Consider the following 54489-nt stretch of genomic DNA (forward strand, 5'->3'; position numbering starts at 1 on the left):
GGGGGACGCGTCATTTCAGGAAGTTGATTTTTATTCCTCAATTGCATACATAACACAAACCAACAAAGTTAATTGAAATAAATTTCAGAGGGAAAAATTCTAAACAAAAAGCACAAAATGTCCCACGGGGCGTGCCAATTTGTTTACACTGATTTTTGGTAAACAATCGCTGGTTTAAAATTATTTACTTGCAAGATCAACCAGTAAATCTTAAGGACATATTGTGTTTGTTATTTTCCTGAAATTTATTATTGTTCTTAAAGAACTAGATAAAAGAAGTGAATAAAACAATCGAATTCAACCCAGTTGAATTCAATCGAAGTTATGTTGAATGAAAATAAGTGAATTACTCAAAAGAAACAAGTAAATTGTAAAGACATTTAAGAAAATTAAAATAAATTGCAACTTGTGACTCGTTTCTCTCTTCCATGCGGATAATTTGAGTGTAAGTTTTGTGTATGATTGGATTGTGACCCCTTTCCCTTGCGAGAAACAACTATTTATACTAATAGAAATAACTACATAATTTTGAATTTGAAACTACAGCTGCTACAAACTAACAACACTTATATATTCGATTTGAATTTCAAATATATGTGCCTTGAAAATATCCGTTGCTTAAACTTATCCAAAACAAACTGCTCTTTGATACTCACGTCTGTCGAACTAAGACACGCGCTTCGAGCATTTTCAGCAATTCCAACTTCGATTTAAATACCTAAGAATAAGAGACCGTCCTTTATTTCTTTGATGACAAAGTCAACCTTGCTTGACTGCATTTAATATAGCTCTTTAAAAATATTGGCTAACACTCATTTAACGATAAATCTCTTTTTCATATTTAATTATTATTTAAGAAAATGAAATCGAGTCAATTTTGCTTTATGGGTACCTTCCCTCGTTTATTTTCTTCTAGATATCTTGATATTTATATGAGCATAAATTTTGGTCATTGGGGACTAGAAACAAAACAAATAACTTTGTGAGGATGAAAACGTCTCATTTTATTAATTAGGGAAAAAAACAGAATTTGATATATCTATAAGGTCGAAAAACTTATTTAACTCTTAAATGATCAATATTCAATATATATAATTGGTTGATTAGGGATCCGACTCCTCCTTAGTCGACATTGCACACATTAAGAATATCAATGATTGTTTGATCATGATCTGGACAGTTCAAATTTAAGTTCCATATTTTAAATAAAATAAAATTAAAAAATGGACAACGATATAAATATTATATGACCTAAACCACCGATTTGTAAAAAAAGAAAAACTAAAAGGATCATAACAATAAAGACACAAAAGAACAAACTTTTTTTATTAACATCAAACTTAAAGTAGCGGACACGGAAACAACTATGGAAGCAAAAAAGAACAAACTATCATTTTAAGTTAAACACGATATACATAAAAACCAGTAGCGAAAATGTATATTCATTAAGAAATAAATAAATAGTAGCCTATACTCAGGTTGTTGTTGTTGGGGAGGGCCATTCAACTCTAAGGACGCAATTGTGGTAGTCAATCCCATTGACTCTTTCAATAGCACTCTGAGCAGCTTCCCTGGTGGCAAAGTTAACAAAGCCAAAACGGCCACTACAGCCGGAGTTTTGATCAACAGCAACATCGGCACTAATGACATGACCAAAAGACTGGAAAAGCTGAAGCAAATCAGGGTTCCTTGTCTTGGATGGGAGGTTGCCTACGACCACCTGAAAAGAATTCTTGTTGTCGTTGTCATCGGATGACCCGGTAGTCATCTCTTCCACAAAAGCCTTCAGGCATGGAGGTACAAACATACCCGCAATCGGAGGTATATAATCAATACGAATAAATGGACAATAAGCAGTATCAAAAGAACTTCTTGGATGAGGGAATGCATCAAACTCATCCTCGTTGCCGTTGCCGAAACCTGTAGATACACACAGACAATACATATCATTAGAATTAGATTGATAAAACATGAAAATCATGATTGCTTTAACCCGCATTCCAGATTAACTGCTCTAAAAATAAAAAATAAAAAATAAATTATAATTATATTGGAGATAAATAATAGAAAAAACAGAAAAGCAAAATCTTACTGTAGTATGCAAACCACCATGAGGGATCACGGACATGAGGTTTGGGTTCAGAAGAGGAGACCGTAGTACCCATGTCTTTGTGGACGGCATAGCTGTCCCCGAACTTAAGGAAATCAGGGTTCTTCTTGTCATCGGATGACCCGGTAGTCATCTCCAGGCAGGGAGGTACAAACATACCCGTAAGAGGGGGTTTATAGTCAAAATCATCATCTGTATCACAGACAGAGAGAGTAATAATTAGATTGATAGACATGAAATTTATTTTTGCTAAAAATATGTTGTCTGATATGCGGCATTCAATTAATTTGAAATTTACTAAAGGAATTTTACAAACACATAGTATTAAAAACACAGATTCAACTGAAACGTGACATCCTTAACTAAAATAAAATAAAAAAGAATTTTATATTAGAGATAATAGAAAAACAGGAAAGCGGGCGGGATCGATCCTTACTGTAGAAAACAAAAGCAGAAGGTTTGGATTCAGAGACGTCTTCCTTAAACTTGTTGATTAAATTGAAATCAACACTGTCTTCACACGGTTGCATCTTTCCAAGCTTTTCTTATCTTCGATCGGAGAATTGAGTTTTTTTTTTCCTTTCTTCTCTTTCTTTCTGTTTCGTGCGTGCGTTACTTGTGGTATGAATAAATGAGTAATCGATTGATTGACCTTCTTCTTCTATTTAAAGAAGGATTGGATTTTAAATCCTTTTAAAAAAAATTAGTAACAACCCTAAGAAAAAAATAATGTTAAAGATTGGACTTTAAATCCTCTAAAAATAATGTTAAAGATTGGACTTTAAATCTTCTAAAAAAAAAGATTAGTAACATACGTGAGCAAAAAATATTGTTAAAGATTGGATTTTAAACCCTCTAACAAAAGATTAGTAACAAACATGAGAAAAAAATATTGTTAAAAATTAAAAATTGGACTTTAAATCCTCTAAAAAAAGATTAGTAACAAACGTGAGCAAAAAATAATGTTAAAGATTGGATTTTAAATCCTTTTGAAAAAAAAGATTAGTAACAAACGTGAGCAAAAAATAATGTTAAAGATTGGATTATAAATCCTTTTAAAAAAAGATTAGTAACAAACGTGAGCAAAAAATAATGTTAAAGATTGGGCTTTAAATCCTCTAAAAATACTGTTAAAGATTGGACTTTAAACCCTCTAAAAAAATATTAGTAACAAACGTGAGCAAAAAGTATTGTTAAAAATTAAAAATTGGACTTTAAATCCTCCAAAAAAAGATTACTAACAAATGTGAGCAAAAAATAATGTTAAAGATTGGACTTTAAATCCTGTAAAAAAATATTAGTAACAAACATGAACAAGAAATATTGTTAAAGATTGGATTTTGAATCCTCTAAAAAAAGATTAGTAACAAACGTAAGCAAAAAATATTGTTAAAGATTGGATTTTAAATCATCTAAAAGAAATATTAGTAACAAACATGAGCAAAATATAATGTTAAAGATTGAACTTTAAATCCTCTAAACATTTATGTTATGACGTTACTAATTACTATTAGAATAAACAATAAAAGATCATTATTTTATCTTTATTTTAAATATATGCAGGCAAACTAAAATATGTTGAGTTCATAAATAATTGTTATATGCCTTGACAATATTTTATTTATAAATCAATATATGAATAATTTCCATTAATATTTAAAAATTTAAAAATTTTTAATCAAAATTATACAAACAAACATAATAAAATAATCACATGCGTAAGCGCAGTAGAAAGAACGGACAGACGGACATGATAGTGCTCGTCTTTCCGCTAGTATTAATAAAATAATATGGAAATACTGTTTTTTGTGGAAGTAATAAAATAATATGGAAATACTATTTTTTGTGGAAGGGATACGAAAATACTTGGCAATCTTTGTCGGTTGTATTGAGGGGAACAACACAGATGTACAACATAAAATCGGCTGATAAAAAAGTAACATGAGTTTTTATTTTGTGCTAGTTTTTTTGTGAGTTTGATCTGTGGTTAACAGAGGTAAAAGAAGGTTAACAGGGACGATTAGTGACATGGATTAGTAATCCACGCATTATTTTATAATTGGTTAACAGTAAGAACAATTCATAAGGAATTGTGTGTAACTTTTCTCCTTAAATTAAATTTATTATTATCTATTTGCTACATGCGTTATTTGTATTTAAAATTAAAATTGAAAATTAAGGGTATTTTTGGAAAGAAAAGTGCAACCCAAAAATGTGCTGAAAGGGGTAGTTTTCTTTATATATAGTATAGATAGTATAGATAACCTAAAGAGGATTAGGAAAGCTTTACAAGTTTTGGACAACCTCTTCATAATTTAAGTTACCACACAATCCACCCTTATAAAGCAACGTCCAATTTTTTTTAGTTTTAATTATTGAATGTTAACGGAAGATATCAAGAATAATTTTGGAGAATTACGAAAAAAATTAATTATAAATCGTTTGATAAACAAATTTCGTAAAAGTCATAATTAATTATTTACATCCGAAAAATTCATAAATAATTAAAATACTCAAAAATATGCATTTAATAACTACTGCCAAAATAAGAGTACTATGTATACATTTTATCTACTTACTATATTGAAGTGATGCTTGTAAAATGTCGAACTTCTCATCTTCCGATGATATCGGCGGTCTTCATCTCAATATCTAAATTTGAAAACAACACCCTAACGAGATATGAAATCCCAGTGAATAATACATACAAGTTTAAAAATGAGTATTGTTCTCAGCCGACGTGGTAGCCGGAAATATCGATCATGTATCTGCTTTCTTTCTAAAATTGTCTTTAAAAGTATACATAATTAATACAAATAAATCAATTAAAATTTCTGTTATATGGAGCACATAGCTCATTTGGTTAAATAAATATAGGGCACAAGACTCATCCATATGGAGCACAACACTCATCTCATGTGGAGTCTTTCACCAAAAATAAAGACCTCCTCGTAGTCAAAGTTTTAGCATGTGTTCAAAACAAACATATAATTAGGGATTGTGCGGACTTACACTATACGACGGTGATTTGCGGCCAAAGGTATAAATCAATCAACAGCTTGCCAAAGGTATTTCTCTTTTCCCAATTGAATTTCATTTTTCTGTTAAATTAGCTTAGGTGCATTTTTTTAGGTATTCTCATAAGTTTTTTCTTTTTGGTTTATCTGTAGAATTATTTGCGGGTCGACAATGAAGAGACAAAGGCGACGTGAAAACAATTACATGCTCATTGAGTTGCCTGATTGGGTTTTACTTCACATTCTGTCTTTATTGGACACCGAAGATGCAGTTAGAACTTGTATATTGTCCTCAAGATGGATGAATATCTGGAAGCGTGTTCCCGCTCTTCGATTAAATTCTTGTTCACACTTCAACTTTAGAAAGTCTCTCAAGGGTTTCGCCAAATTTGTGTCTTGCATTTTGTCTAAACGCGATTCCTCAACAGCATTGCACACCCTTGATTTTCGATGCCCAGGATTCGTGGAGCCTCGCATACTCAAAAGGATTTTAAAATATGCAGTTTCACATTTTGTCCAACAGTTACAAATCTCTGTTAGATGTGATATTGAACACTTTACTTCATGCTTCTTTTCATGTCACACTTTAACATCTCTTGACCTTTTTGTTGGCCATAAGAATTATAATCAGAAAACAATGTTTCCAAATTCTCTACACTTGCCAGCATTAACCAGTTTATCTATGAAGTGTTTTGCCTTTCATGTCGGCAATAATGGTTGCGCTGAGCCTTTTTCGGCTTTTAACAAGTTGAATAGTTTGATCATTGACTGTAGTATTGCTCTTGATGCGGAAAACCTGCACATATCAAGTGTCACACTTGTTAATTTGACAATAATAACACCTCGTGTTGTACCTAGAAACTACCTCAAAATCAAGCTATCTACTACAAGTCTTTGTTATTTTGAATATAACGGTATTCCTTATCAGAAACTATCTGGTAGCCAGCTTTGTTCTGTTGAACATCTAATAATTGATGCAAATGTGCATTGGAATTGGACTTACGCGCTGATTTAGATTGGAAGCACGCAAATCTTTTAGTTTTTCTCAGTTGGTTGCTAGAGCTTGTTGATATCAAATCATTCACAATCACTTCCACTACTCTTCAGGTATACTTTAATAAAGTGTATGTGACTATGCTCTTAACTTGTCAAAAAAAGCTTGATTGTAAAACTTGAATCACATGGAGTGCTAGAAAAGATTAGGAAAAAGATCAATCTGAAGGGAAATGATTCTTCAAAACAAAATATTCATCCTGGAGTGTTTACAACCTAAACGCCCTCTGATCACGTTGATTTAGATGTGTGATAGTTGAACATAATTGAAGGCTGACATGACTTGTTGCAAACCCATTCATCGCTATTACACTGGTTTGGTGCAGTCTCTGCTAACTAAGTTACATATTCCTTTCTTTACACATTTTTTTAATATGTGTTTTTACACCCTCTGTTTATTGCGAGAATCAAAGTGCAGTGGCACTTAGTTACGATTCTTTCATGCAGGCAGATGGAGCTAGATTTGTACTATGTTAGAGAGAAGGTTCTTAGCATGACTCATACTGTCACACATGGTCAACCAGATGACCAATATATTTCTGAGCTCAATGAAGGTCAATGAGAGGAAAGGAACATAGAAATTGTTCTTAGATATACAAAAAGAAAATAATAAAAACTAATATCTTCGGAATTAATTTTGCATGAAAGTGTGTGCGTGCGAGAGAGAGGATGCATGCTCATGTGTGCATCTTGAATCACATGTAACACGAGTTTGAATTAACTTATAGCTGGTAAATGATTCACAGCTTTGAGATAAACATAAGCTCTCTGAACAAATGAAAAATCTTCTAGCTCATTGAACACAAGTGCATCCTGAATCACATGATAAGAGATTTGTGCACTAAAAATTTATATTTCAACGTTCCAATGCCTTCTTCTAATTGCCCTCATTAAAATTTTCATTCATTTTGACTTGTGTAGGGAAGGTATGCTGGCTGGTGAAATGATGATTGGCGTTCTTTTTGTTTTCTCCCTAGATTTCTGCGGTGCTTGGTCATTGATTATTTTTTGCTGTTTTAGTCTTTCGTGCGTCTTGTGTGTCTGATGTTGCATAGAGTGGATTTATCATATTTAGTGGCATAGACAAAACGATGTTATGATTATATTTGCATAGGATTTGAGAGTTACAACTTCAAGCTGTTTTTAAACAAACTATTTTCACGCTAATCATTAAAAGTAAAACTTGATCCCTTTTACATTTATTGCCAAATTACCTGAGACTAAAAGGACATGTAAATGAAACTGTTTGTTTAATATGAGTTACGTCCCTAAGACTAAAAGGAGACGGGAACTTGAAAGACGGTTTGATCAAAACATAGATCTTTGAGCGCAAAGAACAAAGATCTAGTTATATTTCTTGTCATGTGGAAATTACAAGGATCTATGGGAAAAACCAAAACAAATACGACTTGCATAATTCACGGAAATCTTCCATCTAAATGAAAGTTCATGTGAAAATCACGATGTTAAAGAGTCCTAGTGAAAAATAGCCGGTGTACGGGATGTTGGAGAAAGTTCTAGTCAATCAAAGCAAGACTTTTTGATCAACAATTTACAAAAATGAATTTTAAAGGAAATCCAAAGGAAATTGTCTCAAAAGAATTATGATGAAGAAAAAGTAAGAGAAATACTAGAAGATATTTGATAGTATGAGTCGCGCCAATCTCCAAACTTGTCTCCAAGTCATTAACTTATCCTTAAATATAGATATAAGGTGTTGGCCATGTCCTTATAAGTGTCCTATAAGTCATCAATTATATGACATGTGAGTCATGTCATTTGTATGTCTTGCATAATTGTATTTTGCTGGAACTGTTGTATTTTCATATTTTACCGTTAAGCAATGTGACATGTTAGTAAAAAGTGTCATAAGTATGTCTTATATAATGGCATGTATATAAGTAGTTGTGTCTTTATCTTTAGTGTACCTCCTCCTTGGATATAAAAGGAGAAGAGTTGAAACATATTTGACACAACAAAAATGAAATAAAATCCTAGTGTGTTTTACGTAAAACATGCTCTTTTTGTTAGACAATAAAGTATCGGGTTTAAGATATTTGGCATTTATACTAGTAAGTTAGAGTCCATTGTGATTTATTATATATTCTATGAAACCCTGACCGTCTTTATTAGTCACTTTTTTATTTATCTATATTGTTAACACTTTTAAGTTTCTCTCTTCTTTTTGAAAGCTCTAGTTGTTATATTCATATCTTAAATTCCTCCATGGAGATCCAAGTATGCTCTACACTCGCCTCGGACTCGAAGATATTATGTATAAGAAAACATCTGATTATATATCCATAATATGATCCTCTCTATTACGTGGTGATAATTGATAGTCCATGCTTGAGATTTTTATATGCCCATGGATGGTTTGTTTATTGTCTCACTCAACAATTCAGTTGAGGCTAAAATCATAATATGTGAGGCTCCTGGACAGTGTCATATCATAGCCTAGACTGAACAAAGGTTCATATTGTATGAATATATTAATCATAATTATTAATTTTTCATTTTAAAAAATGTACTCTTTCATAAATATGAAAGATTTCTACATTTTTTCTTATATCTACGCTTCATAATTCCACTTCCCTCCAAACCCCCAAACAAAGACTTAAAAGAGAACACTTCAATGTCTCAAAACCAACTCCATTATACCAACCCAAAGGAGTTTAGAATTGTTTAATGTTAGTTTCTTAAATTTGTAAAAATATTATATCGATTGAATCAAACATAAACAATTTATTATTCTTTAACAGTTTTGTTTGGCTCGGATTCATAAAAAAGATTGTAAAAACGGAACGAAACTAAACTTATTATTTTATTAATATTAATTAATTTTCTCTCAAAAGATAGAACTAAACTAACAACTCGTTTTTATCTGGATGAAAATAAATGTACCAGTGAAACTCACACACAATAACCTTACTTATATATATATAAAAAAAATTAATAACTAATACACTCATGAAAATATAGAGTTCATATTTGTTTTTTATTTTAGAGAAGATGGAATTTATATTTAAATAAACTGTATAAAAAAAGAGAAGTTATTTTCAAACATAGCATTAGAACTACCTCCCTATTTTGGGACCTCCGCCCAGTGTTTGTTTATATTTCTAACCAACAATTTTCACTTTAGTTGTTTGTAAACAAAATGGCGCAAGGTAGCGACAACGTAGTTTCTTCTCTGTCTCTCGCGGAGGAAACAACCAATACTAAGAGGAAGCAATTCATTACTGCAGCAGGAGCGCTAACATCCCCGTCACTACACATGTTGTTGCTTCCTACACTTCTGTTTGATCTCCTGCATGAGATCCTTTGTAGGCTTCCGGTGAAGTTACTTGTGCAACTTCAGTGCCTTTGCAAGTTTTATAATTCTTTGATCTCTGATCCTAAATTCGCAAAGAAGCACCTTCGTTTGTCAACCACGTGCCACCACCTTATCGTAAGCTCCAAGAATGACAAATCACATGAGTTACTTCTCCTTGATTCCCCAATTTCCTATGTTTTTTCTTCTTCTGTTGTTACACAGACACAACTCAATCTCCCCGTTAGTTTAAAAACTAATGGATACGGTAAACATTTGGCCGTTTGCTCTTGCGATGGCATCCTGTGCATTAGTGCCACCAGTGTTGATCATCTTTATGCTATTTTATGGTACCCTTCCATTAGAAAATTCAAAATATTGCTTCCTTCAGAAGAATATCGATGGAAAAGGGTTGTTGATTCCTTCTATAGCTTCGGGTATGATCATTTCATTCATAATTATAAGGTCATTGATAATTGGAGAAGGGTACATGACTTCCCATTTTGTGGTGTCATTCGTGGATTAGGAATATTTGTGAGTGGTACTGTTAATTGGTTCGCATTTGATGTTTCTAATATTTGTTGTCGTGAAATTGTTTCTTTTGATTTGGAGAATGAGTCATATCAAATTCTTTCGCAGCCTAATTTGGAGAAGGGTGCGTAGAACTTGGGAGTGTTGAAGGATTGCTTGTGCATATTTTCACATAACGATATTTTTTTTTTTTTTTGGATGTTTGGATTATGGAGGAATATGGAAATAAAGAGTCTTGGACCAAATTGTACAATATATCTTACATGGGAGTTCCGATTTCCCATGCCTATACCAATGTTTCATATGTTTCTAAAGATAACCAAATGCTTGTGGATTTTATGAGGGGAAGTAATAAACAGAAGGTCGTTTTGTACGATTCCAAAAATGGTACTTTGAATTTTTGAAATATTAAAATTGGTTGTTTGATGAGCGCAAATGTCTACATTGAGAGTTTGGTAGCACCCTAAGAATACGATTCAACATGCAACCTATATATATATATGGTTAGTTTCGGTTTGTCTTATTCCTAATTTTATGACTGTTCTTGTTATTGGTGACTTGTTGAATCATTGTTAATTAATGGTTTAATGGAATCTACTGGTTTAAAATTGTTGTTATTTTCAATTGTTTGGTTAATTTTAGTTGTTGAGTCTTGCATATCTTGCATTATATTTCATATAGTTAACAATCATGAATTGCATTAAATGGTAGCCTATCGAAAATACAGGCTAACAAATTGCTCCCCAAAAATGTCTTTTTCGTTTGTATCTTCAGATAGAAGTAGAAAAATACGTTTTTGAACCTCATCGAACGTATCTTTCCGTCGAAAGAGATAACATCACTATCATCAATATCTAAAGGCAGTTGAAAAAACCTTTTATGATGTCATCAAATCCCACTTAATGGACCATGTTCCAATTTTTGGGGAACTACTACTTTATTCATTTTTAATAACTGTCAATTTAAGGTATTGACACTTGTTGACCAACTAAGACCATAGAAAAGGGGTATAAACCCTTCTTTCTCCAACCTTTCAGTTCAGTTTATACTTTTCACTTTCTCCTTCTCTTCTTTTGCGAAATTTCATCGCTTTCTGTTTTCGAATCTTTCAAAATCTTCACCAACAAAGACCTTTCTTCTGAAAAGTTAGATCATTGCCCATCAATTTCTCGCTACTATGACGAACAAAGTTGGTAACCCATCTCATTCTCAAACGGAGTGAGGGTTACTTAATTTCTCAGTTCTGATACGATCTAGAAATGCATGGTTTGCTGAAGAACCAGATCTAAAGGAGGAGAAAACCCAAATATGGATATCCCAGGCATCGATTCCTCATTCTGTTTCATTATATGCATATTTAGGACCTATTGAGAAAACTGAGAGTGAAGAACTCAAAGAAATTTCCCCCTGCTCTCAGAAGCGTTTACCTTTAATTTTCGCTCGAAACCCTGACGTTCCTTATAATCTCAACTATTTAGAAACAAGGGTTTTTAGAGCAGCTCCGAGAGTTGAGAATGTCGAAGATTATATCAGCTGGCTCAAAAATATTGAGAAAAAGAAATGAGATTTTTGGAAAGAAATAGGGATTTTTGATTTGATTCAATTATCAAGGTATGGCCCTAGGTATCAAAAACCCATGTTATTAGCTGCGCTCCATTTTTGGAACACTTAGACCAACAGTTTGCATTTGAAATGTGGCATGCTTACGCCTAGATTGTTAGATGTTGCAGCCATTTCAGGCTTATAACCTACTGGTGAGTTTTTTGACCCTGACACTTGTGAGTCGGACTTCTTTATTGACTTCGACACGGATAGGGACGCTTTTGGTAATTATATTGAAGACCAACGCATTCAAGACAAGGAAGAAGTCTCCGACGAAGAGCATATAGCTTTTCTAACCTTCTGGTTATCTTTATATGTCTTCTGCACTAGATCGATCCAAGTGGCCAAACAATATAGAACGTTAGCCTACCAATTGCATGAAGGGAAACCAGTTTGTCTAAGCAAACTAATCTTGGGTTGTCTATACGAAAGCCTCAATCAAGGTGTAACTGACATGAGGAACCAAGTCAAAAGTTTGATTATCGCTGGTCCGATTTAGCTTTTTCAATTGTGGCTTTCCGCCACTTTTGGATCAGATTTAGATGCTTTTCTCCCTAAAGATTTTGAAGGAGCACACAAACAGAGATCTATTGAAGGAATTGGACTTGCTATTCTCAGGTACAGAGAAAGAAAAACTAACCAAATTCAATTCTCAGAAGCTTTCAATGTCTTTCTAAATTGTCATGTTTTCACACCTTCTTTAGCTCCTTTTTTAAAATAGACATGTGAGCCGGAATGGTTCCTAAAGAAATTCATTACTCAAGATGTTGAGCATGCATGAGAAACCAATGCTATCTGGAGAGCTTATCTAACTCCCATGATGCTTTCCAGCAGAGCCACCCCCAATACTTCAAAAGATTCTTATGGAGCTTATGGTTGTCAGCCAAACCTAGTGGCTAGACAATTCGGTTTAGTTCAAGTTCGTCCTTGTTCATTTTATCAATCAAAAGATGACATGAAGAAACCTAAGACTGAAGCTTAGTGGCAAACTCTCCTTCAAAAATATAACGAAGAATTTTCGAATGTTAATCCTCTTTACTTCGAGCCATCGTACGAATGTACCAAGTCATTCTTTCTCTGGTGGAGAAGCTATTTTGTCGAAAACGAAAGCTGATGCTTCTGCCAAGAAAAACAAAACCCAGGAGACATGACAGAAGAAAGTAACTTATTTTTTAGCAATCTCTTTTGCCTTCTTTTCTTATTCGACATTTGTTCTTGATTAACCACATATTTTCTTTGATAGGATCGAAAAAGAAAAGGAACTGCCTCTTCTGAAAGTTCCTCAAAGAAAGCAAGACAAAACAAAGACGAAGTAAGTTTTTTATACCTTCATATGTATTACTATCTTTTTCGTGGCTAACACCAATTTCTCCTTTTTCTCTTTAGTCTGATGATTCACACGTAGTCCATGAAATTGCTGAAGAACAAACTAATCCTGGAATTCGAGTAGAAAGAGAAAAGAAACTGAAACATGCCCATGAAAAATCTAAGGTTTCTAGGGAGCACCCTTAGTCATTCTTAAGAAAATCCAGATGCTGGTACAAAGGTGATCGAGGAAGAAGTATCGGTAAAACCAAAGAGAAAGAAGAGTCGAGGACGCAAACCTAGCAAACCTGCTAGTGCACATTCCCACGTCGGAGATGACTTGTCGAAGGTATTCTTTATTTGATTCAAGTATTTTCCTTTATTTCTCTCAACAAATTCCCTTATTGGTTTCGACTATATTTTAGGGTGCAGAAACCAAGAATACTGAAGGTAAAGGACAAACAACTCCTTCTTCTACTTTCAAACAACCAATTGGTCCTATCCTTAAAGATCAAGTAATAGTCAATTCCAATCCTCATAAAGATGGCAAAGACTTAGAAACAATTGTTCCCGAGCTCGTTCTGAATTCACGTATCGAAGGTGTTGCAATTGACTAACAACCTATTGATGGAGGCAATGAATAAAGATCTCCTCTGGTCGAGGGCAACAAAGATCCTTCGTTTCATGAGTTGAGATCTTAGGAAATTCTAGAACATGCTGGAACCGACATGAACATTTTACAAGAAGTCGTCGACGAATCTGAAGAATCTGAAGATGAAGCTCAACGTGATTCTCCTGGAACCAAAACTTCACCTCAAACGGTCAAGCCTATTAGTGCAACAATGAGTCGAGAAGACTTTCAAGCATTGAGAGAGCGAGACCCAGTTGGGGATTTGGAGTTCGTTATGAATCTTGACATCTTCTCTCCGAAAGTAAGCACATAAGCTTCAACTGGTATAACAAGTGAACTCTTAGAAGATTCTAGAAACGGTTTGCTCGAAGAACTCCGCACCCAAATTTTGGAAGTCGATTTGCTCCAAACAATTGAGCAAGATGAAAGTATCATTGCTAAAACTAGAGATTTGCTTCATAGGTTCATCAATTCTTTCTTCGAACCTAAGTTTGTTCAATTTGTTGTTGACTTGGGATCTACTCTAGATAAAATAGAGGTCGACTTGCAGAAACAAAAGAAAGGTCAGGCTAATCTTGAAGACTGTATCAAACGCAAAGATACGCTCTTAGCTGTAATTGAGAAATCTAAAGAAAAGTTTGAAATCTTTAAAAAGGAAGTGCCAAATGTGCAGGCGAAACTCGAAAGGTATGACCGTATGATTTCGAATTACAATTCGAGACTTGGAGTCGAAGAAACATACTCTTTCGACAAGGAATGAAGAAATCAAGCAAGAGGCAAGTTCTACCATCGAAAGGATCGATGAATTCCAGAAATTGGATGTTGTGGTCAACAGATTAACTGTTGAGAAAGGTTACCTCAATGACAAATTGAATCGTTCAAAGGCGCGCCATGGCAAACTTACAACCGAGTTTAAAATCTAACACCTTTTGTAATAGTAATTTTCATGTACTGCTAAAGAATTTCAAGTTCCATATATTATGATGAATTCTATCTTTTTTTAAGAAAAAAGGGTACAATCATGTGTAGCAGCAGTGGGTTGCCAAACTCAATTGTATACATAAACTCTTGGAATCCTTGAAAACTCAACTCGCCAGTTTATAAGAGCTTTTAATAAGAAAAATAATAATAATAATAAATATGTGTTGTTTTCCATAACAAAAATTCCTATGAGTATGTTGTTGCTTTGCGTTTCTGACGGCACTACAAAAGAATGTTTCAGTGAAAAAATAAGAGTTGATTATATTCTCAAGTTAATTTAAGGATTTCGACAAAGGTTTTAAATAAGAATACAAAGTTAGAAAGATACAACAACACGATATGACAACCTCTCCGACCACCGACGTTTAGGCGATCAGACGACAGGGGCCACCTTCGCTATCTTCCTCGACGGCGACGGCGAGGCAGAAAGGCCATGAAGTGCAGGCAGACATAATTGATTAGGTGTGGACTGGGTCAGTTTAACCAATTTCCACAGACGGCGCCAACTGTACTTGCAAAAGTACAATAATCAATATTAGGGTTTAGTATTGTATTGGTCATGCCTTATGGTTACTTAATCCATAAGTAATGTGGTTATTTAGGTCTTTAGGCCGAGCTCTAAAGGCTTCTAGAAGCTGGCTGAGGCGGCTCCCTGGGAAGGGCGCGGTGCGCCTTGGGCTTTAGAGCCCTTTTGGAGGGCGCTGATGTCTCTAAGAGGGTCCTTAGACCCTTTGGGAGGACATATAGATCCTTAGGAAGATATTGACAGTATAGTCTATTATGACACAAGTTGTGGGTTCAGATGATGATGGTAACATTGTTTTAGTTGTGCATGAGAACACACACAACAACCCGAGAATACAGCACGGCATGGAATTATGGCGTCATATTCATGAATATGATGCAAAAGAAGCCGAGATATCATTCACACCGGTTTTATGTAAGAAGCAGAAACAACAAATTAAGAAACAACTTCAGGTTGGGAAGTCGTCGTACCGAACCCGTTCGAGGGGGGATCCTTCTCCAACTGCTCAACGAATGTCTTCTATTGGAATGCATGCGGTTTACTTGGGCGGCTGTTGTTGACTATTTACTTTTTTTTGTTTTTTGCTTTTTTCCTTTTTGTTAACTGTTTTGAGGGTTTTGAGGGATACTTGGGATCCCTCTTGTTTATTTTTTCCCCCTTTTTATAATAAAATTTATTTGAGCTTGGCGGCAGAAGAAGAAGGTTATTCCAGGTGCCAACTTAGTTAGGATGTCGTTGCATCTCCTTGATGCATGTTCTTGCTGCTGGCTTAACAATTTTTTTTTATCATAACGATTGTCATTTTCTTTTTCATTTTTCTTTTTATAATTGTTATCTCTTTAAAAAAAATTTTGTCAAAAAAAAAAAATCTCTTTAAATTTTAACATGTGAAGCTTTCACCTTATGAAAAACTTTGATAAATAATGGAGAATAGTAGCGTCTCAAACAAACAAAAGAAAGTCATCACAACAAGACAGTGGATAATAACAAAAATACAAATATTAGTAATATTTTTTTTTTGACCAAATAAATATTAGTAATATTGATAAGTCATAATTTGTCAATGACATATACTCCCTCTGGTCACATTTATAAGCAAAACAAAACTTTTTAGGTTCATTGAATACCCTATGTATGTAGTCTATATTATATACCAAATACATAGGGGTATTCAATATGACCGAGGAAGTATGATATTATCAAATTGTCTTTTGTTTGTATGTGTATTAAATTTGACTTTTCATATTTCAAGACAAGTACGTAGTATTAACTAGGAGTATGTTTAAGAAAAAATAATAAATGTATTTAGTAATTTGAAAAGGGGTTTATATTTAAAGACAAATTTTTAGTTAAAATGGTGCTTAGATATAAGGACTGATAAAGTATATAGTAGTTGTAGAAGTAATACAGATTATAGTAGTAATAGATTTACCATACCATGTTTTCAAAAAGAGGAAGGCTAGCAACACACACATTTCAACACACTTTTTTTGATTAGTTAAAATTCATATGGGATCCACCAAATTAATATGGGATCCACATGATTTGGTGGGACATATGAATTTCAGAGTGTGTTGAAAAGTGTGTGTTAGAATGTGTATTACTAGCGTATTCCTCTTTCAAAAATATTACTACTAGTCAATAAGATACTCCCTCCGGTCACTATTATAAGCAAATTTCTACTTTTTAGATTCATTCAATAAATGATGTATGTAGTCTACAATATAGAACACATACATTATTTATTGAATGAATCTAAAAAGTCAAAATTTGCTTATAATAGTGACCGGAGGGAGTAATTAACTAATGCATGGGTTCAAGTGCTAGTTTACCTTGAAAAAGAGAACCCTTTGCTCTTCTATTTTCAATGGCGATGAAAAAGATAACCGATAAATGCAGCAGCTGTCGACTGTCATTAATGTTCTAAATTCCCTTTTATTTTTTTCTCAATACATATTTTCATTAATGACTGTCGACTGTCATGATCTCAAGTTAAACTAGAAAGAGTGTGACCATTGTTCTTCCTTGTTTTTCAACTTCAAAACCGTTGAGCATCATCACTATTTATAAACATCCTACAAAACCATGAACGTATTTCAATGGTGAATGATGTCGTTGAGTTCTTCAAAACCAAACTGGCTTCAACTTCCAATAAATGTCACTGCTAACATACTCTTTAGGCTTGATACCTATGAAATACTGAAGAATGCACGTAATGTGTGTCCTCTTTGGTGGAAAATTTGCAAGAACCCTATCATGTGGCAAACCATTTACATGGGCAATTTCGATCGCGTCTGTTTACCACATCATCAAATTTCTGATCATTTGGTGAAGATTTGTCGCTATGCTGTTGACCTAAGTTCTGGTCATTTGAAAGATATTTATATTTTCAGATTTGCTACGGATGATCTCCTTAAATACATAGTTGATAGGTAATATCATCTTTCTTTTAACAAAATTACTTTTGCAGTTTTTTAACATAAATTCAATTTTGTCTCTATCTTTCTGAAACAAACTTGAAATTAATTCAAGGGAGCGTAACCAACGGCGGATCCAAATATAGTATAATATATGGCTTACACCCCCTCAAGAAAATAGAGAACCCTTTATACTACTACTGGAGTATTATTTTAAGCTCATAATGTATTTGGTCCACTAACCTATATTTCTTCTTTTATTACAAACCTATATTTAACTCTCTTATAACCAATATTTAAAGGTTATGAGAGAGTTAAATATAGGTTTGTAAAAAAAAAAAAATAGTTCTTTAATATGAGCACGGGAGGTTGACAAATATCGTAAAAATGTTGATTGCACGGGAGTATTTAGAAAATTATGCATGTACTACTTTGACAAATTTTAATCTTATATTTTCAAGAATGTTCTAACGGCATGTCCTTGATTTTTTAATAAGAATATGTAGATAATATTTTAGCCAGTAATTTTTCTAGATGTAACGATAATTATTTCCTTATTTCAAAGAAAAAAGTCATTATTTCCTTCTTTTGTTTCTTCTGATTTACAGTAATACAAATTTCTTAGAATAATTTATTGATAAGTTTTGTGGATATAAATGGTCAATATACTTAACTCTTTTTGAGTGTATTTTAATTTCTTAAGCATTTATAATTCTAATTTTGTTGCGTAAATATTACAGGGCAAGTAACTTGAGATGCATACAACTTGATCATTGCTATAAAATTTCAGACCAGATATTGATTGAACTTGGAATGAAGCTTCCACTATTAGAGGAGCTTAACATTTCTATAAATATTTGGGATGGACATTGTCTTCCTGTAAAACTTAAGACATTTCACGAGCTACCAAGTGAAATCACTGACAAGTGTAATGCTGATCCGTTCGCTATTGCAAAATCGATGCCTGGATTACGTCGGCTTAATATTAGTGGACATCCAATGAATGATGTAGGGTTGCTTGCTATTCTTGATGGATGTCCTCGTCTTGAATCTCTTGACCTTAGTGGATGTTTCAATCTTAAATTTAGTGAAAATTTGGAGAAAAAATGTCAAGAACAGATCAAAAATTTACTACTTCCATATGCTAGTGAATTATACGATATTTGTTGGTCCAACGAGAACTGTGAACATTGTGGAATGAGCAGTAAGATGAAGATTCATCTTATCATTCATGTGATTCTGAGTTTTAATATTAAAGTCCCAAGTGATTAGGGTGGCTTTTAGCCATGTTTTTTTTTTCCAAGTGAATTTTTGGGATATGGTAATCTTCGAAGACACTGGTTTTTTATGTAATATAACTAGTAAGCTTAATGTTTCATGAACCTTGTATACATGTGTGGATGGCATGTTTTATTATTATTTATCTACTGAATTAATCAAAATGTTTGTTTTTTTTTTTTACAAAATAATTCTAAATGTTGTTGTTTAATGGTTTTTTTTAGCGTCTTTCTTTTAGTCAAGTTATTCAAAAATAATATTGCTTATCCAAGACAATACCAAGGGAGTTAGTAGGAATAGATTTGCGATACTATGGTTTCAAAAATATTACTAGTCAATAAGATAATTAACTAATGCATGGGTTCAAGTGCTAGTTTACCTTGAAAAAGAGAAACCTTTGCACTTCTATTTTCAATGGCGCTGAAAAAGATAACCGATAAATGCAGCAGCTCTCAGTATTGTTATAAATTCCCTTTTATTTGTCAATTAAAATATACTCCAATCTCAATACATATTGGAACCTTCATTTATGATCTCAAGTTAAACTAGAAAGAGTGTAACCATTGTTCTCCCTTGTTTTTCAACTTCAAAACCGTTGAGCATCATCACTATTTATAAACATCCTAACAAAACCATTGAACGGTTTTGTACTCCAATCCTACAAAACCGTTGAGTAATGGGTTCAAAACCAAATTGGCTTCAACTTCCAACAGATGTCACTGCTAACATACTCTTTAGGCTTGATACCTATGAAATACTGAAGAATGTACGTAATGTGTGTCCTCTTTGGTGGAAAATTTGCAAGAACCCTATCATGTGGAAAACCATTTACGTGGGCAATTTCGATCGCGTCTGTTTACCACATCATCAAGTTTTTGGTCATTTGGTGAAGATTTGTCTATATGCTGTTGACCTAAGTTCTGGTCATTTGAAAGATATTTATATTTTCAAATTTGCTACGGATGATCTCCTTAAATACATAGTTGAAAGGTAATTTCATTTTTTTCATGGGTTTGGTTAACGAGTGCCCTGAGACACTCCTTAACATTTTCGTTTCTTTATTTAACAAAATTACTTTTGCCGTTTTTTAACTTGAATTCAATTTTTTCTCTATCTTTCTGAAACAAACTTGAAATTAATTCAAGGGACCGTAACCAATGGCTGATCCAAATAGTATAGTATAATATGGCTCACACCCCCACAAAAAATTCGAGAACCTTTGATAATACTACAACCAATATTTAAAGGTTATATATATTTTTTAACTTAATCATGTATTTTGAATTTGTTTTATCACTATGGTTATCTATTCTTATGTTAAGGGACAGAAGGAGCATCTTTTATTTAGAAAATTATGCATGTATTATTTTGACAAATTTTAATCTTATATTTTCAAGAATGTAGAACAGTACTTATGTCCATTGGACGAAGATGATGAATTAGACATGTCACGTCAGCATTTAACGGCCACATCAGCACCTTTTAATAGAGTTAGATGGAAAAGGATAACGGTGCATACAATGTACAACTTAAAGGACTAATCTGAAACTAAAAAAAATTAAAGGACTAATTCGGTACAAACGCTAAACTTAAAGGACTCCTGGATGCATTTGACCTAAATATTAAAATAATAATGTAGCAAACATAAATGTCCAGTTTTTTCCTTTATCATTTAAAAAGTGTAACAAACTAGATGAGTGTATCTATACTTACGTTTTTATTATCTCAAATATATCTTTAAACAACAACTTTTTCTATTATAAAGATTGTTGTTGATGTTATTAAAAAAAATTAGAATTTAGATTATTCTTTCTTGTTATATTGTTAGTTTCATTGAAATAGATAATAATGATTAGTTTGATTTGTTATAATTTGAAAGCAAAAAACATTTATATTTTTACTTTTGATCAAAATTAAAATTTCATAAAAAAATATCGTTCATAATTTTCAAACGATAGCGCAATAAAGAGAGCGGAAAGACTATGTGCCGTCTTTTCTTCCTAGTATATCCTCATTTTAATCCACCAAAATATTCCTATTTTTTTGCACACATTTTCTCATTCCAATAAATTTAATGTTATCTTTTTCTCGTAAGAAACATTTGTTAGTTACTATCTTTTTCTCCAACAATTTTTTTTTTGCACACGCTTTCTCTCATAACAAACAATTGTCAATTTTCTAAATATTGTTTTTCTATCTTGTGAAATGAGCCTTCAACTATTTCTCCCTCTTCACCTCCCATCAGTCTTTTCAATGAGTCTTCCACTATTTCTTCATTTTGAACATTCATGGAGTCCTTTATTTTATTTTTCTCTCTGATATGTTCTTTAACTTTGCACTTGAAATTTTTAAAAATTATTACTCATCTTAGTTATAGAATTTTAACATTCATGAAACCATTATTATAGGTAACAAAATTTTAAGATAACAAGAAACAAACTTTGTTTAGGAAAAAAAAAAAAAAACTTTAGTTTTTCAAATATACAGCATTTACTAGTTTTTTTTTGAAAAAAGATAAGAGTAATTGACAAAGTGTATAATTGATAAATCATACACGACAGTTAGATAGGAACGAAAAATCCCCACTAGAACGACGCTTGAAAAGGAACGGAGAAAGTAACAAGTCAACTGTAACTTGACCTCTATATATGTGTGTGTAAGCCTCTAAACCTAATTCACTTCAGCCTGGTAGTGCCGCGCATCCATCTTATTTCCTTCAATTCTCTCTTTCATCAACATAGAAGAAAATAGTCCCAATTCCAATTCAATTTTCAAAGGACTGTTTTTCTTATTCTGAGACAATAAGCACCGGGAATATATTTCCTCTTCGGTTCAAATTGCTCTTTGACGTTTCGTTGTCATTATAAGTTTTATTTTCAAGTTTGCCTCGCTCTCTTGGGCTGTGGATTCTCTTCTTAATTTGAGGTAAGGGGGAAGATATTTTAGCGGTTTTGGATAGAGGGGTTGGCCCTTGACCCCGGCTCGGCCTTGTTTTGTGTTTCTTTGATGTTTTTTTAATAAATTATTTTTGTGGTTGTCGATGACTCAAATATATTTTGAGTTGTGTTATTGGTTTAATCATGGTGTTATTTGATAGATCTTATTGAGTATGAAACTGAGATTGCGATGACAGAAGTAGTTTAGGGATATTATAGAATATACAGTGATGGAGTGAATTGTTTCGTTGAATGCAACAATTGGATTTTTCTAATATAGTAGAAGTACCAAACTTTTGTGGTGACATAGTTGAATCATTATTGTTGCAAATATAAAGAAAGGATGCTAGTAACTCTAATAGAAACGAAAATGTTGTATTCGAGGATGTTTCTATGCTTAGTTGAATAATGATAGGTCTATATTGGTTCTTTGAGTGTGTTAATGGTGTTAGATTGTATAGGAATAGCCTGGGTTGGAATTATTCTAGGTATTTAATCTTAGAGTAATGATATTTGTACATCCAAATGATGACAACTTTGGTGACAACCTTACTTTTCTTTCTTCTTATTGGTCAAAAACAATGGAGAGAGGAAGAGAGAGGATAAGTATGTCATGTGAGTATGAGAGAGAAAGTTGTCCAAAAGTTGTCATAAAATGGTTGTACAAATATCATTTCTCTTAATCTTAATGGAAACCGAGTCATTATTGATCAATGAAAGATTACGAGATAATTAAATGTGTTGCGGATACTATCCTACTAGTTATGTTAGAAATTGGATGTGTTAGTTTCAAGTGAGTTGAAAGAATAGAAGAATAGTGAAAGTTGGATTTTGATTTAATATATTTTAGGCCAAATACCACTTTTAGTCTTTTTAGTTTGACAGAATTCAAGTTATAACTTGGGAATTCTGTCAAACTAAAAGGACCAAACGTAGTATTTGACCTATGTTTTATTTATATGTTGCTATTATAAGAAAAACGTGGTGTTGCCATGCTAGAACATTTGGGAATGTAAATGGATTACTAATTAGCATCCTTATCCTTGTCTTATTAATTAGAAAATTATTATTTTAGGTTCATGGTATAGTATGCATCAGTTTTATAATAATTACATGCAGCTATGGGTTAAAGGAATATAGTTCTTCCTTCTGATGCAAACATAGTTTTTGGATTTACATAGTAGTATTATCAAGTTTACTTCAATGCATCATGGAGATAGATTATTGTTATTAGGACTATGGCCTGAAGAGGAAAAACAATCAATGTGGTCATTATATTAGGCTTGTGTATTGTGTGCCACCCGAAGATATGATTTTTAGTAGTAATAAGAAGAAAAATAGAGAATCAGTAGAGGATAGTTAAGAACGAGAGAAAGTATAGGTAGAATAGGTAGCTTTGTATTGGTGGTTGATACAAGTGTCTAAGAGGTTGACATTGGGATAATAAATTATGAACGATGTACAAAAGTTAAATCTAAGCAGTAAGATCTGTTTAATGAGTTGAATTAATTAAATCCTGAAGAGAAGTGCGATATTGTTGTAGTGATGTTTAGGTCGTAGTTTAGCCGTTGCTTTGCAGTTGTTATGCCGTTGTTAGATGTAGTGTTTGTTTTAATTGCATTCATGCACTCATATGTCCTTGCCGTTGAATATTGCCGTTAATTTTCCGTTGAGGAATGTTTAGTAAAATAACACTGACTTTCGGCCCTTAGTACCACATGCATTTAGTCTAGGAATGTATTGCATACATTATTCCTTGATTAATTTGTGATGTTTTATTGATTGTATGATTGTCCAGTTATGTTCTTTTGATGACGTTTTATGATGTGCTTCCTTATTTGAACTATGTCGAATCTCGTGCTTATCCTTAATGTTTCATAGACCGTTTCCCTGTGTAATTATATTCTTACCCCCTTTATTGTTTTGTTTGCGCACCTTGCCTATGATGCAGATACTCAAGTAGAAGAATAAGCTTAAGCTGCTCGGGCGTAGAAGATGGCATAGCTGGCCGTTTTTCGTCTTGTTTTTATTTAGTCTTTTAGATTATCGTGTCGCTTTGATATTGTAACACTGGGGGGTGAACTTAATTAATTTCCCTACTTTTTCCCTATTTATAAATAGCCAACTAAATCATTACTAACCTCTTCTCACTCAACTAACTAAATCACTATGTCGTTGAGTTCTTCAAAGAAAGTGAAAGTTGAAGTTGAAAGCAGAACAACAAAGCCAGACTGGCTTCAACTTCCAACAGATGTCACTGCTAACATACTCTTCAGGCTTGATACATGTGAAATACTGAAGAATGCACGTAATGTGTGTTCTCTTTGGTGGAAAATTTGCAAGAGCCCTATCATGTGGAAAACAATCCAGATGAGTTCCGGGTTGAATGTCCTTGATTTACCGGATGATGATGATCAAATTCTTGATTGTTTGGTGAAGATTTGTCGCTATGTTGTTGACCTAAGTTGTGGCCATTTGAAGGACATTTATATTTCTCTATTTGCTACTGATGATCTCCTCAAGTACATTGCTGATAGGTACGTAATTTTCTTGTTCTAAAGTTATTTGTTTCTTCTACTTAAACAATTTGTTATGATCAGTGGTATAGTAGTAAATCAAGAGATGACAAGTTTCAATTAAAACCTCTTTTGGAAGCTAAAACCTTTCTTTCACTTTTATTAATTCAAACTGACGTCTTAGATTTGAAATTTCATGACATGTAACTTGTTAGTGATGAATAATATTTAAGTAATAGTTATTTTATAAATCACTAATGTACTATATATGATAAAAAAAAAAATTAGAAATGTGCCTCATATTTGGACAATTTCTCTTTTTATCCAATTTATGCGTCAAATTTTACAGGGCAAGTCAGGTACGATGCATACATCTTTTGGACTGCGATAACATTTCAAATGAAGGATTGATTGAACTAGGAATGAAGCTTCCACAGTTAGAGGAGCTGGACATTTCTATGGAACATTTTCCTGGATTTTGCCTTTCTGTGAAAATGCATATATATAATAAGCTACCCTCTGAAATTACTGCACAATGTAACGCTGATGCGTTTGCTATTGCAAAAACAATGCCGGGGTTAGTTCGTCTTAATATTAGTGGAAACACGCTGGATGATGTTGGGTTGCTTGCTATTCTTGATGGATGCCCTCGTCTTGAATCTCTTGACATTAGAAGATGTTTTAATCTTCCTTATTGTGGAAGTTTGGAGGAAAGATGTGATGAACAGATCAAAGATTTACAATATCTAGATCCTTGGGCATATTTTGACTGTTGGAAAGATTGCAAGTGTTTAGAACGTTTATATGGAATGAACAGCGGAAATGAAGATTCATCTTCTCATTCATCAGATTCTGAGTTTTACAGCGAAAATGAAGATTCATCTTATCATTCACCTGATTCTGAGTCTTAATGTTGAAGTCTAAAGTGATCGGGAGGCGTTATTATCATATTCTTGGCATGAGTTTCATTTCCTAGTCGGAAAAATTTATGTTTAACCATGTATTCATGCATGCGTGGCTGGCATGGTTTTATTTCTCATGTTATTTTTTTACAAGATGATTCCTAATTAATGTGGTTTAATGGTTATATATGAACGAGATATTTCAGAAATATTACTCCATCTGTTTTAATTTATTTATCCCGTTTGTATTGTATGCGTTTCTGCTTAGATTTGATCAACAGTTGGGGATTTTCAAAGGCTGCGACCGTGGCTTTTGTTATCAACAAATGATTTATGTGGTTCAATTTGTTTTGAGTATTCAAAAGATCAACGTGGTTCCTCGTAGTGATGCACTTGAATTTTACCTTAGTATAATTATCTCAATGGAGTCATCTGAGGCTGACATTTTGCATTCTCAGAGTTTCCTTACTCATTATTACAACTACTTCATAGGTGTTTGGGATTGGATCGAGTTCGCTTTGCTCCTCACCTATTGGACATTGTATGGATTAACTCTGATGGTGTATACCCCACAACTGTTTTTGGCTTCCAACTTTGATTTTATTGCTGTTTTGCACCAGATTGTGAAATGGTTTCAAGGACCGTTACAATTTACTAAGGCCAGAATTAAGCTTGAACAGGGTCAATTGCAATGTGGCTCTGCTTGGGATTGCCTTTGTGGTGTTTTCTCTGTTATCCACTTGAATGAGATATGGCAATTGGCAAGGCTTAATACCATTATATATTCCTCGATGCAGAGAATTATTATCCAATTGTGTTGTGACCTTTGCACAAGTTCTGCGACCCTTTATTTATTTCATGTTCCCTCGTATGGACCGAGTTGAGAAGGATATCAATGATGGTGCTATTGACTTTGGTGTTTGGCCCAAGAGTGGTAGCATTAGAGATAAGGCTTTGCATATAACCATAAAGGTCTTGCAGAGGCAATTCTCCCATTTCATTTTGGACATTGTCTTGGCAATTCACTAGTTGTTACTAAATTTGACAACCATGAGATTCACATAAATGTGTTGTCAACCGAGAATTATGAAATAGAAATTTGGGATGTGTTACAAGCTTCTTTTGCTAACAATGCCACTGAAATTCTGAAGCCTTGGCTTCACAACATTGTTGGCATGATGGTTGGAATGGTTGAATGTGCAACTAGTATTGGGTAGAACTGCAGAACTTAGGGAATGCTGAGGAAATTATTGGTTACATCATGACTCAATTGGACAATGGGACATGTCTATGGCAACTAGATCTTCTTCATTCAAACAGTGGGATCGAGGCAAACTTGTTTCAACAGGAAAGTATTATAACCTTGAGGACAAAGTTGGCTTGCTTGAAGGGGTCGGTAATGATAGGATAGTTAGAATATGGAGCACTAATGTGGTGACTCAACTAGTTCCAAAAATTATGACGACTCACCTTAATCTAGAAGGATCTAGAAGATATATTGTTAGGGACAAGTCTATATAAGCAGTGTATGCCTTATTATGATAATAATCAATGAAAAATATAATGAATTTCCTTTCTTTTATCTCTAGTTTCTCTTTCTAAATTCTCGAGTGTGCTCGATTTGGGTCGTATTAGTGATTCAACATAACAATTGTTTGTTTGCTTCTTGTTAGCAAAGACCCAAGCAATCCAATCATCTATTTCTATGGGTTAAGCGCATCAGTGGTTGATACAGCTTGAAACACCATACCTTCTTCTGTATTCATGATAACGTTCAATATTGAAATAACTAAAGCGTGTAATTATATAAATACAATGACACACATTGTTTAGAAAAAGTTGCAAAATAGAGGTAATGAAATTACAAGAAAGTTAGTTCTGTTTCGTTAATTAAAAATATCAAAGGAGCAAAAGGTCTATGCTACTAACATAGACTATGCATACTATCTATGTGGAAAATCTTCAACAAATCCAAACCTGCTTTAGAGGAAACATATAAAGCAAACTAATGAGATAAAAAATCTCAGAGACTTAACATTCAAAAGAAAATTATATGCAATAAATCCCTAATGACATTGTTACATACATTTAGATGCCATATCATCCAAAATTTCAGACACAATAGAACAATAAACAGAATTACATATCTACTCACTTCTCTCTCTCACAAAAAACATAACATATTAACAATATAATTGTTCTACAAATTTCCATGAGAATGGTTTTAACTTTAAGCATCAGCCAAGGACTCTAACACAAAAATCAACTCAATCACAAACAAGATAGATAACTCTTTAGGGTTTGTTTGGATGGAGGATTTAGGATAGGAGGGCTTAATTTTCTTTGTACATAACGGATACTATAATAAGTTAAGTGTGTTTGATCTATTTTTTGATCATTTATCATGATATTATTTTAGTTTTTTTTGTAAATATCAAATATATATCAGAATATAAACTTAGATCTACAAACCCCTCCCAAAAAGACCCTTAGTATATGTTTGTTTATTGTTCAGGGTACCTTTAAAAACTTAGAGAAAATATGTTGCACATCAAACAGAAAAAGCTAAAGCAAATACCAATAAAAGGAAAGTAGGAATTAAGAAATGAAGGAGACAATTCAAGAACTCATCAACTTTACATCTACAACTTAAGTTGAGACTAGTTCCAATCATGTTAGTATACAATTAAAAAAATTCTCCACCATAATTAGTTATAAAAAAGAGACCAAGGGAAACAAAAACAAATTAGAAAGCAAACACCAAACCAGAAAATTGTGTCCAACAAGTTTAGTGCACAATTACCTTAATGAATGTATGATGTAAACCCTCGCTGATGGTGCGTTTTGAAGCAAAAAGTCCACTATTCCATTCGGTACTATGGATGGAGGTTCGAGCACTTTTACTTTCAGTAATTTCAAGTTACACAAGAAAGAAAACTCAACCTTCAATAAATCAGGAACTAAGGAGAGAACCTGATCAATGGTCAAGTGGTTCAGAATGAAAATTAGGATCAATTGCATGTCATTTTTTTTTTTTTTGAGAAAAATTAGAACTATAATAAAAAAACAAGCATGTTAAGAAAAATAATAAAAAGTGAAAACTAAAATGAAACCCCTAAAATATTCTCAATCTCAAACCAAGCATGTCCTATAGTACTAGAAATCTAAATTAGGTTATTTTATTTCATTCCACTCCATTGGCTATGCCATTTCTAGCAATCGAAATGTATGCTCAATGAATTGTTACAAAAATCTATCAACCAACCAAACATGTTTTAAGATACCTGAAGAGTACTTGAAGGGACTATCAATGATTTTATATTGGTGAGCTCGACCAGCCATTGGAGTAGAACCAATGGAGTATCTGCGAGAATAAATGACCCCATTGGTACATTAATACTTGCATCTTTCAAAGAAGAGAGATTGCACTTGCTTCCACATAGTTTTTGAACAGGAATGCCCGTAAAATCAAAGCTACAAAGACTTGGAGTGTCTAACTCAACTTTGCTATAGTCGTTGGGATCCATTTCTATAGTAAAATTGGCAAGTGTAGCACTTGATATGTAGAGGTTTTGTGCATCAAGAACTTTACAATTCCGAATGACCAAAGTATTCAACTTGCTTAATTCAGAAAAAGGCTCGGCGCGGCCATTACCGCCATCATGAAAAACAAAGTACTCTAAAGACAAGGTGGTTAATGCAGGCAAATGAAGTGAATTAGGAAATTGTGCACGAAAAGAAATATGGTGATCAACATAAAGTTCAAGAGAAGTTAAAGTGTGACATGAAAAAAAGCAAGGTGGAAATCGTTGAATATCACAAGTGGCGTTAATTTCAATTCGTAACCGATGGACATTGCATGAAACAGCATATTTGACAACCATTCTGAGTAGGAAAGACCCGCAATAACCGTGGCTCTGAAAATCGAGTGTGTGCAATGTTATTGACGACGTTCTGCGAAGAGACAAAATACGAAGTACGAATCTTATAAAACACTTGTTATTCGTAAAGGATGAAGAACTTAATGCCAGGGTTGGAAGATGCTTCCAGAGATTCTTCCATCTCTTGGACAGTATGCAAGTTTGAACGGCGTATTTGGCGTCCAAAAACGACAATATGACAAGTAAGAGAGAATCGGGTAGGTCACCGAGGCGATCCTTGTTATTTGCTCGCTTCATTGTCTCAGAAAGAATCTGTGAATTAGAAACGATTCAGTGTCCCGAAGTTTTGAAAACTAAAATAAATAAAAGTTGCCTTTGATTGCAATGGGAAAGGAGAGATACCTACCTCAATGGTTTGATTGTGCGATCACAGCGTAGAAGAAAGGTCTTGAATCTCTCGGTATATGGATATACAAACGCACCTGAGGATAAACCCTAATGGGTTAGAATTTATATAATTAAGAAAAATATAAAATAAAATAAATTCATCGATATCTATATTTATTTATTTTAATTAGTTCTTCCAAAATAATACTAGTGTTATTTACCCGGCGTTATCCGGGTTAGACATATAATTAGGAATGACCAAAATCATGTATGCATGTATCCGCAAATAAAATTTACCACGGATCGGTACCAGATGACTATCTTAACGGGTACACACAAATAGAATAAAATAAATCATATTTTAAGTGCATGTATATTAATATGGAAATTAACTGGATTTAGTAAAATTATTAACAAATCTAGAATAAAATAAATTTTTTTTAAGTACCCGAACTCGTAGAAATCGGTATCCATTATTCAATTGTTAAAAAAAAAATTTAAGAAACTAAGCAAAACTTTTATTAAAGAAACAGACAGCTCCTCAAGCACAACGTGTGCTAAAGATAACTGTCAGCGATAATTACATCAACCAACCAGTATCAACAAGACCCACTCCCCTCCTGATTTGGTTTAAATTGTGCCACCAAACCGAACCTACTCCCTCCCCAAACCGTGTAACAGCCCGATTTTCGTTAGATTTATTTTATTATTTATTTATGTGTGTTATGTGTGCTTATATGTGATCATTTGCCTTTGTGTGTATTTTTGGTTGGGATTTGTAGAATTCGGAGTTAGAAGGGTATTTTAGTCATTTTGGACTTAGGGGCATTTTGGGTATTTTGTGAGTACGAGTAATTTTGTAATTTAGTTGAGGATTATTTTTAGTGCTTAATGAGAGTTATTATTTTACTAAGTGCTAGGGAGTTGTAGTAATTTATTTTATTACCGGTAGATGACCGTTAGTGATATATTTTACCGTTAAGTGAGTAGTAACATTTTTGAGGTTAGAATAGAAATGGGTTAGGCCCATTAAGACACTGTGAGATAAGCCCAATTAGAGGAGCCTATATAAACTAATGTTAGTAGAGAAATAGGGTTTTTCACCAACATTTTTCATTGAGAAGAGAAGAGATAAAGGCTAGAGAGAAGAACAAGAACAAGGGTTAGAGGCAAGAGGGGATTCATCATCTAGGAGCTGAATTGAAGCTTGGGTTAGAGATTATTGGTGCTAGAGGTAAGAGGGTTAGAATTCAACCATAATTCATAACTTTTTCTTTCTACCCATTTTTGTGAAAATGATGAATTGAATCTAATTGTTGTAAATTCGTGCACGATTGTTGTTGTTATGTTTGAGAACATGATTTGTATGATAATTGCATGTTAGTATGTGAATTAACATGTTGAAATGCATAATTGTGGGTACTTTGTGTTCTTGAGCAAATTTTGCATGAATTTGTGTTCATTAGTTGTTATTAATGATTGTTGAGCTGTTGGAATTGAATTGGTGTAACTGGAATTGTTGTTTATGGATTTGTGAGGAGATTTGTGGTTGTGTTGGTGTTTTGAGAAAATTTCATGATTTTGATGAAATGAGCCAATTTGTTGTTTCTAATGCATGATTCATGTTTGTTTAGATGCATTATAACTATTAGAACCTATAAACACTTTCTGGAACTTGTTTTGGTGAATTGGAGGATTGAAAATTAGATTTTGGGATGAAAATGGGTTAGAACCCGTAACTGAGTTCTGGGATTCTGGTGTAGGACGCTTAAGCGTGCTCAGGACGCTTAATCGACCCATCAGCGTGGCAGAAGCGTGCTCCAAGCGAGCAACTTCCAGAGGCTATTGGAAGTTGGACGCTTAAGCGTGCAGAGGACGCTTAAGCGTGCAGCTCCCAGTTCTGCCATTTTTAAATCTTTGTTTTGTGCACTTGGGGACCAATCCGAGACTTCTAAAATGTTTCTTTTGACTTAATTAACCTCTTTTTATACCTTTAATTCTACTGGAACATGATTTGAATTGGTTTGGACTTGGATTTGTGACATTCGTCTAACTTTTAGAAAAACGGTCCAAACGTCGATTTTTCCGAAAACTCGTTTTTCTCCGAAAATTGAAGTGGGATTAGAGTTGTATAATGTCTATATGATTTCTAAAAATGGATTTGATTGGTTTCATCAAGTTTGAACTTGTTTTTCTTTGAAAATTAAATTTTTTGTGAAAAGTGATAAAGTGAGACGAATTTTGGGTTTTTCATGATTTCGTCACACTTGGCCGGTGAAATGCCAAGGCATCCTCTACTGCACCCATATGTGGCCTAGGGGTATGTTTAGTTGAGGCATTGGAACTTGTTTACATGGTTTTGGCTTAAATGTTCAATTAATTCCAATGTTGTGATTTGAAGAGACAAACATTGATGAAAATGGTTTTAAGGACCGATTGTCCTATAAATCCTTTATGAATAGATTGATATGATTATGAAATGATGTATGAATGGTTTTTAGGTGATGAATATGATGTTTATGATCATATGTTGTAATTGTTCCTTTATTTGGATTGTAAGGAATTATGTGGAAATGTGGCAACTATATGTTGATTGAATTGTGGATAGTTAATATAACTTATGTGGAGATGATTGATGGTGTATATATGTGACAGCTACATGTTAATTGAATTGTGGATGTTGTTGGTGATTGTATATATGTTATGTGGTGGTGAATTGTTGTTGATTGCATATATACCAAGAGTTTGGTGATGTTGAGGTGATTTGTATGTGTGAACATATGCATTTGTAGTCGAGTCATATGTTCATGTATTCATGACAGATGGTGGTGGATTTTATATCCAATTGAGGTGATTACGATGTTTTTGTTGCATCGGAGGTGACGACCTTGGAGGTGACTCGGTACCACATGCATCTAGATGAGTCTAGAGCTATTGCATACATTCTTGGTGAATTGAAATGCATTTGAGATGTGCTTGATGATTAAATTGTTAATTGATGATTGTTAATTGTTAATTGACATGGTTGAATTGTTAGACGTGTATGATACACTTGTTGATATGAACTTGGAATGATGATGTTGAATGATAGAATGTTGTGAATCCTTGTGAGCATATGTATGATTTGTTATTCATCGTTCTTGAATGTATCTTTCATTTCCAATGTTCTTGTTAATTCTTCTTTGGATTATGATGATGTAATGCTAACCCTCAGTGGTTTACCACCTACCTTTCCGTATGGACGGGTAGATGGAGTGCAGGATGCTTAGACTTTATGCTTGATGTTGCCGAGGAGCGGAGTACCTCTTTTTATGTGGAAGTGTCTAGATTAGGGCTCTGATCTAGGGTAGTACTTGCATGTTAGATTCTGTTTTGACTATGTAGTTTTGGAGTTAAGATATTATTTGTATCGGAGATCGGAGGATGTATTATCTTTATTTTGAGATTTGATGTTGAATTATGGATTATATATTTGTTCCGCTGCTATGAAATGTAACATGATAATTATGCATGTATGTTTTGATTGATGACGTAGCATCTATTTCTAGAATATATTCGTATGTTCTTGCGTTTTACCGCTTAAAATTTACATCATATAAAGGTTCTGAAGAACAAAAGAGAGCTAAGGAATCAAGAAAAGGAAGCTTTAAAGCATCTGAAGAGAAGTGCTCCTGAAGACCAGAAGTGCTTCTGAGGAATGATGACGTCATCAGAAGCTGAAGTTCATCAGAAGCAAGTAGTTCAGAAGTGACTTCATCAGAAGCTGAAGCTCATCAGAAGCTGATTATCACCACAAGCTGAAGATTCAAGAATCAACACTTCAAAAGCTGTCTATTGGATTCGAAAACACTGCAGAAGACTAGTGGAACTTTGCAACGGTCATTTTGGTGAAGATTTGAAGGCATTGGAAGCTTATCTTCAAAGAGCATTGACATTGTACTATGTACGAACTGTACAACCACCTTCTCCACTATTCTGTTTTGTGTCCACGCTACAAGACAAGAAAACAGCTCCAGAATAACAGCTATGCCTGCAAAGATGTTCCTTTGGATTAGGAATGGATTTCAAATTGGTTCTTCATAGGACAACAACCAAATCAGGAAAAAGATCATTGGTGAAAGATCATGCTTCAACAACGACTCTTTTGATGTACTAGCAATTTCACAACGTCTCTTTCACACCTCTATATAAAGGAGTGAAGGCTTAAAGTTTTGGTAATGCTGAACGAAAGACTCTCAACATTTTTACAAGTGCCAAATCTCTGCTGAAATTCTTCTGCATTCACTTAGAATTTCTGTTTCTCAAAGTCTCATCTTAGAAATTCTTAAGTCTTAGAGTCTGTATCTGATTTGTATTGTGAGCACCTCTGATTGTATATCAAGTGTTTAACCTCAAACATTATTCATTGTAATCTTGTTTGTTTAGAAGTCTCTTGCAGTTGTGCTTGAGCATAGAAGTCTCCTGCAGTTGTGCTTGAGCATAGAAGTCTCTTGATTGTGTTCTTGAGCATAGGAAGACTCTTGCGAAGTGTGCTTGAGCAAAGGAAGTCTCTTGCTGTGTGCTTGAGCAATAGTAATCAAATATTACATTTTAGTGAACTCTCCTTGGAAGTGCAATTGTAATCAGATATTACATTTGTTTAGGAACCTGTATAATTGCTTTGTGTCTTTCTTCTTCTCTCTCACTGTTTTTATCCGCTGCGTTTAGATTCTATTTATCACTTCAGAAGTTGTCTCACTTAGCTTCTGACCAGTGTGTTCAGTTTTTAAGAGTATTGAAGAATTTTTCAAAACACAATTCAACCCCCCTTCTTGTGTTTTTCTCACCTTCAATTGGTATCAGAGCCTGGTTTGTTGTCTTAATACTTAACAGTGTAACAGAAAAAGATCTGAGAAAAACATGTCTAGTGGACCATCTGGCTCTGGATCTGGGCCAGACCATACTACTGTTGCATATGATTATGACAACAACAAGAAATCCAGCGTAGGAAAGAGTCCTAAGTTCAATGGAGACCCTGAAGAATTTTCTTGGTGGAAAACCAACTTCTACAGTTTTGTCATGAGTTTAGACGAAGAACTATGGGACATACTTGAAGAAGGTGTTGGTGACTTGGTTCTTGATGAAGAAGGAGCTACTGTTGATAGAAAGAAACATACTCCTGCTCAGAAGAAACTCTACAAGAAGCATCATATTATCAGAGGAGCACTTGTCACTGCTATTCCTAAAGCAGAGTACATGAAGATGAGTGACAAGTCCACTGCTAAAGCTATGTTTGCTTCTCTCTGTTCAAATTATGAAGGCAACAAGAAGGTCAAAGAAGCAAAGGCTCTTATGCTTGTACATCAGTATGAGTTGTTCAAGATGAAGGATGATGAAACTATTGAGGAGATGTACTCAAGGTTTCAAACCTTAGTCTCTGGACTATAAATCCTGAAGAAGAGTTATGTTGCTTCTGTTCACGTAAGCAAGATACTTAGAAGTTTGCCTGCTAGATGGAGACCAAAGGTGACTGCCATTGAGGAAGCTAAAGATTTAAACAATTTAAGTGTCGAAGATATTGTTAGTTCTCTCAAAGTTCATGAGTTAAGTCTTAATGAACATGAGTCTACTAAGAAGAGTAAATCAATAGCTCTTCCATCCAAAGGCAAGTCATCAAAAGCTCTCAAAGTAGTTGAATCTGAAGAAGAAGAACCATCTGGTTCAGACTCTGAAGAAGATGCTGCTGAGATGGCTATGCTTTACAACAAACTTCAGTATCTGGCCAAGAAGAATAGAAAGTTTCTGACCAGAAGGAGTAACTCCAGAAGCTCAAAGAGAGAAGATCAGAAGGGATGTTTCAACTGTAAGAAGCCTGGACATTTCATTGCTGAATGCCCTGATCTTCAGAAGGAAAAGTCAAAGGACAAGTCAAAGAAGTCAACATTCAAACCAAGCAAATTCAAGAAGCAGATTAAGCAGAGTTTAATGGCAACCTGGGATGATTTAGGAAGTGAATCTGGATCTGATAAAGAGGAAGCTGATGAAGATGCAAAGGTAGCTGTGGGGTTAGTAGCTACAACAACTTCAGAAGCTGGATCAGAATCAGACTCTGAAGATGAAAACGAGGTATACTCTAAGATTCCCAGAGATGAACTTGTTGAGTCACTTAAAGAACTTCTTACACATTTTGAAGTAAGAACCAATGAGTTGAAGGATTTAAAAGAAAAATATGTTGATTTAGTAAAACAGCAAAAATCAACTCTATTGGATCTAAAAGCTTCTGAAGAAGGACTTAGGGGCTTTGACTTCATTTGTAAAACTTATGAAGATAAGCTCAGGTTCTTATGTCAGAAGCTACAAGAAAAGTGTAATGAAAAACCTTTAAGAAAACATGAAATTGCTCTTGAGGATTTTATCATGTCTGGTATTGACAGAAGCAGAGTTGCTTCATTGATTTACAGCATTTACAGAAACAGTGGCAGAGGGATTGGTTTTTCAGGAGGGAAACCTAATGAAATCAGTCTCAAAGCATGTTGTGACTGCATCAAGGAAGTATTGAAAACCTTCTTTGTACCTGAAGGTGCTGAGTTGGAAACTGTTGTTCAATCAGAACCTGAAGCTTCTGGATCTAAGGCTAAGATTACTTCAAAGCCAAAAAACTCTAAGCCAAAGGCTATGATCAACTCTGAGTCCAAGACTTCAAAGATCAGGATTCTAAAGAGATCAGAACCTGTTCCTCAGAGTCTGGTGAAACCAAAATCTGAGGTTCTGAAGTCTAAGTTTCAGAAGAAGACAGTTACTGCTTCTAAAGTATCAAAACCAAAGGTTGTTAAACCTAAGGTGATGGTTAATCAGAAGCAACCCAACTCACAGCACAAGGTACAAGAAGTGAAGAGTAAAACTTCTAGTACTAACCTGAGAGGACCCATAAGACAATGGGTACCTACATTGTTAGATGTTGCAGCAATTACATGCTTAAAACCTACTGGTGAGATTTTCGACCCTGACACTTGTGACTCAGATTTCTTTTTTGACTTCGACACGAATACGGCCGCTTTTGGTAATTATATTGAAGACCAACACATTCAGGACGAGGAAGACGTCTCTAACGAATATCATATATCTTTTTTAACCTTCTGGCTATCTTTATATGTCTTCTGCACTAGATCCATCAAAGTGACCGAACAATATAGAACGTTATCCTACCAATTGCATGAAGGGAAACTAGTTTGTCTAAGCAAACTAATCTTGGGTTGTCTAGACGAAACCCTCAAAAGTTTGATTATCCCTGGTCCAATTTGGCTTTTTCAATTGTGGCTTTCCGCCACTTTTGGATCAGATTTAGATGCTTTTCTCCCAAAAGATTTTGAAGGAGCACATAAACCGAGATCTACTAAAGGAATTGGACTTGCTATGCTCAGGTACAGAGAAAGCAAAACTAACCAAATTCAATTCTCAGAAGCTTTCAATGTATTTATGAATTGTCATGTTTTCACACCTTCTTTAACTTCTTTTTTAAAAAGGACATGTGGGCCGGAATGGTTCCTAAAGAAATTCCCTACTCAAGATGCTGAGCATGTAGGAGAAACCAATGTTATCTGGAGATCTTATCTAACTCCCATGATGATTTCCAACAGAGCCACCCCCAATACTTAAAAAGATTCTTATGGAGCTTATGGTTATCAGCCAAACCTAGTGGTTAGACAATTCGGTTTAGTTCAAGTTCGTCCTTGCTCATTTTATCAATCAAAAGATGACATGAAGAAACCTAAGACTGAAGCTCAGTGGCAAACTCTCCTTCAAAAATATAATGAAGAATTTCCAAATTTTAATCCTCTTTACTTCGAGCCATCGTACGAATGTTCCAAGTAATTCTTTCTTTGGTGGCGAAGCTATTTTGTCGAAAAAAGTAAAGAAGTCAATCTAGACAACTTACTCTCTGAACTGATTTCTGCTTTAACTGTTCCTTGGTGTATTGCTAGCATTATCACTTTCATCTCGAAAGAAAGCTGCGACTGGAGGGAAAGAGTCGTTGAAAATGAAAGTTGATGCTTCTCCCAAGAAAAGCAAAACCTAGGAGACAGGACATAAGAAAGTAACTGATTTTTTTGCAATCTCTTTTGCCTTCTTTTCTTATTCGACATTTCTTCTTGATTAATCACATATTTTCTTTGACAGGAAAAAGAAAAGGAACTGCCTCTTCTGAACGTTCGTCAAAGAAAGCAAGACAAAATGAAGATGAAGTAAGTTTTTTATACCTTCATATGTATTACTATCTTTTTCGCGGCTAACACCAATTTCTCTCTTTCTCTTTAGTCTGATGATTCACTTGTAGTCCTCGAAATCGCTGAAGAACAAACTGATCCTAGAATTCTAGTAGAAAGAGAAAATAAAATGAAACATGCCGAGGAAAAATTCCTTTATTGGTTTCGACTATATTTTAGGGTGCAGAAGCCAAGAATACTGAAGGTAAAGGACAAACAACTCCTTCTTCTACTTTCAAACAACCAATTGGTCCTATCCTTGAAGATCAAGTATTAGTCAATTCCAATCCTCATAAAGATGGCGAAGACTTAGAAACAATTGTTCCTGAGCTAGTTCTGAATTCACATATCGAAGGTGTTGCAATTGACCGACAACCTATTAATGGAGGCAATGAATAAAGATCTCATCTGGTCGAGGGCAACAAAGATCCTTTGTTTCATGAGTTGAGATCTAAGGAAATTCTAGAACATGCTGGAATCGATGGGAACATTTTCCAAGAAGTCGTCGACGAATCTGAAGATGAACCTCAGCGTGATGCTCCTGGAACCAAAACTCCACCTCAAACGGTCAAGCCTATTAGTGCAACAATGAGTCGAGAAGACTTTCAAGCACTGAGAGAGCGAGACCCAGTTGGGGCTTTGGAGTTCGTTATGAGTCTTGACATCTTCTCTCCGAAAGTAAGCACAGAAGCTTCAACTGATATAACAAGTGAACTCTTAGAAGATTCTAGAAACAGTTTGCTCGACGAATTCCGCACCCAAATTTTGGAAGCAAGTCGATTTGCTCCAAACAATTGAGCAAGATGAAAGTATCATCGCTAAAACTAGAGATTTGCTTCATAGGTTCAGCAATTCTTTCTTCGTACCTAAGTTTGTTCAATTTGTTGTTGACTTGGGATCTACTCTAGATCAAATAGAAGTCGACTTGCAGAAACAAAAGGAAGTTCAGGCTAATCTTGAAGACCGTATCAAACGCAAAGATGCGCTCTTAGCTGTAATTGAGAAATCTAAAGAAAAGATTGACAGCTTTAAAGAGGAAGTGCCAAATGTGCAGGTGAAACTCGAAAGGTATGACCGTGTGATTTCGAATTATGAGAATGCAGTTCGAGACATGGAATCAAAGAAACAGACTCTTTCAACAAGGAATGAAGAAATCAAGCAAGAGGCAAGTTTTACCATCGAAAGGATCGAAGAATTCCAGAAATTGGATGTTGAGGTCAACAGATTAACTATTGAAAAGATTACCTCAATGACAAGCTCAATCGTTCAAAGGTATGCCATGGCAAACTTACAACCGAGTTTAAAATCTAACACCTTTTGTAATAGTAATTTTCATGTACTGCTAAATAATTTCAAGTTCCATATATTATGATGAATTCTAGAAGAAAACTAACAGCTTGTGTACAAGTCCCTATCTGTTTTTAAGAAAAAAGGGTACAATCATGTGCAGCGGCAGTGGGTTGCCAAACTCAATTATATACATAAACTCTTGGAATCCTTGAAAACTTAACTCGCCAATTTATAAGAGCTTTTAATAAGAAAAAAAATACAAAGTTAATTTAAGGATTTCGACAAAGGTTTTAATGGAGAATACAAAGTTAGAAAGGTACAACCTGACACGATAACACAACCTCTCCGACCACTGACGTTTAGGCGATCAGACGACAGGGGCCGCATTTGATATCTTCCTCGACGGCGACGGAAAGGCAGAAAGGCCATGAAGTGTAGGCAGACATAATTGATTAGGTGCGGACCGGGTCAGTTTAACCGGTTCCCATAAACGGCGCCAACTGTACTTTGAATAGGTGTGGACCGGGTCAGTTTAACCAGTTCCCACAAATGGCGCCAACTTAGGAAGATATTGACAGTCTAGTCTATTATGACACAAGTTGTGGGTTCAGATGAAGATGGTAACATGGTTTTATTTGTGCATGAGAACACACTGCAGTTCGAGAATACAACACGACATGGAATTATGGCGTCATATTCGTGACTATGATGCAAAAGCAGCCGAGATGTCATTCTCACCGGTTTTATCTAAGAAGCAGAAACAACAAATTAAGAATCAACTTCAGGTTGGGAAGCCGTCGTACCAAACCCGTTCGAGGGTGGATCCCTCTCCAACTGCTCAACGAATGTCTTCTATTGGAATGCATGCGGTTTACTTGGGCGGCTGTTGTTAACTATTTACGTTTTTTTGCTTTTTGCTTTTTGCTTTTTCCTTTCTGTTTTGAGGGTTTTGGTCTAGTCCTCCCTCTTGTTTATTCCCCCCCCCCTTCCCCCCCTTTTTGTAATTAAATTTATTTGAGCTTTGCGGCATAGGATGGAGGTTCTTCGACGTACCAACATAGTTAGGATGTTGTTGTTTCTCCTCGATGCATGTCCTTGTTGCTGGCTTAACAATTTTTTTTATCATGAGATTGTCATCTTCTTTTTCATTTTTCTTTTTATAATTGTTATCTCTTTAAATTTTGATGTATGAAGCTTTCGCCTAATGAAAAACTTTCATAAATCATTGAGAATAGTAGCGTCTCAAACAAACAAAAAAAAGTCATAACAAAACAATAAGACAGTGGATAATAACAAAAATATAAATATTAGTAATATTGATAATAAATAAAGTCATTATTTGTCAATGACATATACTCTATCCGGTCATATTTATAAGCAACACAAAACTTTTTATGTTCATTGAATACCTTATGTATTTGGTCTATATTATATACCAAATACATAGAGTATTCAACGTGACCGGAGGAAGTATTATCAAATTGTCTTTTGTTTGTATTTGTATTAAATTTGACTTTCATATTTCAAGACAAGTAAGTAGTATTAACTACGAATATGTTTAAGAAAAAATAATAAATGTATCTAGTAATTTGAAAATGGGTATATATTTAAAGACAAATTTTTAGTTAAAATGATGCTTAGATATAAGGACGGATTGAGTATATAGTAGTTGTAGTAGTAGATTATAGTAGTAATAGATTTACGATACCATGTTTTCAAAAAGAGAAATATTAGCAACTCATATTCTAACACACACTTTTTAACACACTCTTTTTGATTTGTTAAAATTCACATAGGACCTACCAAATTTATATTGGACTCACATGATTGATGGGACCCATATGAATTTCAATCAATCAAAGAGAATGTGTTAAAAAATGTGTGTTAGAATGTGTATTAGTACCTACCGGGCATTCATGATGTTGTTTCTGACAGCTGGTTGTCTAGTGCAGGTATGCCGATAACTGAGAGACTAGATCACTGTGCATCTGATCTTACCTCGTGGAGCAAGACTGCTCGAAATGGTTTGAAAGAAGAAATTGCCGAGTGCCGGAAAGAATTGAATAGGTGCAGATATCAAGGAGCAGCAGCTGATCCTAATCGCTTGTCTTCATTGAGAAAGAAAATGACCCAGTTAATGATTCAAGAGGATAAGTATTGGAGACAAAGAGCAAAAACTCATTGGTACCGAGATGGTGATTTAAATACAAAATTTTTCATGCGTCTACTACCTCTCGCAAAAAGGTAAATCGTATTCTTTCTTTAGAAAATGATGCGGGAATTCGTGTAACAGATGAACAGGGTCTATGTCAGCTTGCTAAAGGTTATTTTGAGGAACTTTTTCTTGAAAATCATAGTGACCGCGTCCCTGTGTTGGCAGCCATTGATAGTGTTGTGTCGGTAGAGGATAATGATTTTCTAACCGCTCCTTTTCAGGCACAAGAATTTAAAGAAGCCATGTATTCGATGCACCCGGATAAATGTCCTGGTCCGGATGGTTTTAATCCAGGATTTTTTCAGAAATTTTGGTCAGTGTGTAATTCTGATATTTTTAGCGAGTGTTATTCTTGGTTGAATAATAATCAGTTTCCACCTTCACTTAATTCCACTAATATTGCTTTGATCCCTAAAGGAAATGAGCAACATACTATGAAAGACTGGCGCCCCATAGCTTTGTGTAACGTGTTGTATAAGCTTGTAGCTAAAGTCTTGGCTAATAGATTGAAAAATGTCCTCCATAAATGTGTTTCAGATAACCAGTCGGCGTTTGTCCCGGGACGCTCCATCTTGGATAACGCTATGATTGCTATTGAAGTTATTCACCATATGAAAATAAGCAAGAGGTTGAGAGATAAAAATGTAGCGTTAAAGCTGGATATCAGTAAAGCCTATGATCGCATCGATTGGTTATACCTTAAGGAAGTCATGATTAAAATGGGATTTGCAAGCCGTTGGATTAGGTGGATTATGATGTGTGTTGAATCAGTTGATTATTCTGTAATTGTTAACAATGAGTCGGTGGGACCTATATTTCCTTGTAGGGGACTTAGACAGGGCGATCCTCTTTCTCCGTATTTGTTTATTTTATGCGCAGAAGGTCTCTCAGCTCTCATCCGTCAAGCTGAAAGGAGAGGGGATATTCATGGCATTTCCATATGTACTAATGCTCCTATTATTTCTCATTTGTTATTTGCAGACGACTGCTTTTTATTTTTCAGGGCGGAAGAAAGAGAAGCTGTTGTGATGAAAAATATTCTTGAGACTTACGAAAAAGCTTCTGGTCAAGCAATTAGCCTTCCTAAATCTGAAGTTTATTATAGTCGGAGTGTGCCCGGCCCTACTCAAGACTCTATCACTTCCATCCTTGGTGTCCGCGCTGTTATGGGAACTAGTAAGTACTTGGGGCTGCCATCCATGATTGGTAGAAGCAAAGAAGCAACTTTTGGCTTCATTAAGGACCGCATTTGGCACAAAATAAATTCTTGGAGCAGCAAGTGCCTTTCTAAAGCCGGAAGAGAAGTGTTGATCAAATCGGTACTCCAGTCTATTCCTTCTTATATTATGAGTGTTTATCTTTTACCAAACAAGTTAGTTGATGCCATAGAAAAAATGATTAACGCTTTCTGGTGGGGACATGGTGGCACCACTAGAAAAGGTTTACATTGGCTATCTTGGGAACGTTTATCTGTTCATAAGAATTATGGTGGTATGGGGTTCAAGGACCTCACATCTTTTAATGTGGCGATGCTTGGTAAACAGGGATGGAAATTTCAAATTGATAACACTAGTCTTGTGTCTCGTTTATTCAAAGCACGATATTTTCCACAGTGTGATTTTTTGAGTTCTAGGCTTGGCCCTAATCCTAGCTATGTATGTTGAAGTATATTTAGCGCTAAAATTGTGATTAAACAGGGTGTTAGATGGAGGATTGGTTCTGGTGCTAGTATTCCTTTGTTTGGTGCTCTGTGGCTTAAAGATGGTTGTTCTCTCTCATCACAAAGCCCTCTTTATGTGTCACTTGCTCGTGTCAAAGTTCAAGACATCATCGAACCATCGACAAAGGTTTGGAATGCTACTTTAATTTCTAATTTGTTTGATCATAATACTTCCCAGCTTATATTGAATACTCCTCTCCATCCTCTTGTCCATGAAGATAAAATTATCTGGAAGGCTGAGAAAAATGGTAATTATTCTGTTCGTAGTGCATATCGAATTTGTGTTACAGAAATTGCAGATAACTCTCATTTGCATGTTCCGGGGAAGTGGAGTTCTATATGGAAGCTTAAGGTTCCTCCCAAGATTCGAAACTTTGTTTGGCGTGTGTGTCGGGGCTGTCTCCCTACACGTGCACGCCTAAGTAGTCGTGGTATTCATTGTCCTAATGATTGTGTCTTGTGTGGAACTAATTATGAAGATAGTATTCATGTCTTGTTAGAATGTCCAGGTGCGATGCAAGCGTGGCGGGAGGTTAATTTATGGGATATTATTGATAGAACTCTCCATCGAAATTATAACATGGATGCTTTGATATTTTCTCTTCTTAACCAGCTGCCTTCTGCGCAAAAAGAATTGTTTGTGACGATCATGTGGAGCTTGTGGAAGCGTAGGAATTTAAAATTGTGGCAACAACAAAATGAAACATGTCTACAAGTTGTTGAACGGGCTCGACACCTCTTAGATGATTGGAGAACCGCCCAAGAAGTAATATCACACAAAGCTACGGACATCCTTGCTCAGCCGAATAGTGTTATTCATGGTCCTATCATCGAGTGGACGAAGCCGGTATATGGTAGGTACAAATGTAATATTGATGCCTCCTTTTCTGACTCTCTGAATATGGTAGGTATTGGCATATGCATCCGTGATGATCAGGGTGATTTTGTCATGGCTAAGACAGATTGTTTCTCTCCTCTTTGTGATGTTGATGTTGGCGAGGCTGTTGGACTTCACACGGCACTACAATGGGTGGCTGATCTTCATTATGACAATGTTGATTTTGTTTTGGACTGCAAGTCAGTTGTTGAACGTTTTAATTCAAACCTAGGTGATAGCAGTGAACTAGGTTGTATTTGGACCGTCATCACATTCCTAAGGGCATGGGAGCCCTCCAAAGAAGGCTCTAAGCCCTCCAGAAAGGCCTGGGCGCCCTCTGGAAGGGCCTGGGCGCCCTCCAGAAGGATTCCTGAGCCCTGGCGCGCCCCCTAAAGGGCGCCGCCTCATTAAACTTCTAGAAGCCTCTAGAAACCGCCCAAAAGCCCCAAAATACACAAATACCCCTGTTGCTTGGGAACCAAGCAACCAAAGCCCAAGCCCATAGCAGGCTATAAATACCACTCTTGAGAGCATTCTCAAGGCATCTAATCATCAGTCCCAAAACCCTAGTATACGATTCTTAGCCCTAGAGTCCTTACCGTATTTTTGCAAGTACAGTTGGCGCCGTCTGTGGGAAGAGGTAAAACTAACCTTAACCACATTCCTGGATCGCAAATCGTGATTCAGAAATCCTTAAACGAGACCTCTAAATCGTAAAACTCCTTTGCGATTTAGAAGCCCTAACCCCTTTCGACCAACCTAAGTCGCACCTCACGTACGATTTAGAGAAAAGCCTCTCATCATGGCAACAGCCGAAGAATTAGAATCCATGCGAACCCAACTCGCTCAGCTGAAGGATCACAACGATGCCCTTCAGGCCTCAATGGAGACCATGCAACAAAAGCAACTGGAGGAAAGAGAAGAATCACACCAGGGCGAGCTAGATGACCCTGAACCACAACCATTATCCGCTGAAATTTGGGACGCGCCAGTTCCAGAGGGCTTCAAGCCGCCCCACCTATCCACCTTCGACGGAAAGAACGACCCCATGGAGCACGTCACGGCCTTCAATACACGCATGGCGGTTGTCGGGGCTCCCGATTCTCTGAAGTGCAAATTACTCGCAGGTACTTTCACTGACGCCGCCTTACGCTGGTACATGAATCTCCCACGGTTCTCCATCCTCAGCTACCAGGACATGACCAGAAAACTCACACAACAGTTCTTCGCCAGTCGACATCGCAAGGTCCCAGCAACTAGCCTTTTCAATGTACGACAAGGGCATAATGAATCCCTCAGAGACTACCTGGCCAAGTTCAACGATACAACCATCAAGGTAATCAACCCCAACCAGGAGGTGTTCGTAGGAGCTTTCCAAAACGGACTAAGGGCAGGGCAGTTCAACGAGTCTCTAGCCCAGAAACCTGCGGATTCCATGGAAGAGGTTATAGCCAGGGCAGAATGCTACATCAAGGGCGAGGAGAGCAACGCAGAAAAGAAGGCCAGAGACGCCAAGGAGCGCGCAAACAATCCAGAATGGCGACCTTATCAACCAGCAGCTGGCAGAGATCGCGCCCCCTACAGAAGGCCGGAGAGGCGACCGTTCAATCCGTATTCTCAAAGGGACTTCACGCCCTTGAATACTAGACCAGAGCGCATCATGAAGGAGGTCTTGGAAGCAAGACTGATCCCAGAGCCCTTGCCAGCCCGAAGCCCCGTCATGGGAAGGGATGAAGACAAATGGTGCAAATATCATAAGGTACGAGGACACGACACAGACTCATGCATTCATCTTCGCCAAGAAATCGAGCGACTAATACAAAGTGGGAAGCTAAGAGGGTATGTCAGGGACAGAAGGGGCGAAAATAAACAAAAAACAGATCATAAGAAGGAGGAAGCGAACGACGAAAAAAGACACGCCATAAACACTATCTCAGGTGGCTTTGCCGGAGGGGGGGAGTCAAGTTCGTCGCGAAAGAAATATGTGAGGCATGTAATGCTATGCCAGGAATATGAAGAAACGGATCAGAAGCACGAACCAGAGGTATCATTCGCGCCCAAGGATTTTCGAGATGTGATACCCCACGACGACGACCCCATGGTCGTCACTTTACAAATCTTCAAGTGGGACGTGAAGCGGGTGTTGATAGACCCAGGGAGCTCTGCGGATATTCTTTACTACGACACATTTGATCGAATGGGACTAGACCCGGAGCAGCTGCAACCTTTCAGGGGAACTCTGGCGGGCTTCACGGGCGAGCAGGTTCATGTGAGAGGATACATCACCCTAAAGACAACTTTCGGAAGCGGATCTCACGCCAAAACCATTCGAGTCAGGTATCTCGTCGTAAACTCGCCTAGCTCTTACAACATCATCATTGGTCGCCCTGCCTTCAACCTGTTGGGCGGATTCTTATCCACAAAGTATCTAGTAATGAAATACCCTCTTGACTCTGGAAAAATTGGAACCATTCGAGGCGATCAAAAACTCGCCAGGGAGTGCTATCATAACAGTTTGCGTTTGCAAAAGACCAGAAAGAAGTCAAGTAACGAAGTAATGCACGAAGTTAACATGATCGATCTAGACCCCAGAGAAGGCTTCCAGCAAGAACGCCTAGAACCCACTGAAGAGTTAAAAGAAGTCTCCATCGGACCAGAAGCCCACCATACAACAAAGATTGGCACGTCACTACCCCCTGAAGAGGAGGTCGCCCTGGTCAAACTGCTAAAGAAGAATCTGGATCTCTTCGCCTGGCATCCATCAGAAATGCCAGGGATGGACCCCGACATTGCTTGCCACCACCTATCTATCAAGGCTGGCGTGAAACCGGTAGTACAGCGGAAAAGGAAGATGGGCGAGGAGAGAAGAAAGGCAGTTGATGAGGAAGTGAAAAAGTTAGTTGAAGCCCACTTTATCAGCGAAATAAAGTATCCCACGTGGTTAGCCAACACCGTACTTGTTAAGAAAGCAAATGGGAAGTGGCGAATGTGCGTGGACTACACTGATTTGAACATGGCGTGCCCCAAAGATCCTTATCCTCTCCCTAACATCGACCACCTGATCGACAACGCCTCAGGTTACAAAACTCTAAGCTTTATGGATGCCTATTCAGGTTACAATCAAATACGTATGGACCCTCTGGACGCTCCAAAAACGGCCTTTATGACCAGCACAAAGAATTATCACTATGAAGTCATGTCTTTTGGTCTAAAGAACGCAGGCGCCACCTTCCAGCGATCTATGGACACCGCGTTCTCCGCACAGATAGGACGGAATCTGGAGGTATATATTGACGACCTAGTTGCAAAGACGAAAGAGGGATACAGTCACTCTGAAGATCTGGAGGAGATATTGAGCCAGGTTCGAAGATATAGAATTCGTCTAAACCCATCAAAATGTTCTTTCGGGGTACAGGCGGGAAAATTCTTAGGTTTCCTCTTAACAAGACGAGGCATCGAGGCAAACCCTGACAAATGCCAGGCGATCATCAACATGGGAAGCCCCACCAACATCAAGGAAGTGCAACAACTCACAGGCAGGCTCGCCGCTCTTTCTCGTTTCTTGTCCTGCGCCGGCGACAAAGCCTTCTCTTTCTTCGCCTCCATTAAGAAAAAGGAGAGATTCGAGTGGACTCCAGAATGTGAGGACGCTTTCCAGCAAATAAAGAAATTCTTATCCAGTCCGCCCATCCTTCAGCGACCAACCCAGAACGCCGTTCTTTTCCTGTACCTGGCGATATCTGACAACGCCATGAGCACGGTTTTGGTCGAAGATTCAGCAACAGGAGAGAAGCCAATTTATTTTGTCAGCAGGGTGTTCAGAGGAGCAGAGCTGCGATATCAGAAGATAGAACGTCTCGCCCTTGCTGTCGTCATAACGGCCAGGAAGCTTCGCCCCTACTTCCAAAGTCACAAAGTCGTCGTCAAATCAGATTACCCAATCAGGCAAGTGCTGGGAAAACCTGACTTGGCCGGAAGAATGGTGGCCTGGTCCATAGAGCTTTCAGAGTATGACGTCCAGTTCGTACCAAGAGGGAGTATTAAATCCCAAGTGTTGGCAGACTTTGTAGTAGAACTCGCCTCCCCAGCAGAGGAACAACCTCCTTTCGTATGGCTCTTATCTGTAGATGGTTCATCCAACCTAAAAGGCAGCGGCGCAGGTGTTATCTTGGAGGGTCCGGACGGCGTCCTCATCGAGCAATCCCTCAGATTCGAATTTAAGGCAAGCAACAATCAGGCCGAGTATGAAGCTTTAATAGCCGGCATGACCCTCGCCCTAGAAATGGGCGCCGAGAATTTAAGAGCCAAGAGTGACTCCCAACTCGTAACAAGCCAGATCACAAGCGAATACCAGACAAAGGACACATAGCTAGCCAAATACCTGACCAAGGTGCAGAGTCTCGCCAAGAAATTTCACTTCTTCGAAGCCATTTATGTACCACGGGAGCAGAATTCCAGAGCAGATTTGTTGGCAAAACTCGCCAGCACCAAACGACCAGGCAACAACAGGACGGTTATCCAGGAAGTAGTCGCAACACCTAGTACGAAGGTGGACGAAGTGCTTCAGGTCAACGAGAACACAGGAGGATGGATGGAGCCATTGCTTAGATATTTGACGGGGTCATTCACACCAACCGATGACGAGGAAGAACAGACAATCAGAAGACGAGCGTCCAAATTTACTTTGGTTTCTGGGAAACTCTACAAGAGAGGTCGCACGACTCCCTTGCTGCGTTGCTTAGGAGAAGGCGAGACGCATTTGGTCCTTTTGGAAGTACACGAGGGCGTTTGCGGCAGTCATATAGGCGGGCGGGCTCTAGCCGCCAAACTCCTCCGCGCCGGATACTATTGGCCCACCATGCTTCAGGATAGCTCGAATTTCGTAAAGAAATGTGACAAATGCCAAAGATTTTCTGACAAGAAGCATGTCCCAGCTCAGGAGTTGACCTCTGTATACTCACCATGGCCATTTCACAAATGGGCGGTCGATATCGTTGGACCTTTTCCTCTCGCCCCAGGGCAGCTGAAATTTCTCATAGTCGGAGTGGATTACTTCACCAAATGGATCGAGGCAGAGGCAGTCGCTAAGATAACTGCGGATAGAGTAAAGAAGTTCTACTGGAAGAAGATCATCTGTCGTTTCCGCTTACCTAAGTGCATAGTATCAGATAATGGAACTCAGTTCGCAAGCTCAACAGTTTTGGACTTCTGCAAGAACCTAGGGATACAGACAAAATTCGTCTCGGTAATTCATCCGCAAGCCAATGGACAAGCTGAATCGGCCAACAAAGTTATTCTTAGCGGGATCAAAAAGAAGTTAGAGGCCGCCAAAGGTTTGTGGGCAGAACAACTCCATGAGGTATGAATAATTTTCAAAATCAATTTTCTCTCACCTCAACTTTCCAAAATTTTCAATCTCTTTCAAGCTACTACTATACTGTGTATAAACAATGCATCGACCAAAATAAGTACAGGTACTATGGTCCTACCACACTACCCCTCATTCTACAACCAAGGAGACACCGTTCACTATGGTCTACGGCACCGACGCCATGATACCTGTCGAAATCGACACCCCCACATGGAGGCGAGATACGTTTTCAGAAGAAGGTATCTATCTTATTTCGCCAGGCGACTAACATTTTTTGGTGCAGGGAAATATTGCTATTGTAAATTTACGCGTTATTTTCTTTAAAAAAGCTAATGAAGTAGGTATGGCGGTAAGCATGGACGTCATTGATGAGGTCAGGGAGCAAGCACACATCAGGGAATTCGCAGCCAAGCAGAGAGCAGCTAGACGATATAACTCCAGAGTGACGCCCAGGGAGATGAAAGAGGGCGACCTAGTCCTCAAGCAGGTCGTCGCCCCAACCAGAATAGGCAAACTATTTCCAAACTGGGAAGGACCTTACAGAATCAGGGAAAAATACGCTCACGGGGCATATAAGTTGGAAGAATTGAATGGAGACGCCATACCTCGCACTTGGAATGTGGCCAATCTGCGTCACTATTATAGCTAGATTCCTTTTCTTTTGCATTTTAATTTCATTATGTATTAAATAAGGATGATGTAAAGATCACCACTGCAACTCTTATCTTTTGACTTTATCAATAATACAGGGTTAGGGTGGCACTCTTTTCCCCTGCAAGGGCAGGGGTTTTTAACGAGGCGCCCTTTCCTTTTTCATATCTATGATTCTATCCACATTTTTTCTATCATGCAAACAGAGTTCGCACACTGAAAGTACAAAGATCCACAACGCCAACCACGATAAGGGCTCTGGCGGCGTCGACGCAATAACTCGCCTAACCTTCCATCAGAGTTGGAAGAGAAAAGTCTTCCCCCAGAGCGGGAAGCCCAAAGTCCTCCTTCAGAGTAGGAGGCGCCTTCCATCAGAGTTGGAAGTGAAAGTCTTCCCCCAGAGCGGGAAGCCCAAAGTCCTCCTTCAGAGTAGGAGGCGCCTTCCATCAGAGTTGGAAGTGAAAGTCTTCCCCCAGAGCGGGAAGCCCAAAGTCCTCCTTCAGAGTAGGAGGCGCCTTCCATCAGAGTTGGAAGTGAAAGTCTTCCCCCAGAGCGGGAAGCCCAAAGTCCTCCTTCAGAGTATGAGGCGCCTTCCATCAGAGTTGGAAGTGAAAGTCTTCCCCCAGAGCGGGAAGCCAAAAGTCCTCCTTCAGAGTAGGAGGCGCCTTCCATCAGAGTTGGAAGTGAAAATCTTCCCCCAGAGCGGGAAGCCAAAAGTCCTCCTTCAGAGTAGGAGGCGCCTTCCATCAGAGTTGGAAGTGAAAAGCCTTCCCCCAGAGCGGGAAGCCCAAAGTCCTCCTTCAGAGTAGGAGGCGCCTTCCATCAGAGTTGGAAGTGAAAGTCTTCCCCCAGAGCGGGAAGCCAAAAGTCCTCCTTCAGAGTAGGAGGCGCCTTCCATCAGAGTTGGAAGTGGAAAGTCTTCCCCTAGAGCGGGAAGCCCAAAGTCCTCCTTCAGAGTAGGAGGCGCCTTCCATCAGAGTTGGAAGTGAAAGTCTTCCCCCAGAGCGGGAAGCCCAAAGTCCTCCTTCAGAGTAGGAGGCGCCTTCCATCAGAGTTGGAAGTGAAAGTCTTCCCCCAGAGCGGGAAGCCAAAAGTCCTCCTTCAGAGTAGGAGGCGCCTTCCATCAGAGTTGGAAGTGTAAATATCTTCCCTCAGAGTGGGAAGCAAAATATCCCTTCAGAGTAAAGAGATGAAGAGTATAACGACATTCTAGGGCGACGAAATTTAAAAACGCAAATCGCCGAAAGCTCTCGCTTTTTTAAGAAACAACTCATGAAGACACATTCAACATATAGAATGAAACCGAACGCAACGTAGAAAATCATAAAAATATTTAAACATTTGCGGAATATCAAGCCACAGAAAGAAAGAGGTACCGCATCTGACATAAACATATATAAACATTCAAAGGTCACAAATCGTCGAGCAACCAAAAGTGTTTAAAAGGGCGTTCTAAGAAGCCGCCAATATCAAGTTACAGACCAAGAAACATGGTTTAAATAAAGAACAAATAAAAAAGCACAAAAACTATTCATCGTCCACCAACTCGCCGTTCGCAATAATTTTGAAGGGATCAAGCTCGTCAACTTTGGCCTCTGGGTTAAACAAAAGCACCTGATCCTTAGCGCGCATAAAGCCGTCCTCAAAGTACATCGCTAGAGCCCGCCGCCCTTCGTCTACCGCCAACTGTGATTTTTCTAACGCCGCTTTTGTCGCGTCCCTCTCCGCCTCCGCATCCTCCTTAGCCTGCTTCATTTCCTCCAGGGCGGATTCAGCAGCTGCTTTGTCCTTCAACGCCTCCTTAAGGCGGCTTTCAAGCCCAGTAGACTTATGCTTCCATTTCTCCACGTCTTCACTAGCATCATTGTGCTTCTTCTCCACTAAGTCATACTTCGTCTCCAAGCAGTGGCTCAACAGCATAGTCCTCAAAGCTGCAGTATGGATGTCCGCCACCAGGTCGCTGCACTTAGCTTTCACTCCGGCTTCCACGTCCACCTTAGTAAAGGGTACCTGTTCCTTCATATACCTGCAAGATCATCAAACAATAAAGTCACTAAAATTCAAAGACCTAACGGCCCAAAGGAGTCAACGCCTAAGGAAACAAGGAAAGTATTATACCGGCGAATATCAAATCCGGAATGCCAGAAAGAGTCCCTCACATCATCATTCAGAGAAGTCCCTCCAGTCTCTTTTCCTGAAGGAGGGCGACTGCTGCTGGGCTTGGACCCCCGACCCGTCCTCGCCTTCTTAGACGAAGGAGAGGCCGCCTGAGCAGAAGCATTCCCTCCACCAGCATTTTCTAAGTCCTCCACCTCGATCACACCAGAATCTCCCTTGACGGACTCTTTCCTCTTCAACCTCCTCAAGGAAACGCCCCCTGGACTGCTAGACACGTAGCCATCGGGGTTCTTGCTTCTCTCCAACTCAGCCAAATACTTCCTCATCTCTGCGCCAGTGAGGGGCAACATTTTGCCTGCGCAAAGTAAAACAAACTCAGGTAAATAAATCAAATAAAGTGACAAAGCCAAAACAAATGCGAAACTTTTGAAAGACACTCACGCAAATAGGCTGCCATGCGGACAGCGTCGCCCTCCCTATTTAACAGGTCATGAATATTCGTCAGTGGAACCTTCTCCAAGAACTGCGTTAGCTCATGCTCATAGGGCGACATCGCATCCACGTCATACCCTTTCACCGCTAGAGGGGCACTAGTCCACCGAAGGGGAAACTTTGGTCTGCCATTCACCAGAACTGAGGACGTCGAGCACCCAGGCGACCCCTGCACTCTAACAAAAGTATCCCGCCACTCCTTCTTAAAGTTACAAGCGTAAGTGGGAAAGAGTCTCTTTCCAGAGGGAGCAGAGATGGCTATCCAAGTTCCTTTGTTAACGTCCTTGGTACCATAAAATCGGAAAAAGGCGGCGACAGAAGGCTCTAGACCCAGCGACTTACATAGGATTTCAAAGCCACGAATGAACGCCCAGCTATTAGGAAAAATCTGTGTGGGCGCCACGTTCAGAAACTTCAATACGTCCATCTCAAAAGGCGTAAAAGGAATTTTTACGCCGAATTCCTCTAAGACAGCGGTATAGACGAAGTAAGATTCGTCTCCCTCGCCCGCCATCTCTTGATCACACACGCGCTCGTCTGGATCACACAACAACAGCACCACATCCTCTTCCCGTCCGGTGGCCGAAATGTCGAACTTACTTCGAAAAGAATCCATAGCAGAAACATCAACATAAAGGGACTCTTCTAACAACACTTCCTCCGCGAATAAAGACATCCCTATTGACCTAGAAGGTATCCTTTTCTCCTCCACTGCGCGCGAAGCTCCCTAAAACGGACGAATTTCCCAGCACTCGTCCTCCTTAGCTGCCCCTGAAGTGGCAGACAGAAACACACAATCACTATCATGGCTCGAATTAGCGCTTGACTCGCTCGAAAGGTCACTAAACAATTCTTCCCCGAATAACCCATCGTAATAAGCATCCCAATTAATAATCCCATCAGCACCAGTAGCGTGCCTCAGACACGCTTTCCTCAAGTTTTCCTTTTCAATCGGATCAATGGGTTGGACCAGTTTCCCCTCACCATCGCACTCCCTAATTAGAACCATCTCCTAAACTAACGTTTTCGCTCTAAACATAAAAATACAAAAAGAGGGGGGAAAAAGAAAGGATGAGAAGTCGATAAGTACCTGCGAGGGAGTTGAAGACGGATCTGTAGATGCTATAAAACCGGCAAACAAAACGTAGAGAGAACCAACGAGGAGAGCAGCAAGGAAAGTTGGACAAGTGAAAAATGAAATGAAAAACCTAAAAATCCGTTTTTAAGGGAGACCAAAAGCCGCCTCGGGAAGCGTGTCAGGCAGAGTTGAGATCAAGACACGTGGCGCACATCAAGGGTTAAAGGCATATCAAAGGTCCGTGAACACCCCAGGAGCGCCCTGGGGTGCTCGCCATACGAAGGAACATACGAGATCGCCTAATGGCGACCGCCTTCGGACAAAGCATACACGAAGCAAACCCGGATCACCAATCATCTCGCCTTGACCCAAGACTCATGCTTGGGGGGCATGTAGAATACGGGCACACAGAACATACACCCTCGGGTTCCGTCAAAGCATTCCATGACAAGACTCAGTACGACGCTCCAAGGTCAGGGCATATATCCACCCTCAGGGCCTCCGTGACATTCGTAAACCGCCCTGAAGAAATCCTTCGAAATAGTCCGGCTGCATGGCAGGATTTCATGAAACCATCATCACTTCGCCTTGACCCAAGACTCGTGCTTTGGGGGCTGTGGACCGTCATCTTCCTAAAAGGGATCAAATGATCCCAGAAAGACTCTTCGCACGTCATCATCACTTCGCCTTGACCCAAGACTCGTGCTTGGGGGGCTGTGGACCGTCATCACATTCCTAAGGGCATGGGAGCCCTCCAAAGAAGGCTCTAAGCCCTCCAGAAAGGCCTGGGCGCCCTCTGGAAGGGCCTGGGCGCCCTCCAGAAGGATTCCTGAGCCCTGGCGCGCCCCCTAAAGGGCGCCGCCTCATTAAACTTCTAGAAGCCTCTAGAAACCGCCCAAAAGCCCCAAAATACACAAATACCCCTGTTGCTTGGGAACCAAGCAACCAAAGCCCAAGCCCATAGCAGGCTATAAATACCACTCTTGAGAGCATTCTCAAGGCATCTAATCATCAGTCCCAAAACCCTAGTATACGATTCTTAGCCCTA

The 54489-nt window shown here is 37.3% G+C and overlaps 5 protein-coding genes and 2 pseudogenes across 6 annotated transcripts; 5 read left to right on the plus strand and 2 right to left on the minus strand.

The window, feature by feature from the left end:
- Positions 1-1307: 1307 nt before the first annotated feature.
- LOC146937047 (uncharacterized) lies at positions 1308-2723 on the minus strand. Its single transcript, XM_085751541.1, has 2 exons — positions 2093-2723; positions 1308-1920 (listed from the first exon to the last, which is right to left on the minus strand). Exons 1-2 carry the CDS (start codon positions 2343-2345, stop codon positions 1475-1477), a joined length of 699 nt encoding a protein of 232 aa, XP_085607667.1. The 5' UTR covers positions 2346-2723; the 3' UTR covers positions 1308-1474.
- A 2576-nt stretch (positions 2724-5299) lies between these two features.
- Positions 5300-6142, plus strand: LOC146937048 (uncharacterized). The gene is made up of 2 exons (XM_085749322.1): positions 5300-5705; positions 5793-6142. The coding sequence occupies exons 1-2, from the start codon at positions 5300-5302 to the stop codon at positions 6140-6142; spliced, it is 756 nt and encodes a 251-aa protein (XP_085605448.1).
- A 3198-nt stretch (positions 6143-9340) lies between these two features.
- LOC146937049 (F-box/kelch-repeat protein At3g23880-like) lies at positions 9341-10428 on the plus strand (annotated as a pseudogene).
- Positions 10429-17178: 6750 nt separating this feature from the next.
- Positions 17179-18736, plus strand: LOC146937050 (putative F-box protein At4g05475; annotated as a pseudogene).
- A 2710-nt stretch (positions 18737-21446) lies between these two features.
- Positions 21447-25355, plus strand: LOC146937051 (F-box protein SKIP19-like). Its single transcript, XM_085751542.1, has 3 exons — positions 21447-21689; positions 23652-24237; positions 24566-25355. The coding sequence occupies exons 2-3, from the start codon at positions 23870-23872 to the stop codon at positions 25125-25127; spliced, it is 930 nt and encodes a 309-aa protein (XP_085607668.1). The 5' UTR covers positions 21447-21689; positions 23652-23869; the 3' UTR covers positions 25128-25355.
- A 1432-nt stretch (positions 25356-26787) lies between these two features.
- LOC146937052 (F-box/LRR-repeat protein At3g26922-like) lies at positions 26788-29418 on the minus strand. The gene is made up of 2 exons (XM_085757764.1): positions 28403-29418; positions 26788-28091 (listed from the first exon to the last, which is right to left on the minus strand). Exons 1-2 carry the CDS (start codon positions 29294-29296, stop codon positions 27918-27920), a joined length of 1068 nt encoding a protein of 355 aa, XP_085613890.1. The 5' UTR covers positions 29297-29418; the 3' UTR covers positions 26788-27917.
- Positions 29419-43989: 14571 nt separating this feature from the next.
- LOC146937053 (uncharacterized) lies at positions 43990-49918 on the plus strand. 2 transcript variants are annotated; one of them, XM_085751544.1, is made up of 3 exons: positions 43990-49090; positions 49206-49341; positions 49432-49918. In XM_085751544.1, the coding sequence occupies exon 1, from the start codon at positions 44534-44536 to the stop codon at positions 48098-48100; it is 3567 nt and encodes a 1188-aa protein (XP_085607670.1). In that variant the 5' UTR covers positions 43990-44533; the 3' UTR covers positions 48101-49090; positions 49206-49341; positions 49432-49918. The 2 variants fall into 2 exon arrangements, with proteins under 2 accessions (XP_085607670.1, XP_085607669.1); XM_085751543.1 differs by having other exon boundaries at positions 49206-49918.
- Positions 49919-54489: the final 4571 nt, after the last annotated feature.

Source organism: Medicago sativa, chromosome 3, assembly GCF_051527215.1.
Source record: "Medicago sativa cultivar Bolivia chromosome 3, Bolivia_mono, whole genome shotgun sequence".
Classification (NCBI taxonomy): domain Eukaryota; kingdom Viridiplantae; phylum Streptophyta; class Magnoliopsida; order Fabales; family Fabaceae; genus Medicago; species Medicago sativa.

What these genes read in the sequence shown, in the direction of transcription:
- LOC146937047 (XM_085751541.1), bottom strand. Translation starts at nt 2,345, where the DNA reads ATGTCTATCAATCTAATTATTACTCTCTCTGTCTGTGATACAGATGAT. An exon ending in ATGGTGGTTTGCATACTACA is followed by an intron (nt 1,921 to 2,092) that starts GTAAGATTTTGC and finishes GTGTATCTACAG; the next exon opens with GTTTCGGCAACGGCAACGAG.
- LOC146937048 (XM_085749322.1), top strand. Translation starts at nt 5,300, where the DNA reads ATGAAGAGACAAAGGCGACGTGAAAACAATTACATGCTCATTGAGTTG. An exon ending in TACTTCATGCTTCTTTTCAT is followed by an intron (nt 5,706 to 5,792) that starts GTCACACTTTAA and finishes TACACTTGCCAG; the next exon opens with CATTAACCAGTTTATCTATG.
- LOC146937051 (XM_085751542.1), top strand. Translation starts at nt 23,870, where the DNA reads ATGTCGTTGAGTTCTTCAAAGAAAGTGAAAGTTGAAGTTGAAAGCAGA. An exon ending in CTCAAGTACATTGCTGATAG is followed by an intron (nt 24,238 to 24,565) that starts GTACGTAATTTT and finishes CAAATTTTACAG; the next exon opens with GGCAAGTCAGGTACGATGCA.
- LOC146937052 (XM_085757764.1), bottom strand. Translation starts at nt 29,296, where the DNA reads ATGAAGCGAGCAAATAACAAGGATCGCCTCGGTGACCTACCCGATTCT. An exon ending in TCCCTTCAAGTACTCTTCAG is followed by an intron (nt 28,092 to 28,402) that starts GTATCTTAAAAC and finishes ACCATTGATCAG; the next exon opens with GTTCTCTCCTTAGTTCCTGA.
- LOC146937053 (XM_085751543.1), top strand. Translation starts at nt 44,534, where the DNA reads ATGGCAACAGCCGAAGAATTAGAATCCATGCGAACCCAACTCGCTCAG.